Source organism: Zea mays, chromosome 4 (assembly GCF_902167145.1).
Source record: "Zea mays cultivar B73 chromosome 4, Zm-B73-REFERENCE-NAM-5.0, whole genome shotgun sequence".
NCBI classification, from domain to species: Eukaryota; Viridiplantae; Streptophyta; class Magnoliopsida; order Poales; family Poaceae; genus Zea; species Zea mays.
Window position 1 is genome coordinate 111,490,978 of NC_050099.1, and position 72,089 is coordinate 111,563,066.

Below are 72,089 nucleotides of genomic sequence, written 5' to 3' on the forward strand. Positions count from 1 at the left end.
AAGAACTGGCAAGTCCCCGATGTGCTCTTTCTATTAATTTTACACCCTGCCCAATCGGCATCTGAATAACCAATCAAATCAAATGTGGATCCCCTAGGATACCAAAGCCCAAACTTAGGAGTATGAACTAAGTATCTCAAGATTCGTTTTACGGCCGTAAGGTGAGCTTCCTTAGGGTCGGCTTGGAATCTTGCACACATGCATACGGAAAGCATAATGTCCGGTCGAGATGCACATAGATAGAGTAAAGAGCCTATCATCGACCGGTATACCTTTTGATCGATGGATTTACCTCCCGTGTCGAGGTCGAGATGTCCATTGGTTCCCATGGGTGTCTTGATGGGTTTTGCATCCTTCATCCCAAACTTGGTTAGAATGTCTTGAATATATTTTGTTTGGCTAATGAAGGTGCCCTCTTGGAGTTGCTTCACTTGAAATCCTAAGAAGTACTTCAACTCTCCCATCATCGACATCACAAATTTCTGTGTCATGATCCTACTAAATTCTTCACAGGTAGATTCGTTAGTAGACCCAAATATAATATCATCAACATAGATTTGGCATACAAACAAATCATTGTCAAGAGTTTTAGTGAATAAAGTAGGATCTGCCTTTCTGACTTTGAAGCCATTAGTGATAAGAAAATCTCTTAGGCATTCATACCATGCTCTTGGGGCTTGCTTGAGCCCATAAAGCGCCTTAGAGAGTTTATATACATGATTAGGGTACTCACTATCTTCAAAGCCGGGAGGTTGCTCAACATAGACCTCCTCCTTGATTGGTCCGTTGAGGAAGGCACTTTTCACGTCCACTTGATAAAGCTTGAAGCCATGGTAAGTAGCATAGGCAAGTAATATACGAATTGACTCAAGCCTAGCTACGGGTGCATAGGTTTCACCGAAATCCAAACCTTCGACTTGTGAGTATCCCTTAGCCACAAGTCGGGCTTTGTTCCTTGTCACCACACCATGCTCATCTTGCTTATTGCGGAAGACCCACTTGGTTCCTACAACATTTTGATTAGGACGTGGAACTAAATGCCATACCTCATTCCTAGTGAAGTTGTTGAGCTCCTCTTGCATCGCCACCACCCAATCCGAATCTTGTAGTGCTTCCTCTACCCTGAGTGGCTTCTAAAGGGAGAGCACATTTTGGGACTAACAAATGTTCATTTTGAGAAAGACAGGATTTGTAGCGCATGTCAAGCAGGGAAGCAAGTTGGTGTTCATCATCCACACAAGAACATCATGACGACCGATAGGCCGCTTGAGTTACTCCACATGGACCTATTCGGCCCGATAGCTTACATAAGCATCGACGGGAGTAAGTATTGTCTTGTTATTGTGGTTGACTATTCTCGCTTCACTTGGGTGTTCTTTTTGCAGGAAAAATCTCAAACCCAAGAGACCTTAAAGGGATTCTTGAGACGGGCTCAAAATGATTTCGGCTTAAGGATCAAGAAGATTAGAAGCAACTACGGGACGAAGTTCAAGAACTCTCAAATAGAAGGCTTTCTTGAGGACAAGGGCATCAAGCATGAGTTCTCTTCTCCCTACACGCCACAACAAAATGGTGTAGTGGAGAGGAAGAATATAACTCTACTTGACATGGCGAGGACCATGCTTGATGAGTACAAGACTTCGGACCGGTTTTGGGCGGAAGCAATCAACACCGTTTGCTACGCCATCAACCGTCTCTACCTTCACCGAATCCTCAAGAAGACATCCTATGAACTCCTCACCGGTAAAAAGCCCAATGTTTCATATTTTAGAGTCTTTGGTAGCAAATGTTTTATTCTTGTTAAAAGAGGTAGAAAATCTAAATTTGCTCCTAAGGTTGTACAAGGCTTTTTACTTGGTTATGATTCAAACACAAGGGCATATAGAGTCTTTAACAAGTCCACTGGACTAGTTGAAGTTTCTTGTGACATTGTGTTTGATGAGACTAACGGCTCTCAAGTATAGCAAGTTGATCTTGATGAGCTAGATGATGAAGAGGCTTCGTGCGTCGCACTAAGGAACATGTCCATTGGGGATATGTGTCCTAAGGAATCCGAAGAGCCTCCACATGCACAAGATCGACCATCATCTTCAATGCAAGCATCTCCACCAACTCAAGATGAGGATCAAGCTCAAGATGATGAAAATGAAGACCAAGAGGAGCTACCTCAAGAGGAGGACAATGATCAAGGGGGAGATGCTAATGATCAAGACAAGGAAGATGATGAGGGTCCAAGGCAACCTCACCCAAGAGTCCACCAAGCAATACAACGAGATCACCCTGTGAACACTATCCTTGGCGATAATCAAAAGGGGGTAACCACTCGATCTCGTGTTGCTCATTTTTGTGAACATTACTCCTTTGTCTCTTCTATTGAGCCATACAGGGTGGAAGATGTGGCGGAACTACCCGAATTATTCCAACTTAAGTGCCTAAGTCCCGCCTTAGAGGCTAGACCACACTTAAATGGGAATAACCTGTCAATCCCTCGGATCTAGTCCGACGAGGCCACTAACAGGATCAAGTACCACAGTCTCACTCGATGGTGAGTCACAGAGCAAATACAATAAAGCATAAAACCATACATTAAAGAGTATTAAACTTATTACATCATCATTGGAGTTTTAACAAAGTAGTCATCATTGTTCGAAGTGCAGGAGAATAAAACTAACGATAAATAAACAGAGAGATGGGGAAGCCTGTCCCATCACTCCTCATGCTCCTCCTCAGCCGAGGCAGGATCCCACTCGACTGTCCAACCCGGTGGCAAGATGGACGGCCAAGTCACTCCAGCAACCATGTCCTCCAGAGAACCTATAAAATTATGCCACAAGCAAGGCTGAGTATACTAATACTCAGCTAGACTTACCCGGTGTGAGGAGTCTACTCCTCTACCTCTAGACATGCAGCTGTTTGGCTGAGGGGTTTGGTTGCCAAAAGCACTAGCTGAGTTTATAAATCAAGTTTTAGCTTTGTCAAGTTTTAGTGTGACTCTCTTAAGACTAAATGTATACCTAGCTACTCATACATGGTATCAAACATTTAGCAATCAACAAATTTTGTCAAGTCATCACATTTCCACTTGTTACTCAATGTAGCAGCATGGATCAAGCAGTCTCATTAGCTGCGAGAAGCAGACGATTCGAATCGAGTTTTTAAACCTTGCAAGGTAAACCTAAACACACGACGTGGCAAGGCACTCCGTCCCCACACACATCAATCGTTCCTATCGATTCCCTGGCAACAGATCAGGGCTCACCGCCTTGGCGTACAATGCCTCACTGACCCCGACTACCATCGTGCAGTGACCGCACTTGTACCCACCATTACCGAAATGGGAGACCACGTCTCAGGTCGCGTGAGGGGATATGTCTGCGGGCAGGTTCACTCAGGTACTAGGCTTACCGATTTACCATATTTCTCGGCATGTGTTCAGTACGTTCAAACGCTTGACACATGGTACCACACCTTAATCCTTATTCCAATTCCTGTCTCGTAGACAACGTATCCCCATGGACCGTTGTCCGCAGACCACCATCATTACGATATCAAAATGGATACAACCAATTCCTGACCTCGCGTGAGTGCTAGAAAAATCACTCGACTTCTACCGAGATCCCTATTTAGCAAAGCAGCTACTCGACCTAGCATACTAGTACCCATCTCAACAAGGATTCCTGAGTTCATGCAACTAGGGTTTCAATCAACTCCTACACTTAAGTGCACAATACAAACCTACAAACATTAAGTGTAGTAAAATATCATATAGAACAGGTTATGCATAAGTGTAGTAAAATATCATATAGAACAGCTGGGGCAGGCAGATCCTCTAGTGCAAGCTCTGGTGCTGGATCCGGGGCTACCTCCTGAGTAACTCCTTGCTCCGGCACAAGGATGTACTCTCCGTCCGCGAGGTTGCAATCTATCGAATGCAATGAATAAGAATATGTATGCTATGATTATGCAGGATTTAATAATCATTATGCTAAGTGAAAGAAAACTAAGTTAGTAACTTAGGGTTTCCTGGTTATACGTGGCTCTTAGTGGTTTATGCTTATCCATTTTAGGTTTGGGTTTTGCCTAGGGATAAGCATAGTGGATTGGAACTTTAATTTCCCTTAGATATTTTAGTAGGCATTTAAGGGGTTTTGCTAGTTGGGTTATGATGACATTAATCTCCATTATTAATTTTCCCTTTTTCATTTTCTATTTATGAATTCTAGTGTGGGTTTGAACTACATCAGTGGTTCAACTTCTTTCAAAAATTCTGAAAATTTTTACAGTGGGTTACTATTGGTCACTAGTTTGTCCTATAAATTTGAGGTCCAGAATAAATAAAATATGCCCTGGACAGAAATAACAAAAGTTGGGGCAAAGGGGTCACTTTGCACTACAACTCTTAACTAGGGGTGGGTTCTGCCCTAAGAGTCATTTTTGCTGGTATCTAAAAGTAATAACATGCTTCTGTGCAAAAAATCACAGAATATTATTTGGTGGTTATTTAGTTATGATTTTCTAAAGTTTAATGCCCAAAAGACACTTATAACTAACTTGTTATTTGAAAAATGTCAAACAACAGATTTCATATTTTTCCTATGTTCTTAATAACAAAACATTAGTTACCTCAAGGTTTGGGGTGTTTTCTCCTTGGGGTTATTTTTCTAGGGTTTTTCTAAGTTTTCCTTGTTTTCCTAAAATAAAATGTATCTCATTTATTCTGTACTGAACAAGGGTATAATAGATTTTCTAGTGAACTATATTGAATAAGTAAACTAACAAAAATGTGGGTGCTCCCTGGTTCTTTATTTAAACTACCTTTAATATTTTCTCTAACTTTAGGCTAAAAATTATTTAAATGGTAAACTCTACCTTAACTTGGTATACAGAGGGGTTTATTATTTTTGAACATGTTAGAAAGTGATCAAGTACTTCTCTAAATTTTCTTAAGCCCAGTCAAATAGAGTAACTATTTTTCCTTATTTCTTTTAGCTTTTGACCAGTTAATCATTTAAATCAAAACTTTAAAGTTTTCTATAACACTTAGGAGTTTTATATTTTTCCTAAGCAGTTTACATTATTTAGGATCTGGCAAAATTCGTTTGACTCGATTTGGGTAAACCAAACTAAATTTATGAATTTTTCAAGTTTTGTTTGGATTTAAATCAGAATATTTTAAAAGGTTTCCTGGAAAACTACTTGACATCGAAGACCTTGGGTTCTTTCTAAATCAACCCACTCATTTCTACCCCTGTGCCACTATTCCCCTGAGTCACTGACAGCGCACAAAACCCCCTGGCCTTCCCTTCTTCTTCCCCGAGGTCCCTCCCATTATGTAAACAGTACCCGCGGAAAGGAAAAGGGCGGCACAGCTTACCAGCGGTGAGAGAGGTCCGGCGAGGTGCGGGGTTGGCTTCGGGAGGTCCTGGCGGTCACAGTGAGGTACGGCTTGACGACGGTGGTGGCCGGAATCGACCGGTCGACGTGTGCAGGCGGGTGAACTCATCGGTGGCGAGTGTTCCGGCCTAACCACGGCGATCTAGTCCAATTAAACTGCACGATGTACTCCACGGGATGACGTAGAGGCTATGTGCGCAAGGAATCGAAAAATGGGGCAGAGGCTTACCCAGTCTATGTTCACCGGCGGTCGGGTGAAGTCCGGCGACCGTGGACTGGCTTCTCCGGCGAGGCAAAGTCCGATTCCTTGCTCGGGGAGCTTCACCGAGGCATGCACGGTCTCTTCTGAGGGTCGGGCGTGACTGGAAAGGGCTCTGCAGGCCGGTCTACGGTGGCGGGGGATCGGGTGGCCGTGGGCACGCCGTTTGTAGGGCAAACGTCGGTGGTTTCTGGCTCCGGTGAGGTCGAGCGTGCGCGGAGGAGTACGATCGACGCCTAAGGAGGCTTTATAAGCGCCGGCGTGAGCACGGGACACGGGCACGGCTCGGTGCGGCGCGGGCGTGCTCTGGCGCGCTCAGAGCGTGTCGAACACGTGGAAGTGTTCTTCTGCCCGTGTTCAACAGCTCGCCGAGATCGCAAGCGTGCAAATCTTGGCAAAAATCCGGCGCAGGCCTCCTCCTAGCACCTAGGGCTGTCTCTTGTATGTGATTCCCCATGGCAGATATGCCCTAGGTAGGGAGATTTGCGGACGCCAAATCTGGCTTGTCCCTCTGTCCACCTCGCGACAAAAACCATGCCAAATCTTCTCAAACGTCTTGGGCTCGGTTTCAAACTTTTCCAGTGGGTGCCTTAGGTGGTATGTCACATTTTTGGTATACAACTCAAGTGGTTTTGGTGCCATCTACCAAGTGAACACAGTGGATCTTTGGATTAGGTGTAAAATTTGACTTAGAAAGAAATAGAGAGCTCTAGTGCTCTCTACACTTAAAGAATGGATTTGGTGTTTTTAAGGGGTCTTTTTGTAATGTTTCCTCCCTGTATTTTGTAGATTATAATGTTACTTAAACTTTGGCTAAGGGTTAACTCATGATTTGCACATTTGCTTAACCTTTCCCCCCTTAAACCAGGGTTTTGGGAGTTAAGGGCTCAAGAAGGGGTCTGGGGTTTAATCTTCTCTTGCCCAAAGTGATAATTGCATAAATGCTTGAGTAATGCTTTTGGTTGTAACACCCCAGGTGTTACCTTGTGTAATACTCAAAAGTGTATAAAAGGATTATACGGTGATATCCTTATTTTATGTGTCATATTTGCATCATGAAAAGAGCATACATGTAATTAAAAGGATTCAATCCAAACAAATGATTCTAAAACAAAATAAAGTGCATCTTGTTGGAGTTTTATATGTTTGTGCATTAAACAAAATAATAAGAATAATGATAATAATAAGAAGTTAATAATCCTAAAAGTTGGATTAAATCCTAAATTGAAACTAGGGTTTGGAAATAAGAAAGGATAAAGGAGATAAATAATAAATAATATATATATATATAACTATCCACAGAATTTGTACCTCTAATATCACCAATATAATTCGTAATGATGAGCCATAAAGTTTGAATTTAAACTTGAATTCAAATTTGGATTAGAAAATAAAGAAAAAGGAATGGAAAATAAAAAGGATAAAACAAAACCCAACTAATGGGCCTCGCACCCTCAATTCAGCCCAATTCCCATTTCCCTCGGCGCGGCCCAAGACCAACTGCAGCGCGCGCGCTCGACCGGCTGCTTCGTGGGGCCCACTGGTCAGCCTCTTCGCGCCTACCACTCCGTCGCTCGCCTACGTATGGGTCCAGCTCGTCAGTTCCTTGGCGCGCGCCTAGGAATGTTTGTCTCGCCAACTTATGGGACCCACCTGGCGGTCTCTCACTCGCACTCGCGCTCTGCATCTGTCACTGCTACGCGGGCCCGCTCTACCAGGGTCTTCCCCTTCCGTCGCCGTGCAAATCAGGCGAGCTCGGTGTGGCGCAGTCCGCGGAATCAGTTGGAGTAGTGCGCGAACCGATCTCAGGCGGCCATAAGAAGGGCGTGGCCGGGTCCTTGCCCTTCCCTTACCTCGTCAACGCGCATACCGTGTGCCGCCATTACCGTGAGTAGAGAGAAAGGGAAGAAGAGGCGGCCACACGACCATCTGGACGTCTGGGCCGCGGGTGAGCCGTAGTTCGGGTCGGTAATCGTCGCGGGTTCGCGGCGGAGCCTTCCACGGGTGAGCCAAGTGGAGTCGGTCGGGGAAACGACCTGAATTGCTCACTGTCGTCGTTAACCCGCAGACCTCCGCCGTGCGCCGTGGGCGGGCGTTCCGGTGACCTAATCCTCGGTAAAGTTCCCACCTCTGTGTTCGCCATCTTCCTAATTTCATTTTGCACCAACTGATTTAGCAATCGACTCTTCGTGTGGGCGAATTGGGTCGCCTCGGCCATGGCCTAGCCGAGAACGCCGCGCGGTGTGCGCACGCCGCCACCCAGGGAAACGGAGGTAGGTGATGGCCCCTGGACCGTTAGATCGGGCGTGTACGGTCAGGATTAGAAGCGGGCGCAGTTGGCTCGGGTACCGTTGATCTCGAATCTAACGGTGGTTGTTAGATCTGGTTTCATAAACTCTGGGCCGTCGGATCCCGATCCGGCGGCTGGTAATGCATACCGGTTCGGGGATGAGCAATCTAATCTGAGCCCTCAGATTCTAATTGTGCGGCCCACATCTACGGATACCCCTTCGTAGGAACTTTTTGCTTAAGAAACCCTGGTTCTATTAGAAATAAACCCACGGTCCTCGGGCCTATTTCCCTGAGTCTAGGGAATAATTGTAGACTAACCCATGCGTTTTCTGATAATTGAGGCCCTGTCCTGAGAACTCGAAAACCAGAGAATATAAATGGAAAATAGATTTTTAACATGAAAATAATTACTAGAATTTGATAAATTCATATTAAATTCATTTTAGCTCCAAATTAATCCATTCCACTTCCTATAATTTTGTAATATTATTGTCTATCATTTAGTGTCTCTGTTTTGACATGAACTCAGTTAGAAAATTAATTTCTCATCTAATCCTATTTTAATCACATTAAACCTTAGGAAATTCATAACTTGAATTCTATAACTCCAGATTTAGTGATTCTAGTTCCTATGATCTCATTTTAATGTGTAGATTTTTACTGTATATTTTATTTACATGTTTGGTGTGATGTTGATTTTGGCTATACTATGTATGTATTGTGTTGATGCGAATAGACGAGCAAGCCACTGTGGAAACTGAGGTTCAACAAGTAGAGGTAGCTGAGCAGGAGCTCATTGAAGGCAAGTTGTGCCCTTGATCACTTACTTTTCCCAGCCATGTTCTTATTAATTATAATGATCTGCATAGGTTAATTTTGATGGGACCCAATAGGTTACCCCAGTTTTGGTTATCTTTATACCTTGTTCACCACTGAAACATTTTTGGGTAGTACCTGCTATTGCTTTATGTGGATTTGGGTATGAAGATACACTATTCATGATTACTCTTTTATTAGCTTTTTATTATTACTGCTCATGTAAAGATCATTATGTTAATGGGAACATGGAGCGACCACCCGGGAAAACAGTGCTACCACAAGGGTATAATGGGACGCCCTTGGCTGATTAACTAGGAAAGCTAGTGGAGGTCTTCCTTACCCGAAAGGGGCAAGGGCAGTAGGGGAGTGGTCAGTGTAGGGAGGTCCTTGGGTTGATTTTGCTGCGATGGCGGTCAGGCAAGAACCCTGCATTGGAGCTTCCTATAAACTGTAGCGGGATTTCTGAAGCTAGTGGAACTTTGTAAAGGCCTCGTAGTGTTACCCTGCCTCGCCTCCTCGGTAGAGGTGTATGGGATTGGCCATCCTTTGGCAGATGGGTAACACGACTTGTGGGTAAAGATGCGCAACCTCTGCAGAGTGTAAAACTGGTATACTAGCCGTGTGTTGGGGACCTTCGGCGTCCGAAGGTCCTCAAAAACAGGATTTAACAGTATTTCTGTAGTACAATGTGTGAACAGGTACCCTCAGACTAAAGTCGGCATTGCAGCAGATCGGAATAATACGAAGCTTGATACAGAGCCGAAGGTGTTGAGTAGGAAAGCTTCGGCGTAACAGCAAAGAGTGGAGCCGACTTAAAGATGAAAAGGCTATTCAGACCTCGATAGACTACTATAGAGTTATTATCAAATGTAAAGGGCATGAATGTAATTTTGTAAGGGCTGTGTCCCATGTCTATAAATAGGTGAACAGTATCCCCGTACTGTTCACGCTGACTTGGCATTCGCTTTTTGCGTCACGCTTGTACTATCGTTTCCTTCCGATTGAAGGTACACTTATAGTTCAATAATATTTTTGTTTATGTTCAATAATAATAAATGATTGTTCATGTGTTCTTTTACATTCTTTATATTTTATCCTTCGTCATTGTTTGATGAATCTATGAAGATATGTCCTTCATAGCCTTCGTCCGTAAGCCATTATATCCTAAGGGAAATAATGCTTCGGGGGACGAAGGGTGTTAACGATTAACATTTTCTATGTTGCCTTGTTCTTAACTCCTAGCACTTGAGAACAAGTCTCCAACATTGGCGCCCACCTCCGGTGAACTCACTTCCATTTCTTGAGCTTTTTCAACACCTTCGGCAAGCATCACCTTCGTCATGCCGCCGAAGAAGACTTCAGCACCAGGGGCTGGCACGCTGCAGCCGTTGGACCCCAATCAAGACGTCCTTTCTCTTAGAGAGGCACGAAGCCAGAAGAGGAAGGCTACCAGTCCAACACCTCCGGAGGATGATCTAGATCAGGAGATTCAAAATCTGGAAATCCTTCAACAACAGGTTCAACGCAAGAAGGAAAAGATGGCCAGGCTAGCTGAACTGCAGAGGCAGATAGACGAAGCCTCTGAAGAAGTTCGCCATCTTGCTCAGGATGAGCAACACCGAAGGCCTCAGCATCAAGATCTTCATCAGGAGGGTTTTCCCAACGAAGATGACTGGTATGACAATTTCCATCATGGGAATTTTGTTTTTGATGATGCTTCTCCCTTGTCCGCTGAGCTGCAGGCTACACCTTGGCCCCCGTCCTACAAGCCGCCTCAGCTCCCCGTGTTTGATGGCCACTCAGACCCGAAGCAGTTTTTGATGAGCTACGAAGCAACAGTGTCTTCGTATGGTGGCAATGCTTCAGTCATGGCCAAATCTTTCGTTATGGCTGTCAGAAGCGTTGCTCAAGCCTGGTATTCCTCCCTTCGACCAGGAACGATCACATCATGGCAGAAGCTGAAGGATTTGCTGTTAACTAGCTTTCAAGGGTTTCAGACGAAGCCGGTCACTGCTCAGGCTCTCTTCCAATGCACTCAGGACCATGAAGAGTACCTTCAGGCATATGTCCGAAGGTTTCTACGATTGAGGGCACAGGCGCCAACAGTGCCCAATGAGATTGTCATTGAGGCTATGATCAAGGGGCTTCGACCAGGGCCGTCAGCACAGTATTTTGCCAGGAAGCCACCACAAACGCTGGAAAAGCTGCTCCAGAAGATGGACGAATACATTCGAGCTGACAATGATTTTCGTCAAAGAAGGGAGGAGGCTTTCAGGTTTTCTAAAATGACCAGGGGCTTCGGAGGAAGGTTTTACCCGAGGCATGTCAGGTCAATTCACAATTCCACTCAGAATGATGATAAAGGGGGTCAGCAACAAAGGCCACAATACTCCTCACAGGCTTCAGGGCAACAACAAAGTTCCTTCCGACCTCCAGCTCCAAGAGGCAGAGGCGCCAGGGGCTTCGGAGGAAGATTTGGCGATCAACTGAGAAGAATCTTTTGCTTATTCTGCGGTGAAAACAAAGGCCATACTACCAGGATGTGCCATGTCACTATTCAGAAGCAAAAGGAAATAGCTGAAGCAACAGCACAACAAGCTCAGCCGAAGCAGGTCATGCATACAGCTTCGTATCATTCGCCCTACATCCCAGAATATGTGGGCAACCATCCTGCAGTCTCTGTTGCTTCGGCGAGTCAGCCTCAAGCTTCCTGGCAACAGCCTCCGCCTCCACCTCCGTTGCAGCAAGGCCAGCAGCCAGAAGGGAGCCAATATGCTCCGCATCAAAGGGACTTCAGAGAACAGTCCGAAGCTCGCACGGTCAACAGCACTGTGCCAGAATCAAAGCACATCTATTGACAAATATCCTACCTTAATAGCAATCTTTTTCATCCAGTTTTATTTTCTGTAATAAAGGACATTGATTAGGTTTCATGTAATTAGTTTCGTTAATTCCTACAAGAAAAATATGTTTTCACAGGCTTGTGATAATAAAAAGGACCTTCGGACTATCAAAAATTCTTCGAAGCGACAAAAAGTCGTTCTAAGGAACGCAGAGTAAGTTTGATGAAGTCACAAAAAGTCGTTCCGAAGGGAGCGCAGTGTAAGTTTTCTGCTCCAAAGACGTTCCTAAGGGAATGCAGAGCTTACAGCGAAAAGTCAACGCTGATACCGCCTAAGTAAAAGGCGAAGAAGCTCCAAAGACGTTCCTAAGGGAATGCAGAGCTTACAGCGAAAAGTCAACGCTGATTCCGCTGAAGTAAAAGGCGAAGAAGCTCCTAAGGGAGGCTTATAGCAAAAAGTTAACGCTGGTTCGCAAAAAGAGCATGTGTTTTATCGCGCAGATATGCGTGTACCTTCGGAATATCACCTTACATAGCATAACATCATCACATCATCTTTGCATAACATAAGCATCATACATCATACTGCATGTGGCATAAGAACGAAATATGATATCAATCTTCGGGAAAACGCTTTGAAAAAGGGGGCAAATCATGCCAAATCACAAGGAGCAACAATATTGATTTCTGAAGTATAGCCTTGAAGCATGTTTCTACGAAGCTTCAACACTCTTTCAGGATACTTCGGATATTGTTGTGATAAATGGTAATTCTTCTTCACGAAGCATGAAAAGAAGGGAAGGTGTTTTTTCGCCAAAGACTCAAAAACGGTACGTGTGTAAAGTTTCATGCATCGTAAAGAATTAACAAAAATAGATATATTACAATCGGGGTTACAAAATGTTACACCATATTACATTTCAGAAGTTCTTCACAAAAATGTTTACTCCTCTCTCAAAACGACTTCTGCAGCCTCATTCAGGAGTCGATTGACGACTTCGTCCATAATATCTTCGGCCATCTTTTTAATTTCGTCGTCCCCCTTCGGCTGAGGGTCCGAAGGCGCTTTAGTCGGATCTGAAGCAGGACACGGCTACATTGCTATTACAAATCGCAAACAGATCTTAAAAGCCTAAAGATTACAACACGATAAAAACTATTATTTAGTACCTAATTGACCTTCGGCTTCTGCGCTCTTGACAGCAGCCTCAGCTACTTCTCTAGCATCGTGAATGCCCTTTTCACTTCTTCGAATAATTTCTCCGGCCATTTCTCGGCCACCATTATCCCAGATATCGGTAAAAAACTTTCCACCAATTATGCTAGCTTCGGCCGAAGGATCTTTTGTATCTTCAAAGGACAAAGCAGCTTCGGACTGTGCTAAAATTTTTACGTGTTCGCAGCCCTTCTTCTCTAAAATGGTGGCAATCCCTCTGGCGCCAGAGAAGGCACATATATCTCCTCGGCTATTTAAAATTTCTTCGAAGGCTTCAGCTTCATGGTCAATCCATTCAATGACACCTTCGGGATTGCCTCTCGAAAAGTTTTCTTCACTTGAGAATGCGCCGACCTTGGCGAAGCTAGCCTTTAATTTTTTAACACAATCTATAGATTTATTGTAGCATCTCTTTTTGGATGAACGAAGCTCTTCAACAGTCACTTCTAGGTGATCTGCCCATTGATCGCTGAGTTCACGCTTTGTTTCTTCAAGTATACGTTCTTCTTTGGCTCTGGCCAGTTGTTTCCGAAGGTCTTCAATTTCGCGTTTCTGAGCTTCAGCTTGACTTTTAAAAGCAGCTTCGTCCTCCTTTATTTTATCTATTAATGAGTATAATATTTTGTCTTTTTCGAGACCTTCGTTCCTCAGTTCAATTACTTCGGAACGAAGGTTGCTCAGGGCTATAGTACAACCTTCGTCTTCAGCATCTTTCTGTGCCCTGAGGGCATTGCTGAGTATCAGGCCCTGCAGACAGGAGCATGTCTGTGTCAATAGTTTCAAACAAACGAAAAATTTTGAACTTGACAAAAAATACAAGAATTCCATTTGTCGCACCTTTAAACTGTTGTAAGCTAGACTGTCAGCCAGATCGTTTTTTGACAGCACCGAAAGTCCGTCTTCTAAAGTTGGGAATCCGAAGCTTCTGCTCATCTCCCGACAGACAGAAATTTCCTTGCTGTCGGGGAGACAATACAAGAAATCTTCTTCTCCACTACCATTAAATATCAACGCCCCCTTTGGATATTTCAACTTTTGGGCATAGTGTTGGGCCTCTTGTTCTTCTTTTTCTGATAATTTTTTCCCCGAAGCATGACGAAAAATATGATCACGAATTTTGGGGGATGCTTCGGGGGTAACAACACCAGTTTCTTCAGCAAAGGTTGGCTTTGTTATTTTTTCTGCCTCACTTTCCAAGGTTTTTGCCTTTGCGGACTCTGAGGGCCCAGCTTCGGCTTCAATTTCTTGCTCTGGAGCTGTAGAACCAGAAATTTCAGCTGTTGTTTCAGAAGCAACAGCAGCCTTCTTCGGAGGTGTGCTTGAAGATTTGATTGTTTCCAGTACATCTAGCACATTGGCCATCCTCTTTCTTTTCGGAGTCATGGCTGGCACTTTTTGATTCTTCACTGTCTCAATGTCTGCTGCAGGACTCAAAACTCTGGATGTTTTGGAGCCCTCACTTGCTTCTTTTACCTCTTCAATTTTTTCTGTGGACGGCGCTTCGGCTTTCTCTTTTGTTTCTGACAACAAAATGTTTGATTGTTCCGATTCTATCTTTGGTGGCACTTCGGCCATTTCCGCGATCTCTGGCAACAAGGCTGGCTCGGTTGGTTTTTCAGCTTCGGTGGCCGAAGAAGTTTTTCCGGTAAACTCGGGCACCGAAGCGGGTTCAATATAACGCGGCTGATGCGTAAGAACCTTTATCTTTTTCCTTTTCGGTTCTGGCTCGCTAGGAGCAGCTGCAGCTTCTTCTTTTGCAGACGTGTTTTTTCTCTTCTGCCTTCGAATGGGATAGCAATAGTCAGGGTAGACAAACCCGATGGCATCAAATACCCGATTCAGTCTCTTCTTCTTTCGGCCTCCGAAGGCTGCTGACATTGCATTATCTTCGGCCTTCGAGTAGGTCCCAAGCAGCTCATCACTTAAATTGTCAATGCTTTTCAACCACTCATCATCTGGCTCAATAAATTTATCTCCAAATTTAAAAGTGTACTTAAACCTGATAAGTCCACCTTCGTCGGCCTCTTTAATGGTTTCTTGTGGCATTTCCCATTTCTCCGCAAGCGGCCACACCCTGAAGGCGATATGCTCTTGTACTAAATCCCTTGTTCCTATAAAGGAGCAGACAACGCCGAAGGCTCTTTGGCACTCTTCGGCGGCTTCATTCATTTCAACCTTCGGCCTCCGAAGGCCGAAGCTTTGCCAAATAGGACGCATGATTATACCTTTAATGTCTTCCCGTGCTTTCAGATCATTTTTTACATAAAACCATTCTGTCATCCAGCCGCTAGGCCACCTCTTCCGAAAAGTTGGCACGGGGCAGCTTGACCCAGACCGAGAAACAAAACTGTAGCAGCCAAAGTTATTGTGATACTGTTCTTTACCCCAAGGTATTGTCTCGTATGATAATTCGTGCATGTTGCAAAAACTTTTTGCATCAGGCTTCAGACCTTGGCTTCGCACGGCCCACACGAAGATGTTTAGCCTTATGATTGCCTCGGGGGTAAGTTGGTGAAGATAGACTTCAAAAATCTTCAGCACCTCCACGACGAAGCTGCTCAAGGGCAATCGCAGCCCAGCCTTCAGAAAGCTTCGGAACACTACGACTTCATTCTCTTCAGGGTGTGGGCAAGTCTTCTCCCCTTCGTCGGCTCTCACAACGGACAAATCCCGGAAATACCTTCCTCTCATGTTAACAAGATGATTCTCTTTGATAGTTGATTTACCATAAACTGAATGGCTTGGTCGCCAGGGGCGATCTTCGGAGTCTTCGCCACCGCTGTCCACATCATAACTTTCACTGTCACCAGTATCTTCAGACAGCCCTTCCAGAATCTCCTTGGTGATTTTTTCCGTGTTGGTCTTCGACATCGCTATAAGAAATCCTAAGTTCTTCTCTTCATCAAGACTCAGCTTCATCTCAGCAGCAGCCTTCTTAGCAGCTTCAGACATCTTCGGAAACACTAAAAAACTGTTTTCAAAGCCGAAGCTTCAAAGCTAAAAGCTTAGCAAATCACAGTGCACAAGAGCTAAAAATTGAGTGAGCGGGAGTGGTTGGCCAGAAAACGTGCAAAATGAGTTTGCGGTATGGCCATATTTATACGCTCGGTACGTTGAAAGTTGAAAGACCCCACTTGTCATTGAATGTTGCTATTCTAGCAAAGGGAAGGTGTTTTTTCGGACCTTCGGCGTAAAGCCTTCGTCCATATCGCAATCTAAATTTATTATTTCAAACAAATTAATATTGCGAGGGGCTACTGTTGGGGACCTTCGGCGTCCGAAGGTCCTCAAAAACAGGATTTAACAGTATTTCTGTAGTACAATGTGTGAACAGGTACCCTCAGACTAAAGTCGGCATTGCAGCAGATCGGAATAATACGAAGCTTGATACAGAGCCGAAGGTGTTGAGTAGGAAAGCTTCGGCGTAACAGCAAAGAGTGGAGCCGACTTAAAGATGAAAAGGCTATTCAGACCTCGATAGACTACTATAGAGTTATTATCAAATGTAAAGGGCATGAATGTAATTTTGTAAGGGCTGTGTCCCATGTCTATAAATAGGTGAACAGTATCCCCGTACTGTTCACGCTGACTTGGCATTCGCTTTTTGCGTCACGCTTGTACTATCGTTTCCTTCCGATTGAAGGTACACTTATAGTTCAATAATATTTTTGTTTATGTTCAATAATAATAAATGATTGTTCATGTGTTCTTTTACATTCTTTATATTTTATCCTTCGTCATTGTTTGATGAATCTATGAAGATATGTCCTTCATAGCCTTCGTCCGTAAGCCATTATATCCTAAGGGAAATAATGCTTCGGGGGACGAAGGGTGTTAACGATTAACATTTTCTATGTTGCCTTGTTCTTAACTCCTAGCACTTGAGAACAAGTCTCCAACACCGTGCTCACGGTCATGAGCGGCTCGGACCCTCACATGATTAATTTATGGAACTTAAATTCAATTTGTCATTCCATTCCATCTGGGATTATTTTATTGTTACTTTTATTTATTATTTCTAAGGTTTGGTATTTACTTACACTTAGTAACTGCTAATAAAATTTTGACCAACTTATAAAAGCAATGCTCAGCTTCAGCCTTTATTTCATTGATCAGCCTTACACTTCATGAACTCCCGACTTTGGTGAGTTCATGCCACATTATTCCCCACGACTTGTTGAGCTATGAACGTATGTGAGCTCACTCTTGCTGTCTCACACCCCCCCACAGGAGAAGAACAGGTGGTCGAAGAGGAGCCGCCTAACACTGAGGCATTCGACTTGATCTAGGCGGCGTTTCTCAGTCGACATTGGCGCCGACGATCCTTAGTTCGTTTTATGTTTACTCTTTTATTTTGTAATAAGTCTTCCGCTATGTAATAAATACTCTGATGTTTCGTGACATTTATCTCTATACACTCTGTTATTATATATGTTGTCTTCTTAGCGCATGTATGAGATGCACCTGGCTTTGTTCCTTAAAGCCGGGTGTGACAGAAGTGGTATCAGAGGAAATGTTGACTGTAGGACGGAACCTAGATAGAAATGGACAAAACCCTTACCTACTTATCTTATTCTGATTCATTCTATACTTACCTTACTCTGATTCTTTCTACACTCATCTTGATCCTGTCTCACCTTCTACTGTTCTACTTTGATCATTCTTACCTTTTCTACTCTTAGACAAGATGGATTTCACACCTTGGAATCCCTACCCCTATGACATTTTTAAGAGATAGGAAGCCTAAGACAAAAAAAATTAAACTATTTTCTCTATTAAAAATGTTGGTTGATTGTTCTGATGATCAATGCCTGATTTGCTTCTTTGATTGATTGGAATATTATATATGGACATCTTAGCATGTGCCAGCATAAGGTAATAAATTAGCTATGGTAGGTAAAACATTAATCTGCTTAGCTAATAAATCCCCCAAAAGTAACCTGATTCGTAATTACTGCCTTGTCTGCTATTCTCTTACCTTATGTATCTAACTCAGATGGTAAATACCAGGCGGGGTGGTGGAATTGATTTGCCTCCTAATCGGCACACTCGAAGGATATATAGACAACCTCAGCCACAGCCAGCAGGGATGAATCCTCCACCAGGCGGAGTTGATCCACTGATTGCAGCTCAGATGGCGGTGATGCAGCAAATGGCGGACACTATGGCTGATATGCGTGCCCAGATGCAGCAAGAACGCCAGGAGATGCGTCAGGAAAGAGAAGATATACGCCAGGACTTACCAGGGATGCCACCTAATAGAGAAGTTGAGTTTGTTATTGATCTCTTACCTGGAACCGCCCCTATTTCTAAACGACCATATAGGATGTCCATAGTGGAGTTGAAGGAACTTAAGAAGCAGTTAACTGAGTTACAGGAGGCGGGGTATATTCGTCCGAGTTCCTCACCTTGGGGAGCACCGGTGTTATTCGTACAGAAGAAGGATGGATCGCAACGAATGTGCGTGGACTATAGATCACTTAATGATGTCACGGTGAAGAACAAGTACCCATTACCCCGTATTGAGGATTTGTTTGATCAGATGAGAGGAGCCAGGGTATTCTCGAAGATTGATCTCCGACCGGGATACCATTAGATGAAGATTAGACCATCAGATATTCCTAAGACGGCTTTCTTAACCCGATATGGATTATATGAGTTTACTGTTATGTCATTTGGGTTAACCAATGCACCGGCTTATTTCATGAATTTGATGAACAAAGTGTTTATGGAGTATTTGGACAGATTCGTCGTGGTGTTTATCGACGATATTCTGATCTATTCTAGGAGTGAAAGTGATCATGAACAACATCTAAGGTTGGTGCTACAAAAGCTGCGAGATAATCAACTCTACGCTAAGTTCAGCAAGTGCGAGTTTTGGATTGACAAGGTGCCATTCCTTGGTCATATTATTTCTAATGGAGGAATAGCAGTGGATCCTGCTAAAGTGAAGGAGATAATGGAGTGGATAGTGCCGACTACAGTTACGGAGATTCGGAGTTTCTTGGGACTCGCAGGATACTATCGGAGATTTATTGAAGGGTTCTCTAAGATTGCCAAGCCTATGACCTCGCTTTTGGAGAAAGGGAGAGAATTCAAGTGGGATGAGAAATGCCAAGAGAGCTTTGATCAATTGAAGGAGAGGTTGATGTCGCCACCAGTATTGATTATGCCAGATCTGCAGAAGGGATTTGACATTTACTGTGATGCATGTGGCCAAGGACTTGGATGTGTGCTCATGCAAGAAGGTCATGTGATCGCCTATGCATCTCGTCAGTTGCGGAAACATGAATTGAACTACCCCACTCATGACTTAGAGCTGGTTGCCGTTGTGCATGCACTTAAGATTTGGAGACACTACATCATGGGAACTAAGTGCCAAGTTTATACGGATCATAAGAGCTTGAAGTACATATTCACTCAGAAGGATCTCAACCTTAGGCAACGCCGTTGGTTGGAGCTTATTAAGGATTATGATTTGGAAATTCATTACCACCCAGGCAAGGCAAATTTGGTTGCAGATGCCTTGAGTCGTAAGGAGCATGTTCACTCCGCTTTCGTCGTCCAGCTACCTGATGAATTAGCAAAAGATTTTGAGAGGTTCAACCTGGGAATTGTTACACATATGGAAGGAGTGACCATTGAATTGGAACCTACCTTGGAGCAAGAAATTCGTAAAGGTCAGATTGGTGATGCTAAGATTCAGGAGATCAAGTATCTGATAATAGAGGGTAGAGGCCCGGAGTTCACAGAGGATGAGCAAGGCACCATATGGTTCAAGAATCGGATCTGTGTTCCCGATATTGATAGTCTTCGGGAAACCATATTGAAGGTGGCACATGACTCAGTTTATTCTATTCATCCTGGAAGCACTAAGATGTATCAGGATTTGAAGCAAAAGTATTGGTGGTATGGTTTGAATAGAGATGTGGCTGCACATGTGGCTATGTGCGATGTGTGCCAAAGAGTTAAGGCTGAACACCAGAGGCCAGCCGGACTACTGCATCCAGTGAAGATACCTGAGTGGAAATGGGAAGAGATTGGCATGGACTTCATTGTTGGATTACCCCGCACGTCTGCTGGATATGATTATATATTGGTGATTGTGGACAGGCTAACAAAAGTAGCCCACTTTATTCCAGTGAAGACCACGTATTCAGGAGCCAAGTTAGCAGAGTTGTACATGGCATGGATTGTTTGCCTACATGGTGTGCCAAAGAAGATTGTGTCAGACCGGGGATCACAGTTTACCTCTCGATATTGGAAGAAGTTGCACGAGTCATTGGATACAAGATTGAATTTTAGTTCGGCTTACCATCCCCAGACTGATGGGAAGACTGAGAGGACTAACCAGGTGCTTGAGGATATGTTAAGAGCTTGTGCCCTTAAACATGGTGGAAGTTGGGATAAGAGTTTGCCGTACGCTGAGTTCTCTTATAATAATAGCTATCAGGCCAGTTTGAAGATGTCACCGTTTGAGGATTTGTATGGCAGAAAGTGCCGGACTCCACTGTATTGGGATCAAACTGGTGAAAGGCAACTGTTTGGGCCTGAGATTATACAGGAAGCAGAAGAACAAGTTCAGCAAATAAGGGAGAATTTGAGAACTGCACAATCCAGGCAGAAAAGCTATGTTGATACCCGGAGAAGACTACTTGAGTTTAAGGAGGGACATTATGTCTATTTGAAGGTGTCACCACTCCGGGGTATGAGAAGGTTTAAAGTCAAAGGAAAGTTGTCCCCTCGCTTTATTGGACCCTTCTTAATCTTAAAGTGAGTGGGAGAGGTTGCATATCGATTGGAGTTACCGGATCATCTTGCGGATGTTCATAATGTATTTCATGTATCTCAGCTGAAGAAATGTCTTAGGGTGCCTGAAGAACAGTAACCAATGGAAGACCTTAGTGTTCAAGATGATCTAACTTATGCTGAGTACCCCATCAGGATTCATGATACATTGACCAGAGTTACAAGGAATGAGGTTATAAAGATGTGCAAAGTGCAATGGAGCCACCACGGTGAAGACGAAGCAACTTGGGAAAGAGAAGAAGAGCTTCGTATAGATTTTCCTCACCTTTTCCCTAGATCTTCCTAAATCTCGAGGACGAGATTATTTTTAAGGGGGGTAGGATTTGTAATACTCAAAAGTGTATAAAAGGATTATATGGTGATATCCTTATTTTATGTGTCATATTTGCATCATGAAAAGAGCATACATGTAATTAAGAGGATTTAATCCAAACAAATGATTCTAAAACAAAATAAAGTGCATCTTGTTGGAGTTTTATATGTTTGTGCATTAAACAAAATAATAAGAATAATGATAATAATAAGAAGTTAATAATCCTAAAAGTTGGATTAAATCCTAAATTGAAACTAGGGTTTGGAAATAAGAAAGGATAAAGGAGATAAATAATAAATAATATATATATATATATATAACTATCCACAGAATTTGTACCTCTAATATCACCAATATAATTCGTAATGATGAGCCATAAAGTTTGAATTTAAACTTGAATTCAAATTTGGATTAGAAAATAAAGAAAAAGGAATGGAAAATAAAAAGGATAAAACAAAACCCAACTAATGGGCCTCGCACCCTCAATTCAGCCCAATTCCCATTTCCCTCGGCGCGGCCCAAGACCAACTGCAGCGCGCGCGCTCGACCGGCTGCTTCACGGGGCCCACTGGTCAGCCTCTTCGCGCCTACCACTCCGTCGCTCGCCTACGTATGGGTCCAGCTCGTTAGTTCCTTGGCGCGCGACTGGGAATGTTTGTCTCGCCGACTTATGGGACCCACCTGGCGGTCTCTCACTCGCACTCGCGCTCTGCATCTGTCACTGCTACGCAGGCCCGCTCTACCAGGGTCTTCCCCTTCCGTCGCCGCGCAAATCGGGCGAGCTCGGTGTGGCGCAGTCCACGGAATCCGTTGGAGTAGTGCGCGAACCGATCTCAGGCGGCCATAAGAAGGGCGTGGCCGGGTCCTTGCCCTTCCCTTACCTCGTCAACGCGCATACCGTGTGCCACCATTACCGTGAGTAGAGAGAAAGGGAAGAAGAGGCGGCCGCAGGACCATCTGGATGTCTGGGCCGCGGGTGAGCCGTAGTTCGGGTCGGTAATCGTCGCGGGTTCGCGGCGGAGCCTTCCGCGGGTGAGCCAAGTGGAGTCGGTCGGGGAAACGACCTGAATTGCTCACTGTCGTCGTTAACCCGCAGACCTCCGCCGTGCGCCGTGGGCGGGCCTTCCGGTGACCTAATCCTCGGTAAAGTTCCCACCTCTGTGTTCGCCATCTTCCTAATTTCATTTTGCACCAACTGATTTAGCAATCGACTCTTCGTGTGGGCGAATTGGGTCGCCTCGGTCATGGCCTAGCCGCGAACGCCGCGCGGTGTGCGCACGCCGCCACCCAGGGAAACGGAGGTAGGTGATGGCCCCTGGACCGTTAGATCGGGCGTGTACGGTCAGGATTAGAAGCGGGCGCAGTTGGCTCGGGTACCGTTGATCTCGAAAGTAACGGTGGTGGTTAGATCTGGTTTCATAAACTCTGGGCCGTCGTATCCCGATCCGGCGGCTGGTAATGCATACCGGTTCGGGGATGAGCGATCTAATCTGAGCCCTCAGATTCTAATCGTGCGGCCCACATCTACGGATACCCCTTCGTAGGAACTTTTTGCTTAAGAAACCCTGGTTCTATTAGAAATAAACCCGCGGTCCTCGGGCCTGTTTCCCTGAGTCTAGGGAATAATTGTAGACTAACCCCTGCGTTTTCTGATAATTGAGGCCCTGTCCTGAGAACTCGAAAACCAGAGAATATAAATGGAAAATAGATTTTTAACATGAAAATAATTACTAGAATTTGATAAATTCATATTAAATTCATTTTAGCTCCAAATTAATCCATTCCACTTCCTATAATTTTGTAATATTATTGTCTATCATTTAGTGTCTCTGTTTTGACATGAACTCAATTAGAAAATTAATTTCTCATCTAATCCTATTTTAATCACATTAAACCTTAGGAAATTCATAACTTGAATTCTATAACTCCAAATTTAGTGATTCTAGTTCCTATGATCTCATTTTAATGTGTAGATTTTTATTGTATATTTTATTTACATGTTTGGTGTGATGTTGATTTTGGCTATACTATGTATGTATTGTGTTGATGCGAATAGACGAGCAAGCCACTGTGGAAACTGAGGTTCAACAAGTAGAGGTAGCTGAGCAGGAGCTCATTGAAGGCAAGTTGTGCCCTTGATCACTTACTTTTCCCAGCCATGTTCTTATTAATTATAATGATCTGCATAGGTTAATTTTGATGGGACCCAATAGGTTACCCCAGTTTTGGTTATCTTTATACCTTGTTCACCACTGAAACATTTTTGGGTAGTACCTGCTATTGCTTTATGTGGATTTGGGTATGAAGATACACTATTCATGATTACTCTTTTATTATCTTTTTATTATTACTGCTCATGTTAAGATCATTATGTTAATGGGAACATGGAGCGACCACCCAGGAAAACAGTGCTACCACAAGGGTATAATGGGACGCCCTTGGCTGATTAACTAGGAAAGCTAGTGGAGGTCTTCCTTACCCGAAAGGGGTAAGGGCAGTAGGGGAGTGGTCAGTGTAGGGAGGTCCTTGGGTTGATTTTGCTGCGATGGCGGTCAGGCAAGAACCCTGCATTGGAGCTTCCTATAAACTGTAGCGGGATTTCTGAAGCTAGTGGAACTTTGTAAAGGCCTCGTAGTGTTACCCTGCCTCGCCTCCTCGGTAGAGGTGTATGGGATTGGCCATCTCTTGGCAGATGGGTAACACGACTTGTGGGTAAAGATGCGCAACCTCTGCAGAGTGTAAAACTGGTATACTAGCCGTGCTCACGGTCATGAGCGGCTCGGACCCTCACATGAATAATTTATGGAACTTAAATTCAATTTGTCATTCCATTGCATCTGGGATTATTTTATTATTACTTTTATTTATTATTTCTAAGGTTTGGTATTTACTTACACTTAGTAACTGCTAATAAAATTTTGACCAACTTATAAAAGCAATGCTCAGCTTCAGCCTTTATTTCATTGATCAGCCTTACACTTCATGAACTCCTGCCTTTGGTGAGTTCATGCCATATTATTCCCCACGACTTGTTGAGCTATGAACGTATGTGAGCTCACTCTTGCTGTCTCACACCCCCCCCACAGGAGAAGAACAGGTGGTCGAAGAGGAGCCGCCTAACACTGAGGCATTCAACTTGATCTAGGTGGTGTTTCTCAGTCGACATTGGCGCCGACGATCCTTAGTTCGTTTTATGTTTACTCTTTTATTTTGTAATAAGTCTTCCGCTATGTAATAAATACTCTGATGTTTCGTGACATTTATCTCTATACACTCTGTTATTATATATGTTGTCTTCTTGGCGCATGTATGAGATGCACCTGGCTTTGTTCCTTAAAGCCGGGTGTGACACCTTGGCCATGGCACATCTATGCACTAATGACTGTGATCACATGTGGAAGAAACTTGAAGAGAAGAGCCCCAAAACCTTGGGAACCATGTAATAACGAAGAATGTTAATGACCAAAAGCATTACCCAAGCATTTATGCAATTATCACCTTGGGCAAGAGAGGATTAAACCCTAGACCCTTCTTGAGCCCTTAACTCCTAAAACCCTGGTTAAAGGGGGGAGGTTAAGCAAATGTGCAAATCATGATTTAACCCTTGGTCAAAGTTTAAGTAACATTAAAATTCACAAAAATGCAGAGAGAAACATTACTAAAAGACCCCTTTAAAACCCCAAATCCATTCTTTAAGTGGAGGGAGCACTAGAGCTCTCTAATTCTCTCTAAGTCAAATTTTACACCTAATCTAAAGATCCACCGTGTTTACTTAGTAGATGGCATCAAAACCACTTGAGTTGTATACCAAAAATGTGTCATACCACCTAAGGCACCCACTGGAAAAGTTTGAAACCGAGCCTAAGACGTTTGACATGATTTGGCATGGCTTTTGTCACGAGGTGGGCAGAGGGACAAGCCAGATTTGGCGTACACATATCTCCTTACCTAGGGCATATCTGCCATGGGGACTCACATACAAGAGACAGCCCTAGGTGCTAGGAGGAGGCCTACACCGGATTTTTGCCAAGATTCACACGCTTGCGATCTCGGTGAGCTGTTGAACAAGGGCAGAAGAACACTTCCACGTGTTCGACGCGCTCTGAGCACGCCAGAGCACGCCCGCGCCCGACCCCGCGCGCCCCGCGCCGCGCCGAGCCGTGCCCGTGTCTCCTGCTCGCGACCGCGCCTATAAATCCTCCTTAGACGTCGATCGTACTCCTCCGCGCACGCTCGACCTCACCGGAACCAGAGACCACCGGTGTTTGCCCTGCAAACGGCGTGCCCGTGGCCACCCGATCCCCTGCCACCGTAGACCGGCCTGCAGAGCCCTTCCCAGCCACGCCCGACCCACGGAAGAGACTGTGCATGCCTCGGTGAAGCTCCCCGAGCAAGGAATCGGACTTTGCCTCGCCGGAGAAGCCAGTCCACGGTCGCCTGACTTCACCCGATCGCCGGTGAACGTAGACCGGGTAAGTCTTTGCCCCATTTTTCAATTCCTTGCGCACATAGCCTCTACGTCATCCCGTGGAGCTAACCGTGCCATTTAATTGGACTAGATCGTCGTGGTTAGGCCGGAACACTCGCTGCCGACGAGTTCACCCGCCTGCGCACGAGGACCGACCGATTTCGGCCACCACCGCTGTCGAGCCGTACCTCGTTGTGACCGCCAGGACCTCCCGAAGCCAACCCCGCCCCTCGCCGGACCTCTCTCGCCGCCGGTAAGCTGCGCCACCCTTTTCCTTTCTGCGGGTACTGTTTACATAAGGGGAGGGACCTCGGGGGAGAAGAAGAAAAGGCCAGGGGGTTTTGTGCGCTGTCAGTGACTCAAGGGAATAGTAGCAAGGGGTAGAAATGAATGGATTGATTTAGAAAGAACCCAGGGTCTTTGGTGCAAATTAGTTTTCCAGGAAACCTTTTAAAATATTCTGATTTAATTCCAAACAGAACTTGAAAAATTCATAACTTCAGTTTGGTTTACCCAAATCGAGTCAAACCAATTTTGCCAAATCTTAAATAATGTAAACTACTTAGAAAAAATATAAAACCCCTAAGTGTTACAGAAAACCTTAAAGTTTTGATTTAAATGATTAACTGGTCAAAAGCTAAAAGAAATAAGGAAAAATAGCTACACTATTTGACTGGGGTTAAGAAAATTTAGAGAAGTACTTGATCACTTCCTAACATGTTCAAAAATAATAAACCCCTCTGTACACCCCTTTAAGGTAGAGCTTGCCATTTAAATCACTTTTTGCTTAAAGTAGAAGAAAATATAAAAGGTGGTTTAAATAAAGAACCAGGGAGCACCCACATTTTTATTAGTTTACTTATTCAGTATAGTTTACTAGAAAAATTTATTATACCCTTGTTTAGTACAAAAGAAATGAGATACCTTTTATTTTAGGAAAACAAGGAAAACTTAGAAAAACAATAGAAAAATAACCCCAAAGAGAAAACACCCCAAACCTTGGGATAACTAATGTTTTGTTTTTAAGAACATTGGAAAAATATGGAATTTGTTGTGTGACATTTTTCAATTAACAAGATAGTAGTAAGTGCCTTTTTAACATTAAACTTTAGAAAATCACAACTAAATAACCACCAAATAACCTTCTGTGATTTTTGGCACAGAAGCATGTTATTACTTTTAGATACCAGCAAAAATGACCCTTAGGACAGAACCCACCCCTAGTTAAGAGTTGTAGTGCAAAGTGACCCCTTTGCCCCAACTTTTGTTATTTTTGTCCAGGGCATACTCTATTTATGATAGACCTCAAATTTATAGGACAGACTACAGTGACAAATAGTAACCCACTGTAAAAATTTTCAGAATTTTTGGAAGGAGTTAAATCACTGTTGTAGTTCAAACCCACCCTAGAATTCATAAATAGAAATTGAAAAAGGGGAATTAATAGTGGAGACTAATGTTACCCTAACTAAACTAGCAAAACCCCTTGAGTACCCACTAAAACATTTAAGGGGCATCCCAAGTATTAATCCATTATGCTTACGCAAGAGCCTCAAACCTAAATTGATAAGCCTAAAACCCTAAGAGCCTCTTATGACAAGGAAACCCTAAATGATTAACTAACTTAGTTTTCTGCGCTAAGACTGATTCTACATATCATAGCATGCATATATCTTATTTATTGCATTTGATAGATTGCAACCTCGCGGACGGAGAGTACGTCCTCGTGCCGGAGCAAGGAGTTGCTCAGGAGGTAGCCCCGGATCCAGCACCAGAGCCTGCCCCAGAGGATCTGCCTGCCCCAGCTTTGGAAGGCAAGCCCCGGTTTTATTGTAACACCCAATTTGTAATTTGTTAGAAATAATATCAATAGAGAAATAATTTCTCCTTATGTGGGTTTAACCTTTATGCATCATCCCATGTGAACACCATATCCAAAAGCAAATAATTAATAAAAGAATATATGCCATTAAAATTATGCATCATGCTGGATATTATGTTTGTGGAGTGCATTTTGTGGCTAAACAAAAAATATAAAATAAAGAGAATATATTAATATCTAGATGAGAATTTAAGATTTAAAGGGAATTCTCGAATTTAGAAAAGAGAAGAAATGAATATTATGAGGAGAAAAATAAGTAAATAAAAGTATATTGTTCCAAAACTAGAGTTTGAAATTGTGTAATTAACTCAAGGGAGGAACTCATAACCAAATCCTAATTCAAGTTTGAATTCAAAAGGGGAATAAAGAGGAAAATAAAATCAGAATAAAAGAAAAAAAAGAGGAATCCCACTGTTGGGCCAACTCAACCCTATTCGGCCCACTCAAGAAAGTACATCGCGCGACCCACTCCCTTTTTACTCTGTCGCGCGCCGTCGCAACTGATCCCCCACTGTCGCGTGGGCCCGCTTCGCTAGCTGAGTCCCCTAGCGCCACTGCCTCCGCTGGGTCTGTGCGTTGTGTCCCGCTGCCCTTCGGGCCCATGCTGTCAGCCGCGAATACAACCACCTTGCCCGTCCATGGCGGAAGCTCCCGCGGACTCGGAGCTTCGTTGCTTGAAACCGGCGCACCATCTCGTGACCAAAAAGGGGCCATGCCGCCATGACCTTCCCCTCTTATTCCCTGGTCTTTGCGCTCCACAAATAACCACGCAGTCGCGCCCGCCATTGCCGTGAGGAAGACAGAGATCCGTCGCGGGGCAATTACCAGTTTGCCGTCGACCGCACTCTCGGTGCAATCTCAACAAGCTTCTCTAGGTCGGGGAAGGGTGGCCGAGTTCGTATTGCTCTGGATTGGCCACCACCATCGACGAATTTCATCGCTGACATCGCGGATCCGCCGTGTGCCATGGGCGGACTACCTCGGTGCTTCGATTGGCGGTATGAAACCTTCTCCAATGCTCGCCATTGTACCAATTTCATTTTGTGAGCAGTAGAACTGGTGGCGATGCACAGTAGGGAGGCGGATTCGGCTAACACCGGTGAGCTGCGCCACCGTGGGTGTACCTCGCCGCTGCATCGAGTGCGAGATTGGGGGTAGGAACTATAGCCGTTGATCTCGTGGGAACGGTCTAGATTAGATGCAAACGTACCCCTTCGCCTCGCCACTTCGTGACCGTCCGATCGGAATCGTACGGTTTGGGATGAATTCAACTTAGGAGTGCCGGGCTAATCTGGGTCGTTGATGGTTCATCCTGCGGTCCTCACTGTGTACCGGTTCGATGTAATGCAGATCTAATCTGCGCCCTTCAAATCTAATCAGACGGCTCACATCCAACCATACCCCTTCGGGCGCCATTCTTTCTAAAGAGACCCTGGAGATTTCTGGAATCAACCCGCCGTCCATGGACCCTGTTCCCTGAGTCTTAGGTTTAATTGCGCCATAGCCCCTGCACTTTGCAGTATTTGATGCGAAATCCAGAGACCCAGGAAATTCAATAATTAAATATAGAAATTGATTTTAAGGCTTAAATAATGGCTAGAACTTATAAAATTCATAGAAATTTCATTTGAACTCCAAATTACTCCATTCCAGTTCCTAAAATTTTGTAATTTTATTATCTATCACTTAGAGCCTATGTTTTATCATGACAACAGTAAGAAAATTAATCTCACAGTTAATCCTATTTTAAACACATAAAACCTTTGAAAATCCATAACTTAAAATCTATAACTCGAAAAATTATGATTCCTGTTCCTAGGATTTTATTTTAATGTGTAGAATATTACTGTGTGTTTTGTTTACATGTTTGGTGTGATGTTAATTTTCCTGTATACTGTGCTTGTTTGCATTGTGGCGAGTAGAAGAGCACGTGACTGAGGATCCTGGTGAGCAGCAGGTTGAAGTAGCTGAGCAGGAGCTCATTGAAGGCAAGTTGTGCCCTTGACCACTTTTTACCCAATAATGTTCTTTAATATCATTTATTCATGCATAGGTTAATATTGATGGGACCCAATAGGTTACCCTAGATTGTTTATCTCATTACCTTGTTTACCCCTGAATCACTTGGGTAGTTTGCTATTGCTTTACATGGATTTGGGATAATTATTTATCATATCTATGTTCCAGTTGTTTTGTTATTCTATTTATGTTCATGTCAAGATCATTAATGTTAATTGGAACATAGAGCTTAACTTGAGAAACACGTGCCACCACAAGGGTTTATGGACGCCCTTGGCTGATTAATTAGGAAAGCTAGTGGAGGACTACCTTACCCGAAAGGGGCAAGGGCAGTAGGGGAGTTGCATGCAAGGAGGTTCTCGGGTTGATTTTTGCTGCGATGGCGGTCAGACGGGGGATTCTTGCAAGTGCTCTTCCCATAAACTGTAGCGGGTTTTCGGAAGCTAGTGGAACTTTGTAAAGGCCTCGTAGTGTTGCCCTGCCGCGCTTCCTAGGTAGAGGTGTATGGGAGTCGCGACCCCTTGGCAGATGGGTAACATGACTTGTAGGTAAAGGGTACAACCTCTGCATAGTGTAAAACTGGTATACTAGCCGAGCTCACGGTCATGAGCAGCTCAGGACTCTCTGATGATTAATTTATGGAACCTAAATTCAATTTTGTCATTTGCATTGCATGGGTTATTATTAATTTTGTTCTATTACTTTATTTAAGGTTTGGTATTTACTTACACTTAGTAACTGCTAATAAAATTTTGACCAACTTATTAAAAGCAATGCTCAGCTTTAACCCCTATTGTTGATAAGACTTACACTTCATGAACTCCCACCTTTTGTGAGTTCATGCCACATTATTCCCCACAACTTGTTGAGCGATGAACATGTGTGAGCTCACCCTTGCTGTCTCACACCCCCCACAGGTCAAGAACAGGTATCACTGGAGGGCACATGGTGGATGTGCGCTGTGTTCGTGAGAGGTCTAGGTCGTCGTCTCCCAGTTGACTTTCTGGCGCCAAGGATGGATTTTAGATCCTGTTATATTTATCTTTTATTTTGTAAGACTTCCGCTATGTAATAAATGCTCTGATTATTGTGACATTTATCTGTATACACTCTGTTATTATATATGTTGTCTTCTTGGCGCATGTATGAGATGCACCCGGCTTTGTCCCTTAAAGCCCGGGTGTGACAGAAGTGGTATCAAAGGAATGTTGACTGTAGGACAAAACCTAGATAGAAATGGACAGACCCTTTCCTACTTACCTTACTCTGACTCATTCTATACTCATCTCATCTTGATCTTGTCTCACCTTTTGCTGTTCTACTCTGATCATTCTTACCTCCTCTATTCTAAGACAAGATGGATTTCACACCTTGGAATCCTACCACTATGATCTTTTAAGAGATAGGGAACCCAAGACAAAATTTAAAACTATTTTCTTTATTTAAAAAAATGATTGGTTGATTCTGCTGATGATAAATGCCTGATTTGCTTCTTTGATTGATTGAATTATTATAGATGGACATCTTAGCATGTACCACCATAAGGTATTGAATTAGATATGGTAGGGAAGATATTAATCTGCTTAGCTAATAAAATCCCCCAAAGTAACCTGATTTGTAAATACCTGCCTTGTCTACTATTCTCTTACCATATGTATCTAACTCAGATGGTCAATACCAGGCGGGGTGGTGGAATTGATTTACCTCCCAATCGACACACTCGGAGGATATTTAGACAACCCCAGCCACAACCAGTAGAGATGGATCCTCCACCACCGCCTCCACCAGCGGGAGTTGACCCACTGGTTGCAGCTCAGATCAGGATGATGCAACAGATGGCGGACACTATGGCAGATATGCGTGCTCAGATGCAGCAGGAACGCCAAGAGATGCGCCAAGAGCGGGAGGATATACGTCGAGAGCTGCGCTAAGAACGAGAAGAGATACGTCAGGAAAGGAGGGCGCAACAGCAGCTGCAACAACAACAACAACAACATCAGCAACAGCAACAAGTACCACTGCCTCCACCACCACCACCAGTTCCACCCCGAGATAAGCACCGGGAGTTCATGAGTCATAAGCCACCGACATTTGCTAGTTCTCCTGATCCACTGGACGCGGATGATTGGTTGAAGTCCATAGAGAAGATGTTGAACATTGCTCAGTGCACGGACCGGGAGAAGGTTTTATATGCTTCTGGACGTCTGACAGGTCCTACTACTGATTGGTGGGATTCATACAATGCTGCCCACGATGCTGCTGACACTATCACATGGGCAGAGTTCAGTACACAGTTCCGGAATTATCATATACCAGCTGGATTGATGAAGATTAAGAAGAAGGAATTTCTGTCGCTGAAGCAAGGAAGCATGTCAGTTAGTGAGTATCGCGACAAGTTCATTCAGTTATCCAGATATGCCCCTGATGAAGTTGCTGAAGATGAGAGGAAGCAGGAGCATTTTATTGAAGGACTTAATGGACCACTGCAGTATGCTCTAGTGGCACACACATTTCCATCATTTCAGAGGCTACTTGATAAGGCCCTGGCTATTGAACACAAGCATGTTTAGCTGGGAGATTTGAAGAGAAAGGCTATATCTCAAGGACAAGGAAGCAGCAGTGTTCGTCCTCGCTACAGTTCACCGCAGAGTACACCAGTTCGCACTGGTGGAGGCCAGCGCCCAGTTCAGCAATCACCACTGAGGACTCCACCTCCTCGACAGGCTACCCATACTGGCACCCCGACGAAGTTTTCAGGACAGAGTCCAGGCACTACTTGTTTCAAGTGTGGGAAGACTGGTTACTATGCAAATGTCTGCCCACAGAGGATTGCTACTACTCCAGTTCGGAATAGGCAACAAACTCCAGGATCTGGCAAGGGATATTCTATTGCCAAGGTTAATCAAGTCAGCGTTGATGCTGCTCCAGATGGTGCTGACAACGTGCTTGGTATGTTTTATGTTAATGCTATTCCTGCAACCATCTTATTTGATTCTGGTGCTACACATTCATTTATGTCTGCTAGATATGCCAACACAAATGAAATACCACTGCTAAATATGAGAAAACCAATGATAGTAATTACACCTAAAGGGCCTATTGAGGCGAATCAAATGACACGTAGATTGACATTAACAATTATGGGTAGAGAATTTGGAGCTACCGCTATAATATTAGAGTCAAGCAGTATAGATCTGATCCTTGGTATGTCATGGTTAAGAAAGGCGAAGGCCATTATAGCATGTGGCAGAGGTACCGTAGAACTCACTACCACTAAAGGAGAAAGATTTCAAGTTAATATTGCAGTGACCACCTCATCCAAACGTGCAATGTTCTTTATACCTGAGGAGTTTGTTGGTGACAACATCCGTGTGGTTAGAGATTTTCCGGATGTCTTTCCAGAGGAGTTACCAGGGATGCCACCTGATAGAGAAGTTGAGTTTGTTATTGATCTCCTACCTGGAACCGCCCCTATTTCTAAACGGCCATATAGAATGTCCGTAGATGAGTTGAAGGAACTTAAGAAGCAGTTAACCGAGTTACAAGAGGCTGGGTACATTCGTCCGAGTTCCTCACCTTGGGGAGCGTCGGTTTTGTTTGTACAGAAGAAGGATGGATCTCTGCGGATGTGTGTGGATTATAGATCCCTTAATGATGTTACTGTGAAGAACAAGTATTTGTTGCCCCGTATTGAGGATTTATTTGATCAGATGAGAGGTGCTAGAGTATTTTCGAAGATTGATCTCCGATCGGGATACCATCAGATGAAGATTAGACCATCGGATATTCCCAAGACAGCATTCTCGACTCGATATGGATTATATGAGTTCACTGTTATGTCGTTTGGATTAACCAATGCACCAGCTTATTTTATGAACTTGATGAATAAGGTGTTTATGGAGTATTTGGACAGATTCGTCGTGGTATTCATCGACGATATCCTTATTTATTCCCAGAGCGATAGTGATCATGAGGAACATCTAAGGTTGGTGCTACAGAAGCTACGAGACAACTAGTTATATGCCAAGTTCAGCAAGTGCGAGTTTTGGATTGGCGAGGTGCCATTTCTTGGTCATATTATTTCTAATGGAGGAATATCAGTGGATCCTGCTAAGGTTAAGGAGATAATGGAGTGGAGAGTACCCACTACGGTTACTGAGATTCGGAGTTTCTTGGGACTAGCAGGATATTATCGGAGATTTATTGAAGAATTTTCTAAGATTGCTAAGCCTATGACTTCGCTATTGGAGAAAGGAAGAGAATTTAAGTGGGACGAGAAGTGCCAAGACAGCTTTGATCAATTGAAGAAAAGATTGATGTCGCCACCAGTATTGGTTATGCCAGACCTACAGAAAGGATTTGATATCTATTGTGATGCATGTGGCCAAGGCTTAGGATGTGTGATCATGCAGGAAGGACATGTGATTGCCTATGCTTCTCATCAGTTACGCAAACATGAATTGAACTACCCCACTCATGACTTGGAATTGGCAGCCGTTGTGAATGCGCTTAAGATTTGGAGACATTATATCATGGGGACCAAGTGCCAAGTGTACACGGATCATAAGAGTTTGAAGTATATATTCACTCAAAAGGATCTCAACCTTAGGCAACGCCGTTGGTTGGAGCTTATTAAGGATTATGATTTGGAGATTCACTATCACCCGGGCAAGGCAAATTTGGTTGCAGATGCCTTGAGTCGCAAGGAGCATGTTCATTCAGCTATTGTTGCCCAGCTACCCGATGAGATTGTTGAGGATTTCAGGAGACTTAACCTGGGGATAGTTGCTCATACTGAAGGAGTTACTATTGATGTGGAACCTACCTTGGAGCAAGAAATTCGCAAAGGTCAAATTGGTGATGCTAAGATACAAGAGATTAAGGATCTGATTACTGAAGGTCGAGTTCCGGAATTTACGAAAGATGAGCAAGGCACTGTGTGGTTCAAGGACAGGATGTGTGTTCCTGGTATTGAAAGCCTTCGAGAGACTATATTGAAAGAGGCCCATGACTCGGATTATTCTATTCATCCTGGTAGTACTAAGATGTATCAGGATTTGAAGCGGAAGTATTGGTGGTATGGATTGAAGAGAGATGTGGCTGCAGATGTGGCTATGTGCGATGTATGTCAAAGAGTCAAGGCTGAACACCAGAGGCCAGCTGGACTATTGCACCCACTGAAGATACCCGAGTGGAAGTGGGAAGAGATTGGTATGGATTTTATTACTGGATTGCCTCGCACCCAGAAAGGATATGATGCTATATGGGTGATTATGGATAGATTGACTAAAGTGGCTCACTTTATTCCTGTGAAGACTACCTATAAAGGTTCTCAGCTAGCAGAGTTATATATGGCTCGGATTGTGTGTTTACATGGAGTACCATAGAAGATCGTGTTTGATCGAGGTTCACAGTTCACCTCAAGATTTTGGAGAAGCTTTCATGAGAATATGAGTACAAAGTTGAATTTTAGTACGGCTTATCACCCCCAGACTGATGGACAGACTGAAAGGACTAATCAAGTATTGGAAGATATGTTGAGAGCTTGTGCACTTCAGCATGGAGGAAGTTGGGATAAGAGTCTACCTTATGCTGAGTTTTCATATAATAATAGTTATCAGGCCAGTCTGAAGATGTCCCCTTTTGAAGCTCTGTACGGCAGGAAATGCAGGACTCCTCTATATTGGGATCAGACTGGAGAGAGACAGTTCTTTGGGCCTGAACTGATTCAAGAAGAAGAAGAACAAGTCCGTATAATTCGAAAGAATTTGAGGGTGGCTCAAACCAGGCAAAAGAGCTATGCTGATAATAGAAGGGGACCACTGGAATTTGAAGAAGGAGATTATGTGTACCTCAAGGTGTCACCACTTCGTGGAATGAGGAGATTCAAAGTTAAGGGCAAATTATCCCCTCGCTATATTGGACCATTCTTGATCTTTAGGCGAGTTGGGGAGATGGCATACCAACTCGAGTTACCTGCTAGTCTATCAGATGTGCATAATGTGTTCCACGTATCCCAACTTAAGAAGTGTCTCCGTGTCCCTGAGGAACAGTTACCGATGGAAGAGCTCAGTGTTCAGGGTGATTTGACTTACACGGAGTACCCGATCAAGATTTTGGATACATTGACTCGAGTTACAAGGAATAAGGTGATAAAGATGTGCAAAGTGCAATGGAGTCACCACGGTGAAGATGAAGCAAATTGGGAAAGAGAAGAAGAGCTTCGCATAGATTTTCCCCACCTTTTCTCTAGTTCTTCCTAAATCTCGAGGACGAGATTATTTTTAAGGGGGGTAGGATTTGTAACACCCAATTTGTAATTTGTTAGAAATAATATCAATAGAGAAACAATTTCTCCTTATGTGGGTTTAACCTTTATGCATCATCCCATGTGAACACCATATCCAAAAGCAAATAATTAATAAAAGAATATATGCCATTAAAATTATGCATCATGCTAGATATTATGTTTGTGGAGTGCATTTTGTGGCTAAACAAAAAAAAATAAAGAGAATATATTAATACCTAGATGAGAATTTAAGATTTAAAGGGAATTCTCGAATTTAGAAAATAGAAGAAATGAATATTATGAGGAGAAAAATAAGTAAATAAAAGTATATTGTTCCAAAACTAGAGTTTGAAATTGTGTAATTAACTCAAGGGAGGAACTCATAACCAAATCCTAATTCAAGTTTGAATTCAAAAGGGGAATAAAGAGGAAAATAAAATCAGAATAAAAGAAAAAAAAGAGGAATCCCACTGTTGGGCCAGCTCAACCCTATTCGGCCCACTCAAGAAAGTACACCGCGCGGCCCACTCCCTTTTTACTCTGCCGCGCGCCGTCGCAACTGATCCCCCACTGTCGCGTGGGCCCGCTTCGCCAGCTGAGTCCCCTAGCGCCACTGCCTCCGCTAGGTCTGTGCGTTGTGTCTCGCTGCCCTTCGGGCCCATGTTGTCAGCCGCGAATCCAACCACCTTGCCTGTCCATGGCGGAAGCTCCCGCGGACTCGGAGCTTCGTTGCTTGAAACCGGCGCACCATCTCGTGACCATAAAGGGGCCTTGCCGCCATGACCTTCCCCTCTTATTCCCTGGTCTTTGCGCTCCACAAATAACCACGCAGTCGCGCCCGCCATTGCCGTGAGGAAGACAGAGATCCGTCGTGGGGCAATTACCAGTTTGCCGTCGACCGCACTCTCGGTGCAATCTCAACAAGCTTCTCTAGGTCGGGGAAGGGTGGCCGAGTTCGTATTGCTCTGGATTGGCCACCAGCGTCGACGAATTTCATCGCCGACATCGCGGATCCACCGTGTGCCGTGGGCGGACTACCTCGGTGCTTCGATTGGCGGTATGAAACCTTCTCCAATGCTCGCCATTGTACCAATTTCATTTTGTGAGCAGTAGAACTAGTGGCGATGCACCGTAGGGAGGCGGATTCGGCTAACACCGGTGAGCTGCGCCACCGCGGGTGTACCTCGCCGCCGCGTCGAGTGCGAGATTGGGGGTAGGAACTATAGCCGTAGATCTCGTGGGAACGGTCTAGATTAGATGCAAACGTACCCCTTTGCCTCGCCACTTCGTGGCCGTCCGATCGGAATCGTACGGTTTGGGATGAATTCAACTTAGGAGTGCCGGGCTAATCTGGGCCGTTGATGGTTCATCCTGCGGTCCTCACTGCGTACCGGTTCGATGTAATGCAGATCTAATCTGCGCCCTTCAAATCTAATCAGACGGCTCACATCCAACCATACCCCTTCGGGCGCCATTCTTTCTAAAGAGACCCTGGAGATTTCTGAAATCAACCCGCCGTCCAGGGACCCTGTACCCTGAGTCTTAGGTTTAATTGCGCCATAGCCCATGCACTTTGCAGTATTTGATGCGAAATCCAGAGACCGAGGAAATTCAATAATTAAATATAGAAATTTTATTATCTATCACTTAGAGCCTATGTTTTATCATGACAACAGTAAGAAAATTAATCTCACACTTAATCCTATTTTAAACACATAAAACCTTTGAAAATCCATAACTTAAAATCTATAACTCGACAAATTATGATTCCTGTTCCTAGGATTTTATTTTAATGTGTAGGGCATTACTGTGTGTTTTGTTTACATGTTTGGTGTGATGTTAATTTTCCTGTATACTGTGCTTGTTTGCATTGTGGCGAGTAGAAGAGCACGTGACTGAGGATCCTGGTGAGCAGCAGGTTGAAGTAGCTGAGCAGGAGCTCATTGAAGGCAAGTTGTGCCCTTGACCACTTTTTACCCAATAATGTTCTTTAATATCATTTATTCATGCATAGGTTAATATTGATGGGACCCAATAGGTTACCCTAGATTGTTTATCTCATTACCTTGTTTACCCCTGAATCACTTGGGTAGTTTGCTATTGCTTTACATGGATTTGGGATAATTATTTATCATATCAATGTTCCAGTTATTTTGTTATTTTATTTATGTTCATGTCAAGATCATTAATGTTAATTGGAACATAGAGCTTAACTTGAGAAACACGTGCCACCACAAGGGTTTATGGACGCCCTTGGCTGATTAATTAGGAAAGCTAGTGGAGGACTACCTTACCCGAAAGGGGCAAGGGCAGTAGGAGAGTTGCATGCAAGGAGGTTCTCGGGTTGATTTTTGCTGCGATGGCGGTCAGACGTGGGATTCTTGCAAGTGCTCTTCCCATAAACTGTAGCGGGTTTTCGGAAGCTAGTGGAACTTTGTAAAGGCCTCGTAGTGTTGCCCTGCCGTGCTTCCTAGGTAGAGGTGTATGGGAGTCGCGACCCCTTGGCAGATGGGTAACATGACTTGTGGGTAAAGGGTACAACCTCTGCAGAGTGTAAAACTGGTATACTAGCCGAGCTCACGGTCATGAGCAGCTCAGGACTCTCTGATGATTAATTTATAGAACCTAAATTCAATTTTGTCATTTGCATTGCATGGGTTATTATTAATTTTGTTCTATTACTTTATTTAAGGTTTGGTATTTACTTACACTTAGTAACTTCTAATAAAATTTTGACCAACTTATTAAAAGCAATGCTTAGCTTTAACCCCTATTGTTGATAAGCCTTACACTTCATGAACTCCCACCTTTTGTGAGTTCATGCCACAGTATTCCCCATAACTTGTTGAGCGATGAACATGTGTGAGCTCACCCTTGCTGTCTCACACCCCCCCCCCCACAGGTCAAGAACAGGTATCACTGGAGGGCACATGATGGATGTACGCTGTGTTCGTGAGAGGTCTAGGTCGTCGTCTCCCAGTTGACTTTCTGGCGCCAAGGATGGATTTTAGATCCTGTTATATTTATCTTTTATTTTGTAAGACTTCCGCTATGTAATAAATGCTCTGATTATTGTGACATTTATCTGTATACACTCTGTTATTATATATGTTGTCTTCTTGGCGCATGTATGAGATGCACCCGGCTTTGTCCCTTAAAGCCCGGGTGTGACATTTATGCATAACCTGTTTATTATGCTATTTTACTACACTTAATGATTGTAGCATTGAATGTGCACTAAAGTGTAGGAGTTGTTTGAAACCCTAGTTGCATGATCTCAGAAATCCTATTGAGATGAATACTAGTATGCTAGGTCGAGTAACTGCTTTACTAATTAGGGATCTCGGTAGAAGTCGAGTGATTTTTCTAGCACTCGCGCGAGGTCAGGAATTGGTTGTATCCACTTTCTTATCATAATGATGTTGGTTTGTGGACAACAATCCATGGGGATTGGTTGTCTACGAGATGGAAATTGGAATAAGGATTAAGGTGTGGTACCGTGAGTCAAGCGTTTGAACGTACTAAGCATATGCCGAGAAATATGGTAAATCGGTAAGCCCAGTACCTGATTGAACCTGGCAGTGGACTTTACCCCTCACGCGACCTGAGACATGGTCTCCCATTCCGGTTATGGTGGGTACAAGTGCGGTCACTGCACGACGGCAGTCGGGGTCAGTGAGGCATTGTTCGCCAAGGCGGCGAGCCCTGATCTGCTGACGGGGAATCGATGGGGACGGTTGGTGTGTGTGGGGACGGATTGCCTCGCCACGTCGTGTGTTTAGGTTTACCTTGCAAGGTTTAAAAACTCGATTCGAATCGTCTTCTTCTCGCAGCTAATGAGACTGCTTGATCCATGCTGCTACATTGAGTAACAAGTGGAAATGAGATGACTTGGCAAAAGTTGTTGATTGCTAAATGTTTGATACCATGTATGATTAGATAGGTATATATTTAGTCTTAAGAGAGTCACACTAAAACTTGACAAAGCTAAAACTTGATTTATAAACTCAGCTAGTGCTTTTGGCAAACAAACCCCTCAGCCAAACAGCTGCATGTCTAGAGGTAGAGGAGTAGACTCCTCACACCGTGTAAGTCTAGCTGAGTATTAGTATACTCAGCCTTGCTTGTGGCATAATTTTACAGGTTCTCTGGAGGACATGGTTGCTGGAGTGACTTGGTCGTCCATCTTGCCACTGGGTTGGACTGTCGAGTGGGACCCTGCCTCGGCTGAGGAGGAGCATGAGAAGTGATGGGACAGGCATCCCCATCTCTTTGTTTATTTATCGTTAGTTTTATTCCTCTGCACTTCGAACAATGATGACTACTTTTGCTAAAACTCCGATGATGATGTAATAATTTTAATACTCCTTAATGTATGGTTTTATGCTTTATTGTATTTGCTCTGTGACTCACCATCGAGTGAGACTGTGGTACTTGATTCTGTCATTGGCCTCGTCGGACTAGATCCGAGGGATTGACGGGTTATTCTCATTTAAGTGTGGTCTAGCCTCTAAGGCAGGACTTAGGCACTTAAGTTGGAATAATTCGGGCAGTTCCACCATAGCTGGTATCGGAGCTCGTACCACCACAGAGGAATCAATAAACTATAAATACCATCCTTTTTCAAAGTAAAACTGGTTAGAAACAAATGTTGGATAGATCGTCGGGACGATAAGGATAGACCTAGGACGTGAAGCCTTAGGATGATAGAGGGGTAGCTAGGTGGCTAATTAAGTAAGCCCAATAGGCTACTATAAGGGATGGGAGTTCCTTCCTATTCCCTCTAAGTTGATGTGAGGTTGTTTAGGACGAGCATGCATGCATTCTGAATTAAACTATTTAATAATCGGGTAAGAACTTAAATATACAATGATGACAAATTAAGTACCCCAGTACCATTGTCATAGTTATAGAGAGGTTGAGTTGCGATCCCTTTTCATTTTATAATTCTTTTTCTTTTACTTACGCTTAATTGTACACAGATGACTTCTCACGGATCCTCGGGCGAAGGGAATGCACAGTCCCACACTGACGGACTTGCACGAGAGGGTTTCCCCCGTATCTTGTGGGAGGTACTTCAGGGAGCTGGTTACATGACGCCTCCCCAGTACGCGGTGCAGAAGTTCGAGAAGCACCGAGTGCCTCGCTGTAGGGTGAGGATGACCCTGGAGCCTCATCCCCTACAGCCAGGCTGGCGTTCACTGGACTCTGAGTCATTTGGATACAGGGCTAAGGACACTATGGAGGCAATTGCTCTCCACGGACTGACCACATTCTGCGGATTCCACCCCTTGGAGTTGTCCACTCACCCCATTGGTTTGTTCCCAGCGGAGAAGGAGCACGACCCAATGTGGAAGGATCGAGTGGAGCATGCCAAGGATATCTGGGCTATCTACCCAGGTCAGACTGCTCACTTGACGGTGCGGTGCATGAATGCCATGTATTGTCTGCAAGTGATGCGTGGAGAGGCGATGTCCCATCTAATGGCGTTATTGGAGGCTACCAAGATCACTTTGGATAACAGAGAGGAACTTGTGGTTGACTTGTCCACTGAGATGGTGGAAAAAGACCTACAGGTGGAACAATTGTCCAATGAGATCCAAGAGCTGGAAGAGTTAGTGGTACAAGGGAGAACACCATCGAGGTTCTCGAGGATCAGTTGATCAACACTCAGCAGCAGCTTGCAGAGGCTAACCAGCACCTGGATATGCACCACCGGGAGATCCAGGACATGGAGGCTAACGAGGATGTCGACATCGAGGGAGGAGAGGAGCCTGCCTCCAGCTTGGACACTGCTGGCTCAGGGAGACCACCTTCCCCCGAGTCGAGCGTTGCCTCGTTTGCTCACTAGATCACAAGGATAGAGTTAGAAGTCTGTGATGGTAGGACTCCTCGAAGCTAGCTTAGCTTTTGCACCCTTGGGGTACTAGGCTAGATAGAGTTGAGTCTTTTGAGTTATTGATGTAATCATGATAAACTCTTTTGGAAGCATGGTTGATGAATGCTGTCAGTCTTAATTTAAGAAGAAAAGTTTAGACCATGTGGAATCTTTTAAATTATGCACTATATATTGGTTTCGCCCTTTTGACTCTTTCACCATGATTGAACCTGGAACCTCAGAAATGTGATATTGAAAATATATATGATTTTTCAGATGGCAGGAAGAGCGCATCGTGGTCAGAATGAGCGCGTTCCTCCACCACCGCCACCGCCTCCTACTCTGCAGGAGCTGATGGCTCAGCAGAATGAGATATTGAGACAGCTAGCTCAGCGTCAGCCACCACCTCAGCACTATGGTGGTGGTGATCATCAGCGTCACCCCGCAGCAGCCACTTATCAGGAGTTCCTCAGTACCCAGCCACCGTTGTTCACCAGGGCCGAGGACCCCCTTGATGCTGATGTATGGTTGAGAGTAGTGGAATCCAAATTCCTGCTACACCATGGAGTTTGTTCAGAGGTGACTAATGTCAGGTTCGCCACCCAGCAGCTTCACGGACCCGCGCGGACATGGTGGGACCACTTTCTTGCTATGCAACCAGCTGACCGTGAGGTGGAATGGAGAGAGTTCAAGGCAGCTTTCAGGGGGCATCATATACCAGCGGGCATTATGGACCGCAAGCTCAACGAGTTCCTAGCACTCACTCAAGGAAATCAGACAGTGTTACAGTGTGCTCAGGCCTTTAATGACTTGTGCCAGTATGCTGGATATCACGCAAACACGGATGAGAAGAAGAGGGACAGGTTCAGGAGGGGGCTCAGCACTAAGCTCCACGACCGTCTCAACACCGTCAGGGCCAACAACTATAATGAGTTAGTCAACATGGCCATTTCTCAGGAGGACTGTATCACAGCTCGTCAGGCAGAGAAGAAGAGGAAGACCCTTGTGGCAGGACCTTCAGCTAAGCCACAGCGCTTCAGGATCGTGTCTGACACTCAGAATAGGGGACCCCAGCAGCAACAAGGACGTTGGGTGATCCAACCTCAGCAGCAGCAGCAGGCACCCAACCGCACCCAGTTTCCAGTACAGAGGAACAATCAGCAGCAGCAGTACCGCCAGGCCAATGACAACAAGTGTTTCACTTGTGGTAACACCAGACATTATGCCAAGAATTGCCCAGAAACCAACAGTGACAGGGACAGAATGCCAACCAGAACCAAGGCAAGAGGCAGAAGGTGCAAGTGAGGCAAGGCAGACTGAACTTCACCACCATGGCTGACATTCCAGAGGGAGCACCCGTCATGACTGGTATCTTTTCAGTTTTGAATTATCCTGCTATTGTTCTTTTTGATTCTGGTGCATCACATAGTTTTATTAGTGCCAAATTTAGTGCCAAGTGCCAATTACCTTTTCACAACACCAATGGGGGCATTACCATTTCAAAACCAGGAGGCAGGGTTGCCACCTATCAAATCAACAGACATGTGCCTATAAAGTTTGATAGTCTAATAATTAAAACCACCCTCCTCATATTGGGTTTGGATAGCGTGGATATCATATTGAGAACTGACTGGTTAACAAGACATCTGGCAGTTATCGATATTGCAGCTAGGGCCATTGAGGTGCACTCACCGACTTGTGGTGAAACCACATTATATTTGCCCGATCAGGGTTGTACTCGTTCTTGTGCCTTCGTAATGATAGAGTCCCTAGTGGAAAGGATCACAGTGGTCTGTGACTACCCAGATGTTTTTCCGGATGAATTGCCAGGGATGCCACCTGATAGAGACATCGAGTTCACGGTTGAATTGCAACCCGGAACTGCTCCTATATCCAAGAGACCCTATAGGATGCCTCCAGCGGAATTGGCAGAATTGAAAAAGCAACTGCAAGAGTTGTTGGACAAGGGGTTCATTCGCCCAAGTACTTCACCATGGGGATGTCCGACCTTATTTGTGAAGAAAAAGGATGAGAGTTTGAGAATGTGTGTTGATTACCGCCCTCTCAATGCGGTGACCATCAAGAACAAATACCCACTGCCCTGCATTGATGTTTTGTTTGATCAGTTGGTGGGAGCCAAAGTGTTCTCCAAGGTAGACCTTCGCTCGAGCTACCATCAGATCAAGATCCGTGCCAGTGATATTCCGAAGACGGCTTTCTCGACCAGATATGGGCTTTATGAGTTTTTGGTGATGTCTTTTGGGCTGACCAATGCCCCGGCTTATTTCATGTATCTAATGAACTCAGTATTCATGCCAGAGCTAGACAAATTTGTGGTGGTTTTCATTGATGATATCCTGGTCTATTCCAAGAATGATGACGAGCATACTGAGCATCTACACATCGTGCTTCAGCGACTGCGTGATCATCGTTTGTATGCTAAGTTGTCCAAATGTGATTTCTGGCTAAAGGAGATAAAATTCTTGGGTCACACAATTTCTCAGGATGGGATATCAGTTGATCCTGAGAAGGTACAAGAAGTAATGGATTGGAAACCTCCTACCACAGTGCGACAGATTCGGAGTTTTCTGGGATTGGCAGGGTATTATCGACGATTCATTCAGGATTTCTCTAGAATTGCCAAGCCAATGATTGAACTGTTGAAGAAGGGAGTCAAGTATGATAGGAGCCAGAAGTGTGAGGATGCCTTTCATACACTAAGGCAGCACTTGACAACAGCACCAGTGCTGGCTCAACCAGATAACACCAAGCCTTTTGAAGTTTATTGTGATGCTTCTGGTACTGGATTGGGATGTGTCTTAATGCAAGACAATAGAGTAATTGCTTATGCCTCCCGAGCACTTAGACCCCATGAGCAGAACTACCCCACACATGATCTGGAGTTAGCAGCTGTGGTTCATGCTCTCAAGATATGGAGACATTACCTGATGGGAGCTCACTGTAACATTTACACTGACCATAAGAGCCTCAAATACATTTTCACTCAAGCAGATCTTAATATGAGGCAGAGGAGATGGTTAGAGCTAATCAAGGACTATGATTTGGAGGTGCATTATCATCCTGGCAAGGCCAATGTTGTGGCAAATGCCTTAAGCAGGAAGGCCCAGTGCAATTGTATGAATATGGATGCAAGAGTCACCACCCTATGTGATGAGTTGTGCAAACTAAACCTAGAAGTTGTTTCCTTCGGTGCTTTAAATTATATTTCAGTGGAACCTACCTTACAAGAGCAAATAGTCATGGCACAGATTGGTGACAAGGGTGTTCAGGTCATTAAAAAAATGATCAAGCAGGAAGCAGCAAAATACAAATGCTTCCGGCAGGACAGCAAAGGAATCCTATGGTTTGGAGATCGATTGGTTGTTCCCAAGGACCCTGAGCTCAGAAAGAAGATACTGGATGAAGCTCACCTTTCAAAATTATCCATGCACCCGAGCAGTAACAAGATGTATCATGACCTCAGATCCTTATACTGGTGGACCAGAATGAAGAGGGAATTTGCCAAGTACATATCCGAATGTGACACCTGCCAGAGAGTCAAGGCCAGTCATTTGAAGGTAGCAGACCCTTTGCAACCCCTTCCCATACCATCTTCGAAATGGGAGGACATTTGCATGGATTTTATCGTGGGATTGCCCAATACCTCCTGGAACCATGATTCCATTTGGGTCATTGTGGACAGATTGACCAAGACATCTCACTTCTTGCCAGTACACACCACCCACAGGACGGAGAAGTATGCAGAGGTCTACATTGACCAGATAGTTCGCTTGCATGGAATACCAAGGACTATAGTATCGGACAGAGGAGCACCATTCGTGGCACGATTTTGGGAGCAATTGCAGGAATCACTTGGGACCCATGTAATAAGAAGCTCAGCATACCATCCTCAAACAGATGGTCAGACAGAAAGGGTGAATCAGATTTTGGAAGATATGTTGAGGGCATGTGTGCTACATTATGGAAAGGATTGGGACAAGTGTCTTTCATTGGCAGAATTCTCCTATAATAACAGCTACCAGTCCAGTTTGAAGATGGCACCTTTTGAAGCCTTGTATGGGAGAAGGTGTAGAACACCACTAAATTGGTCACAAGCTGGAGAGAGAAATTTTTGGACCTGACCTGGTTCTTGAAGCATAAGAGAAGGTCAGAGTCATCAAGAAGAACCTAGAAGCTGCTCAAGCCCGGCAGAAGAGTTATCATGATAAGAGGAGGAAGCCTCTACAGTTTGAAGTGGGAGATCATGTTTATCTTAAGGTGTCACCCACCAAAGGTGTCAAGAGATTTGGAGTCAAGGGCAAGTTAGCTCCTCGCTACATTGGACCCTACGAGATCAATGAAACTTGTGGACCTGTAGCATATCAATTGAAGTTGCCACCCCCATGTGAGCAGTTCATGATGTGTTCCATGTATCCCAGCTACTGAGATGTGTCCGCCTACCCACTTAAGCATTACCTGAACCAGAAATTGAGATAGAACCAGACTTGTCTTATCAGGAACACCCCGTCAAGGTATTGGATCAGAAAGAGAGATCAACGCGGGCAAGGTTGATCAGAATGTATAAGGTTCAGTGGAGTCACCATTCAGTAGAAGAAGCCACATGGGAGACTAAGGATTTTCTACGCTCTCGCTTCCCCGACTTTCTGCCCAAAGGAGTCGGTACGTAACCCCAAAACCCCACCCCCACCTGCCCTTTGAATTCAAATATAAGAAAAACTTAGATGTTAAGGGTAGTATAAGTTTTGGAAATGACTCAAAAAGGACTTCCTTCTGAAGTCGCAAAGAGAATGACATTCGAAGAGCAGTTAACTAGAGAAACTTGGATAAAAGAAGGAACAACGCACCAACACGCCTTCATGGCACCCCTCCAGAGGACTCTACCAAAATCTCGGGACGAGATTCCTTTAAGGGGGGAGGGCTGTAACACCCCAGGTGTTACCTTGGCCTTGGCACATCTATGCACTAATGACTGTGATCACATGTGGAAGAAACTTGAAGAGAAGAGCCCCAAAACCTTGGGAACCATGTAATAACCAAGAATGTTAATGACCAAAATCATTACCCAAGCATTTATGCAATTATCACCTTGGGCAAGAGAGGATTAAACTCTAGACCCTTCTTGAGCCCTTAACTCCTAAAACCCTAGTTAAAGGGGGGAGGTTAAGTAAATGTGCAAATCATGATTTAACCCTTGGTCAAAGTTTAAGTAACATTAAAATTCACAAAAATGCACAGAGGAAACATTACAAAAAGACCCCTTTAAAACCCCAAATCCATTCTCTAAGTGGAGAGAGCACTAGAGCTCTCTAATTCTCTCTAAGTCAAATTTTACACCTAATCTAAAGATCCACCATGTTCACTTAGTAGATGGCACCAAAACCACTTGAGTTGTATACCAAAAATGTGTCATACCACCTAAGGCACCCACTGGAAAAGTTTGAAATCGAGCCTAAGACGTTTGACATGATTTGGCATGGCATTTGTCGCGAGGTGGGCAGAGGGACAAGCCAGATTTGGCGTCCGCATATCTCCCTACCTAGGGCATATCTGCCATGGGGACTCACATACAAGAGACAGCCCTAGGTGCTAGGAGGAGGCCTGTGCCGGATTTTTGCCAAGATTCGCACGCTTGCGATCTCGGCGAGCTGTTGAACAAGGGCAGAAGAACACTTCCACGTGTTCGACGCGCTCTGAGCACGCCAGAGCACGCCCGCGCCCGACCCCGCGCGCCCCGCGCCGCGCCGAGCCATGCCCATGTCTCCTGCTCGCGCCCGCGCCTATAAAGCCTCCTTAGACGTCGACCGTACTCCTTCGCGCATGCTCGACCTCACCGGAGCCAGACACCACCGGCGTTTGCCCTGCAAAAGGCGTGCCCGCGGCCACCCGATCCCCCGCCACCGTAGACCGGCCTGCAGAGCCCTTTCCAGCCACGCCCGACCCTCGGAAGAGACTTTGCATGCCTCAGTGATGCTCCCCGAGCAAGGAATCGGACTTTGCCTCGCCGGAGAAGCCAGTCCACGGTCGCCGGACTTCACCCGATCACCGGTGAACGTAGACCGGGTAAGTCTCTGCCCCATTTTTCAATTCCTTGCGCACATAGCCTCTACGTCATCCCGTGGAGCTAACCGTGCCGTTTAATTGGATTAGATCGCCGTGGTTAGGCCGGAACACTCGCCGCCGACGAGTTCACCCGCCTGCGCACGTGGACTGGCTGATTTCGGCCACCACCGCCGTCGAGCCGTACCTCGCTGTGACCGCCAGGACCTCCTGAAGCCAACCCCGCCCCTCGCCGGACCTCTCTCGCCGCCGGTAAGCCGCGCCGCCCTTTTCCTTTTCGCGGGTACTGTTTACATCAGGGGAGGGACCTCGGGGGAGAAGAAGAAAAGGCCAGGGGGTTTTGTGCGCTGTCAGTGACTCAAGGGAATAGTGGCGCAGGGGTAGAAATGAATGGATTGATTTAGAAAGAACCCAGGGTCTTCGGTGCAAAGTAGTTTTCCAGGAAACCTTTTAAAATATTCTGATTTAATTCCAAACAGATCTTGAAAAATTCATAACTTCAGTTTGGTTTGTTCAAATCGAGTCAAACCAATTTTGCCAGATCCTAAATAATGTAAACAACTTAGAAAAAATATAAAACCCCTAAGTGTTACAGAAAACCTTAAAGTTTTGATTTAAATGATTAACTGGTCAAAAGCTAAAAGAAATAAGGAAAAATAGCTACACTATTTGATTGGGGTTAAGAAAATTTAGAGAAGCACTTGATCACTTCCTAACATGTTCAAAAATAATAAACCCCTCTGTACACCCCTTTAAGGTACAGCTTGCCATTTAAATCACTTTTTGCTTAAAGTAGAAGAAAATATAAAAGGTGGTTTAAATAAAGAACCAGGGAACACCCACATTTTTGTTAGTTTACTTATTCAGTATAGTTCACTAGAAAAATTTATTATACCCTTGTTTAGTACAGAAGAAATGAGATACCTTTTATTTTAGGAAAACAAGGAAAACTTAGAAAAACCCTAGAAAAATAACCCCAAAGAGAAAACACCCCAAACCTTGGGATAACTAATGTTTTGTTATTAAAAACATAGGAAAAATATGAAATCTGTTGTGTGACATTTTTCAAATAACAAGATAGTAGTAAGTGCCTTTTTAACATTAAACTTTAGAAAATCACAACTAAATAACCACCAAATAACCTTCTGTGATTTTTGGCACAGAAACATGTTATTACTTTTAGATACCAGCAAAAATGACCCTTAGGACAGAACCCACCCCTAGTTAAGAGTTGTAGTGCAAAGTGACCCCTTTGCCCCAACTTTTGTTATTTTTGTCTAGGGCATACTCTATTTATTCTGGACCTCAAATTTATAGGACAGACTACAGTGACAAATAGTAACACACTGTAAAAATTTTCAGAATTTTTGGAAGGAGTTAAATCACTGTTGTAGTTCAAACCCACCCTAGAATTCATAAATAGAAATTGAAAAAGGGGAATTAATAGTGGAGACTAATGTTACCCTAACTAAACCAGCAAAACCCCTTGAGTACCCACTAAAACATTTAAGGGGCATCCCAAGTATTAATCCATTATGCTTAGGCAAGAGCCTCAAACCTAAATTGATAAGCCTAAAACCCTAAGAGCCTCTTATGACAAGGAAACCCTAAATGATTAACTAACTTAGTTTTCTACGCTAAGGCATAATTGTTATTAAATTCTACATATCATAGCATGCATATATCTTATTCATTGCATTCGATAGATTGCAACCTCGCGGACGGAGAGTACGTCCTCGTGCCGGAGCAAGGAGTTGCTCAGGAGGTAGCCCCGGATCCAGCACCAGAGCCTGCCCCAGCTTTGGAAGGCAAGCCCCGGTTTTATGCATAACATGTTTATTATGCTATTTTACTACACTTAATGATTGTAGGATTGAATGTGCACTTAAGTGTAGGTGTTGTTTGAAACCCTAGTTGCATGATCTCAGGAATCCTATTGAGATGAATACTAGTATGCTAGGTCGAGTAGCTGATTTACTAATTAGGGATCTCGGTAGAAGTCGAGTGATTTTTCTAGCACTCGCGCGAGGTCAGGAATTGGTTGTATCCACTTTCTTATCATAATGATGTTGGTTTGTGGACAACAATCCATGGGGATTGGTTGTCTACGAGATGGAAATTGAAATAAGGATTAAGGTGTGGTACCGTGAGTCAAGCATTTGAACGTACTAAGCATATGCCGAGAAATATGGTAAATCGGTAAGCCTAGTACCTGATTGAACCTGGCAGTGGACTTTACCCCTCACACGACCTGAGACGTGGTCTCCCATTCCGGTTATGGTGGGTACAAGTGCGGTCACTGCATGATGGCAGTCGGGGTCAGTGAGGCATTGTACGCCAAGGCGGTGAGTCCTGATCTGCTGACGGGGAATCGATGGGGACAGTTGATGTGTGTGGGGACGGTGTGCCTCGCCACGTTGTGTGTTTAGGTTTACCTTGCAAGGTTTAAAAACTCGATTCGAATCGTCTGCTTCTCGCAGCAAATGAGACTGCTTGATCCATGCTGCTACATTGAGTAACAAGTGGAATTGAGATGACTTGGCAAAAGTTGTTGATTGCTAAATGTTTGATACCATGTATGATTAGATAGGTATACATTTAGTCTTAAGAGAGTCACACTAAAACTTGACAAAGCTAAAACTTGATTTATAAACTCAGCTAGTGCTTTTGGCAAACAAACCCCTCAGCCAAACAGCTGCATGTCTAGAGGTAGAGGAGTAGACTCCTCACACCGGGTAAGTCTAGCTGAGTATTAGTATACTCAGCCTTGCTTGTGGCATAATTTTACAGGTTCTCTGGAGGACATGGTTGCTGGAGTGACTTGGCCGTCCATCTTGCCACCGGGTTGGACTGTCGAATGGGACCCTGCCTCGGCTAAGGAGGAGCATGAGGAGTGATGGGATAGGCTTCCCCATCTCTCTGTTTATTTACCGTTAGTTTTATTCCGCTGCACTTCGAACAATGATGACTACTTTTTCTAAAACTCTGATGATGATGTAATAAGTTTAATACTCCTTAATGTATGGTTTTATGCTTTATTGTATTTGCTCTGTGACTCACCATCGAGTGAGATTGTGGTACTTGATCCTGTCAGTGGCCTCGTCGGACTAGACTCGAGGGATTGACGGGTTATTCCCATTTAAGTGTGGTCTAGCCTCTAAGGCAGGACTTAGGCACTTAAGTTGGAATAATTCGGGCAGTTCCGCCACATTGGTCACTAACATTCTTGGTTAATACATGGTTGCCAAGGTTTCATGCTCTTCTCCTCAAGTTTCTCCCACATGTGATCACAGTCATTAGTGCATAAATGTGCCATGGCCATGGTAACACCTGGGGTGTTACAGCCCTCCCCCTTAAAGGAATCTCGTCCCAAGATTTTAGGGAGAGTCCTCTGGAGGGGGTGCCATGAAGGTGTGTTGGTGTGTTGTTCCTTCTTTTCCACAAGTTTCTCTAGTTAACTGCTCTTCGAATGTCATTCTCTTTGCGACTTCAGAAGGAAGTCCTTTTTAAGTCATTTCTAAAGCTTACTACACCTTTAGTTTCTAAGTTTTTCTTATATTTAGATTCAAAGGGCAGGTGGGGGTGGGGTGTTAGGTTACATACCGACTCCCTTGGGCAGAAAGTCGGGGAAGCGAGAGCGTAGAAAATCCTCAATCTCCCATGTAGCTTCTTCTACTGAATGGTGACTCCACTGAACCTTATACATTCTGATCGACCTTGCCCGCGTTGATCTCTCCTTCTGATCCAATACCTTGACGGGGTACTCTTGATAAGACAAGTCTGGTTCTATCTCAATTTCTAGTTTAGGTAGCACTTCAGCGGGTAAGCGGACACATTTCCGCAGCTGAGATACATGGAACACATCATGAACAGCTGACATGTGGGGTGGCAACTTCAATTGATATGCTACAGGTCCACAAGTTTCCTTGATCTCGTAGGGTCCAATGTAGCGAGGAGTTAACTTGCCCTTGATTCCAAATTTTTGGACACCTTTGGTGGGTGACACCTTAAGATAAACATGATCTCCCACTTCAAACTGCAGGGGCTTCCTTCTCTTGTCATGATAGCTCTTTTGCCTGGCCTGAGCAGCTTCTAGGTTAATCTTAATAACTCTGACCTTTTCCTCTGCTTCAAGCACCAAGTCTGGTCCAAATATTTCCCTTTCTCCTACTTGAGACCAATTCAGCGGGGTCCTACACCTTCTTCCATACAAGGCTTCAAAAGGTGCCATCTTCAAACTGGACTGGTAGCTGTTATTATAGGAGAATTCTGCCAATGAAAGACACTTGTCCCAATCCTTTCTATAGTGTAGCACACATGCCCTCAACATATCTTCCAAAACCTGATTTACCCTTTCTGTCTGGCCATCCGTTTGAGGATGGTATGCTGAGCTTCTTATTACATGGGTCCCAAGTGATTCCTGTAATTGCTCCCAAAATCGTGCCACGAATGGTGCTCCTCTGTCCGACACTATAGTCCTTGGTATTCCATGCAAGCGAACTATCTGGTCAATGTAGATTTCTGCATACTTCTCCGTCCTGTGGGTGGTGTGTACTGGCAAGAAGTGAGCTATCTTGGTCAATCTGTCCACAATGAATCAAATGGAATCATGGTGCCGAGAGGTATTGGGCAATCCCACGATAAAATCCATACATATGTCCTCCCATTTCCAGGATGGTATGGGAAGGGGTTGCAAAGGGCCTGCTACCTTCAAATGACTGGCCTTGATTCTCTGGCAGGTGTCACATTCGGATATATACTTGACTATTTCCCTCTTCATTCTGGTCCACCAGTATAAGGATCTGAGATCTTGATACATCTTGTTACTGCCAGGGTGCATGGAGAATTTTGAAAGGTGAGCTTCATCCAATATCTTCTTTCGAGCTCAGGGTTCTTGGGAACAACCAATCGATCTCCAAACCATAGGATTCCTTTGCTGTCCAGACGGAAGCATTTGTATTTTTCTGCTTTCTTCTTGATCATTTCCTTAATGACCTGAACACCCTTGTCTTCAATTTGTGCCCTGACTATTTGCTCTTGTAATGTGGGCTCCACCGAGATATAACTTAAAGCACCCGAGGAAACAACTTCTAGGTTTAGTTTGCACAACTCATCACATAGGGTGCTGATTCTTGCATCCATGTTCATACAATTGCACTGGGCCTTCCTGTTTAAGGCATCTGCCACAACATTGGCCTTGCCAGGATGGTAATGCACCTCCAAATCATAGTCCTTGATTAGCTCTAACCATCTCTTCTGCCTCATGTTAAGATCCGCTTGAGTGAAAATGTATTTGAGACTCTTATGATCAGTGTAAATGTTACAGTGAGCTCCCATCAGGTAATGTATCCATATCTTGAGAGCATGAACCACAGCTGCTAATTCCAGATCATGTGTGGGGTAGTTCTGCTCATGGGGTCTAAGTGCTCGGGAGGCATAAGCAATTACTCTGTTGTCTTGCATTAAGACACATCCCAAACCAGTACCAGAAGCATCGCAATAAACTTCAAAGGGCTTGGTGTTGTCAGGTTGAGCTAGCACTGGTGTTGTTGTCAAGTGCTGCTTGAGTGTATGAAAGGCATCATCACACTTCTGGCTCCAATCATACTTGACTCCCTTCTTCAACAGTTCAGTCATTGGTTTGGCAATCCTGGAGAAATCTGGAATGAATCGTCGATAATACCCTGCCAATCCCAGAAAACTCTGAATCTGTCGCACTGTGGTAGGAGGTTTTGAATCCATTACTTCTTGTACCTTCTCAGGATCAACTGATACCCCATCCTGAGAAATTGTGTGACCCAAAAATTTAATTTCCCTCAGCCAGAAATCACATTTGGACAATTTGGCATACAACTGATGGTCACGCAGTCTCTGAAGTACATTATGCAAATGTTTAGTGTGCTCGGCGTCATTCTTGGAATAGACCAGAATATCATCAATGAAAACCACCACGAATTTGTCCAGCTCTGGCATGAATACTGAGTTCATCAGGTACATGAAATAAGCCGGGGCATTGGTCAGCCCAAAAGACATCACCAAAAACTCATAGAGCCCTCTGGTGGAGAATGCCGTCTTCAGAATATCACTGGCACGGATCTTGATCTGATGGTAGCCCGAGCGAAGGTCTATCTTGGAGAACACTTTGGCTCCCACCAACTGATCAAACAAAACATCAATGCGGGGCAGTGGGTATTTGTTCTTGATAGTTACCGCATTGAGAGGGCGGTAGTCGACACACATTCTCAGACTTTCATCCTTCTTCTTTACAAACAAGGCTAGGCATCCCCAAGTTGAAGTACTTGGGCGAATGAACCCCTTGTCCAACAACTCTTGTAGTTGCTTTTTCAATTCCGCCAATTCTGCGGGAGGCATCCTATAGGGTCTCTTGGATATAGGAGCAGTCCCATGCTGCAATTCAATTGCGAACTCTATGTCCCTGTCGGGTGGCAATCCTGGCAATTCGTCCGGAAAGACATCTGGGTAGTCACAGACCACAGGGATTCTCTCAACCGGGACTCTATCATGGTGAATGCACAAGAGCGGGTACAACCCTGCTCAGGCAAATATAAGGTAGTCTCACCACAAGAAGGGGAGTGAATCTCAATGGCCCTTGCTGCAATATCAATCACTGCCTGGTGTTTGGTCAACCAGTCAGTTCCCAATATGATATCCACGCTATCCAAACCCAAAATGAGGAGGTTGGTTTTGATTATAAGACTACCAAACTTTATAGGAACATTCTTGTTGATTTGGTAGGTGGCAACCCTGCCTCCTGGTGTTGAAATTGTAATACCCCCACTGGTGTGGTGAAAAGGTAATTGGCACTTGGCACTAAATTTGGCACTGATAAAACTATGTGATGCACCAGAATCAAAAAGAATAATAGCAGGATAATTCAAAACTGAAAAGATACCAGTCATGACGGGTGCTCCCTCTTGAATATCAGCCATGGTGGTGAAGTTCAGCCTGCCTTGCCTCACTTGCACCTTCTGCCTCTTGCCTTGGTTCTGGTTGGCATTCTGTCCCTGCCGCTGCTGGTTTCTGGGGCAATTCTTGGCATAATGTCCGGTGTTACCACAAGTGAAACACCTATTGTCATTGGCCTAACGATACTGCTGCTGCTGCTGATTGTTCCTCTGCACTGGGGGCTGAGAGCGGGTGGGTGCCTGCTGCTGCTGTTGGGGTCGAATCACCCAACGTCCTTGCTGCTGCTGGGGTCCCCTGTTCTGAGTGTCCGAGACGATCCTGAAGCGTTGTGGCTGAGCTGAAGGTCCTGCCACATGGGTATTTCTCTTCTTCTCTGCCTGATGAGCTGTGATACAGTCCTCCTGCAAAATGGCCAGGTTGACTAACTCATTATAGCTGTCGGCCCTGACAGTGTTGAGACGGTCACAGAGCTTAGTGCTGAGCCCCCTCCTTAACCTTTCCCTCTTCTTCTCATCGGTGTCTGCATGATACCCGGCATACTGGCACAGGTCATTGAAGGCCTGAGCATACTGTAACACCGTCCGGTTCCCTTGAGTGAGTGCCAGAAATTCATTGAGCTTTCGGTCCATAATGCCTGCTAGTATATGATGTCCCCTGAAAGCTGCCTTGAACTCTCTCCATTCCACCTCATGGTCAACTGGCTGCGTGGCAAGAAAGTGGTCCCACCATGTTCGCGCGGGTCCGCGTAGCTGCTGGGTGGCGAACCTGACCTTAGTCACCTCTAAACAAACTCCATGGAGTAGCGGGAATTTGGATTCCACTACCCTCAACCATACATCAGCATCAAGGGGTTCCTCGGCCCTGGTGAACAACGGCGGCTGGGTACTGAGGAACTCCTGATAAGTGGCTGCTGCGGGGTGACGCTGATGATCACCACCACCATAGTGCTGGGGTGGTGGCTGACGCTGAGCCAGCTATCGCAAAATCTCGTTCTGCTGAGCCATCAGCTCCTGCAGAGTAGGAGGCGGTGGCGGTGGTGGAGGAACGCACTCATTCTGACCACGACGCGCTCTTCCCGCCATCTGAAAAATCATATGTATTCACAATATCACATTTCTGAGGTTCAAGGTTCAATCGTGGTGAAAGAGTCAAAAGGGTAAAACCAATATATTTTTGCATAATTATAAAAGATCTCACATGGCATAAATTTTTCTTCTTAAATTAAGACTGACACCATTCATCAACCATGCTCCCAAAAGAGTTTGTCGTGATTACATCAATGACCCAAAAGACTCAACTCTGTCTAGCCTAGTACCCCAAGGGTGCAAAAGCTAAGCTAGCTTCGAGGAGTTCTACCATCACAGACTTCTAACTCTATCCCTGCGACCTAGTGAGCAAACACTCGACTCGGGGGAAGGTGGTCTCCCTGAGCCAGCAGTGTCCAAGCTGGAGGCAGGCTCCTCTCCTCGATGTCGACATCCTCGTTGGCCTCCATGTCCTGGATCTCCTGGTGATGCATATCCAGATGCTGGTTAGCCTCTGCAAGCTGCTGCTGAGTGTTGATAAGCTGATCCTCGAGAACCTCGATGGTGTTCTCCCTCGTTCCCACTAGCTCCTCAAGCTCTTGGATCTCATTTGACAATTGTTCCACCTGTAGGTCTTTTTCCACCATCTCCGTGGACAAATCAACCACAAGTTCCTCTCTGTTATCCAAAGTGATCTTGGTTGCCTCCAACAATGCCATTAGATGAGACATTGCCTCTCCACGCATCACCTGCAGACGATACAGGGCATTCATGCACCACACCGTTAAGTGAGCCGTCTAGCCTGGGTAGATAGCCCAGATATCCTTGGCATGCTCCACTCGGTCCTTCCACATCGGGTCGTCCTCCTTTTCCGCGGGGAACAAACCAATGGGGTGAGTGGACAGCTCCAAGGGGTGGAATCCGCAGAAGGTGGTCAGTCCGTGAAGAGCAATCGCCTCGATAGTATCCTCAGCCCTGTATCCAAAAGACTCAGAGTCCAGCGAACGCCAGCCTTGCTGTAGGGGATGAGGCTCCAGGGTCATCCTCACCCTACAGCGGGGTACTCGGTGCTTCTCGAACAGCTGCACCGCGTACTAGGGAGGCGTCATGTAACCAGCTCCCTGAAGTACCTCCCACAAAATACGGGGAAAACCCTCTCGTGCAAGCCCGTCAGTGTGGGACTGTGCATTCCCTTCGTCCGAGGATCCATGAGAAGTCATTTGTGTACGGTTAAGCATAAGTAAAGAAAAAGAAGTATAAAATAAAAAGGGATCAACTCAGCCTCTCTATAACTACGACAATGGTACAGGGGTACTTAGTTTGTCATCATTGTGTATTAAAGTTCTTACTCAATTATTAAATAGTTTAATTAAGGATGCATGCATGCTCGTCTTAAACGACCTCACATCAACATAGAGGGAATAGGAAGGAACTCCCATCCCTTGTAGTAGCCTGTAGGGCTTACTTAATTAGCCACCTAGCTACCCCTCTATCATCCTAAGGCTTCACGTCCTAGGTCTATCCTGATCGTCCTACGATCTATCCAACATTTGTTTCTACCAAGTTTTATTTTGGAAAAGGATGGTATTTATAGTTTATTGATTCCTCTGTGGTGGTACGAGCTCCGATACCAGCTGTGGCGGAACTGCCCGAATTATTTCAACTTAAGTGCCTAAGTCCCGCCTTAGAGGCTAGACCACACTTAAATGGGAATAACCCGTCAATCCCTCGGATCTAGTCCGACGAGGCCACTGACAGGATCAAGTACCACAGTCTCACTCGATGGTGAGTCACAGAGCAAATACAATAAAGCATAAAACCATACATTAAAGAGTATTAAACTTATTACATCATCATCGAAGTTTTATAAAGTAGTCATCATTGTTCGAAGTGCAGCGGAATAAAACTAACGGTAAATAAACAGAGAGATGGGGAAGCTTGTCCCATCACTCTTCATGCTCCTCCTCAGCCGAGGCAGGATCCCACTCGACTGTCCAACCCGGTGGCAAGATGGACGGCCAAGTCACTCCAGCAACCATGTCCTCCAGAGAACCTGTAAAATTATGCCACAAGCAAGGCTGAGTATACTAATACTCAGCTAGACTTACCCGGTGTGAGGAGTCTACTCCTCTACCTCTAGACATGCAGCTGTTTGGCTGAGGGGTTTGGTTACCAAAAGCACTAGATGAGTTTATAAATCAAGTTTTAGCTTTGTCAAGTTTTAGTGTGACTCTCTTAAGACTAAATGTATACCTAGCTACTCATACATGGTATCAAACATTTAGCAATCAACAACTTTTGTCAAGTCATCACATTTCCACTTGTTACTCAATGTAGCAGCATGGATCAAGCAGTCTCATTAGCTGCGAGAAGCAGACGATTCGAATCGAGTTTTTAAACATTGCAAGGTAAACCTAAACACACGACGTGGCGAGGCACTCCGTCCCCACACACATCAACTGTCCCCATCGATTCCCTGGCAATAGATCAGGGCTCACCGCCTTGGCGTACAATGCCTCACTGACCCCGACTGCCGTCGTGCAGTGACCACACTTGTACCCACCATAACCGGAATGGGAGACCACGTCTGAGGTTGCGTGAGGGGATATGTCTGCGGGCAGGTTCACTCAGGTACTAGGCTTACCGATTTACCATATTTCTCGGCATGTGTTCAGTACGTTCAAACGCTTGACACACGGTACCACACCTTAATCCTTATTCCAATTCTTGTCTCGCAGACAACGTATCCCCATGGACCGTTGTCCATAGACCACCATCATTACGATATCAAATGGATACAATCAATTCCTGACCTCGCGCGAGTGCTAGAAAAATCACTCGACTTCTACCGAGATCCCTATTTAGCAAAGCAGCTACTCGACCTAGCATACTAGTATCCATCTCAACAAGGATTCCTGAGTTCATGCAAATATGGTTTCAATCAACTCCTACACTTAAGTGCACAATACAAACCTACAAACATTAAGTGTAGTAAAATATCATATAGAACAGGTTATGCATAAAACCGGGGCTTGCCTTCCAAAGCTGGGGCAGGCAGATCCTCTAGTGCAGGCTCTGGTGCTGGATCCGGGGCTACCTCCTGAGTAACTCCTTGCTCCGGCACGAGGATGTACTCTCCGTCCGCGAGGTTGCAATCTATCGAATGCAATGAATAAGAATATGTATGCTATGATTATGCAGGATTTAATAATTATTATGCTAAGTGAAAGAAAACTAAGTTAGTTAGTAACTTAGGGTTTCCTGGTTATACGTGGCTCTTAGTGGTTTATGCTTATCCATTTTAGGTTTGGGTTTTGCCTAGGGATAAGCATAGTGGATTGGACTTGGATTTCCCTTAGATATTTTAGTAGGCATTTAAGGGGTTTTGCTGGTTGGGTTATGATGACATTAATCTCCATTATTAATTTTCCCTTTTTCATTTTCTATTTATGAATTCTAGTGTGGGTTTGAACTACATCAGTGGTTCAACTTCTTCCAAAAATTCTGAAAATTTTACAGTGGGTTACTATTGGTCACTGTAGTCTGTCCTATAAATTTGAGGTCCATAATAAATAAAATATGCCCTGGACAGAAATAACAAAAGTTGGGGCAAAGGGGTCACTTTGCACTACAACTCTTAACTAGGGGTGGGTTCTGTCCTAAGGGTCATTTTTGTTGGTATCTAAAAGTAATAACAAGCTTCTGTGCAAAAAATCACAGAAGATTATTTGGTGGTTATTTAGTTATGATTTTCTAAAGTTTAATGCCCAAAAGACACTTATAACTAACTTGTTATTTGAAAAATGTCAAACAACGGATTTCATATTTCCCTATGTTCTTAATAACAAAACATTAGTTACCTCAAGGTTTGGGGTGTTTTCTCCTTGGGGTTATTTTTCTAGGGTTTTTCTAAATTTTCCTTGTTTTCCTAAAATAAAATGTATCTCATTTATTCTGTACTAAACAAGGGTGTAATAGATTTTTTAGTGAACTATACTGAATAAGTAAACTAACAAAAATGTGGGTGCTCTCTGGTTTTTTATTTAAACCATCTTTAATATTTTCTCTAACTTTAGGCTAAAAATGATTTAAATGGTAAACTCTACCTTAACTTGGTATATAGAGGGGTTTATTATTTTTGAACATGTTAGGAAGTGGTCAAGTACTTCTCTAAATTTTCTTAACCCCAGTCAAATAGTGTAACTATTTTTCCTTATTTCTTTTAGCTTTTGACCAGTTAATCATTTAAATCAAAACTTTAAAGTTTTCTGTAACACTTAGGGGTTTTATATTTTTCCTAAGCAGTTTACATTATTTAGGACCTGGCAAAATTGGTTTGACTCGATTTGGGTAAACCAAACTAAAGTTATGAATTTTTCAAGTTTTGTTTGATTTAAATCAGAATATTTTAAAAGGTTTCCTGGAAAACTACTTTACATCGAAGACCTTGGGTTCTTTCTAAATCAACCCACTCATTTCTACCCATGTGCCACTATTCCCCTGAGTCACTGACAGCGCACAAAACCCCCTAGCCTTCCCTTCTTCTTCCTCGAGGTCCCTCCCATTATGTAAACAGTACCCGCGGAAAGGAAAAGAACGGCGTGGCTTACCGGCAGTGAGAGAGGTCCGGCGAGGTGCGGGGTTGGCTTCGGGAGGTCCTGGCGGTCACAGCGAGGTACGGCTTGATGGCGGTGGTGGCCGGAATCGACCGGTCCACGTGTGCAGGCGGGTGAACTCGTCGGCGGCGAGTGTTCCAGCCTAACCACGGCGATCTAGTCCAATTAAACTTCACGATGAGCTCCACGGGATGACGTAGAGGCTATGTGCGCAAGGAATCGAAAAATGGGGCAGAGGCTTACCCGGTCTACGTTCACCGGCGGTCGGGTGAAGTCCGGCGACCGTGGACTGGCTTCTCCGGCGAGGCAAAGTCCGATTCCTTGCTCGGGGAGCTTCACCGAGGCATGCACGGTCTCTTCCGAGGGTCGGGCATGACTGAAAAGGGCTCTGCCGGCCGGTCTACGGTGGCGGGGGATCGGGTGGCCGCGGGCACGCCGTTTGCAGGGCAAATGTCGGTGGTTTCTGGCTCCGGTGAGGTCGAGCGTGCGCGGAGGAGTACGATCGACGCCTAAGGAGGCTTTATAGGCGCGGGCATGAGCAGGGGACACGGGCACGGCTCGGCGCGGCGCGGGGCGCACGGGGTCGGGCGCGGGCGTGCTCTGGCGCGCTCAGAGCTTGTCGTACACGTGGAAGTGTTCTTCTGCCCGTGTTCAACAGCTCGCCGAGATCGCAAGCGTGCGAATCTTGGCAAAAATCTGGCGCAGGCCTCGTCCTAGCACCTAGGGCTGTCTCTTTTATGTGAGTCCCCATGGCAGATATGCCCTAGGTAGGGAGATTTGCGGATGCCAAATCTGGCTTGTCCCTCTGTCCACCTCGCGACAAAAACCATGCCAAATCTTGTCAAACGTCTTGGGCTCGGTTTCAAACTTTTCCAGTGGGTGCCTTAGGTGGTATGACACATTTTTGGTATACAACTCAAGTGGTTTTGGTGCCATCTACCAAGTGAACACGGTGGATCTTTGGATTAGGTGTAAAATTTGACTTAGAAAGAATTAGAGAGCTCTAGTGCTCTCTACACTTAAAGAATGGATTTGGGGTTTTTAAGGGGTCTTTTTGTAATGTTTCCTCCCTGTATTTTGTATATTATAATGTTACTTAAACTTTGGCTAAGGGTTAACTCATGATTTGCACATTTGCTTAACCTTTCCCCCCTTAAACCAGGGTTTTGGGAGTTAAGGGCTCAAGAAGGAGTCTAAGGTTTAATCTTCTCTTGCCCAAAGTGATAATTGCATAAATGCTTGAGTAATGCTTTTGGTCACTAACATTCTTGGTTAATACATGGTTCCCAAGGTTTCATGCTCTTCTCCTCAAGTTTCTCCGACATGTGATCACAGTCATTAGTGCATAAATGTGCCATGGCCATGGTAACACCTGGGGTGTTACAGAAGACACATTAAGGGATTCGGAATGGGTGTTGGCATTGCAAGAGGAACTCAACAACTTCACAAGGAATTAGGTATGGAATTTAGTTCCACATCCTAACCAAAATATTGTAGGAACCAAATGGGTCTTCTGCAACAAGCAAGATGAGCATGGTGTGGTGACAAGGAACAAAGCCCGACTTGTGGCCAAGGGTCACAAGTCGAAGGTTTGGATTTCAGTGAAACCTATGCACCCATAGCTAGGCTTGAGTCAATTCGTATATTACTTGCCTATGCTACTTACCATGGCTTTAAGCTTTACCAAATGGATGTGAAAAGTGCCTTCCTCAATGGACCAATCAAGGAAGAGGTCTATGTTGAGCAACCTCCCGGCTTTGAAGATAGTGAGTATCCTAACCATGTAAGGCGCTTTATGGGCTCAAGGAAGCCCCAAGAGCATGGTATGAATGCCTAAGAGATTTTCTTATCGCTAATGGCTTCAAAGTTGGAAAAGCCGATCCTACTCTCTTTACTAAAACTATTGCAAATGATTTGTTTGTATGCCAAATTTATGTTGATGATATCATATTTGGGTCTACTAACAAATCTACATGTGAAGAGTTTAGTAGGATTATGATTCAAAAATTCGAGATGTCTATGATGGGGGAGTTGAAGTACTTCCTAGGATTTCAAGTGAAGCAACTCCAAGAGGGCACCTTCATCAGCCAAACGAAGTACACTCAAGACATACTCACCAAGTTTGGGATGAAGGATGCCAAACCCATCAAGACACCCATGGGAACCAATGGGCATCTCGACCTCGACACGGGAGGTAAATTTGTAGATCAAAAGGTATACCGATCGATGATAGGATCTTTACTCTATTTATGTGCATCTCGACCAGATATTATGCTTTCCGTATGCATGTGTGCAAGATTCCAAGCCGATCCTAAGGAAGTTCACCTTAGGGTGCCGTGAAACGAATCTTGAGATATTTAGTTCATACACCTATGTTTGGTCTTTGGTACCCCAAGGGTCCACTTTTGATTTAATAGGATATTCAGATGCTGATTGGGCAGGGTGTAAAATTGATAGAAAGAGCACATCAGGGACTTGTCAGTTCTTGGGAAGATCCCTGGTGTCTTAGGCTTCAAAGAAACAAAACTCAGTAGCTCTTTCAACCGTCAAAGCCGAGTACATTGCCGCAAGCCATTGTTGCGCGCAATTGCTTTAGATGAGGCAAACCCTGAGGGACTATGGTTACAAATTAACCAAAGTTTCTCTCCTATGTGATAATGAGAGTGCAATCCGCATGGCGGATAATCCTGTTGAACACAGCCGCACTAAGCACATAGCCATTCGGTATCACTTTTTGATGGATCACCAACAAAGGGGGGATATCGAAATTGCTTATGTTAGCACCAAAGAACAATTAGCTGATATCTTTACCAAGCCATTAGATGAGAAAACTTTTACCAAACTTAGGCATGAGCTAAACATTCTTGATTCTAGGAATTTTGATTGATACCTTGCACACATTGCTCATTACCTTTGATCATCTCTCTTTCATGTGCTATGACTAATGTGGTTTTCAAGTGTATTTCATGCTAAGTCATAGATTGAAAGGGAAATGGAGTCTTCGGTGAAGACAAGGCTTCCACTCCACTCCATCGAATTATCTCCACTTCGCCGTCACTCCGCACCGCTCTCGAAATTTGGTATAATCCTTCACTCGTATATTATTTGCCAAAGGGGAGAAAGTATTAGCCCAAAGCAAAAGGACTGCACCACCACCAATTTCAAAAAATGTAGTCTTTTCAATTGGTATTAAAGAAGTTTTTCAATTGATATCTTATTTTTGTTATAATTTCAAAATGGAATGACCCCTTTCAAAATTAATATCTAAAAACCCTCTTGAACACTAAGAGAAGAATTTCATTGAGGGGGAGTTTTGTTTAGTCAAAGGAAAAGCATTTGAAACAAGGGGAGAAAATTTCAAATCTTGAAAATGCTTCTCAAAATCTTATTCATAAACCTTTGACTATTTGCAAAAATAATTTCCAAAAAAATATTTGCAAAAACAAAACAAGTGGTGCAAGCGTGGTCCAAAATGTTGAAAGAAATAAAGCAATCCATGCATATCCTATGAATGTATAAATTGGTTTAATTCCAAGTAACCTTTGCACTTACCTTATGCAAACTAGTTCAATTCTGCACTTATATATTTGCTTTGGTTTGTGTTGGCATCAATCACCAAAAAGGGGGAGATTGAAAGGGAAATAGGCTAACACCTTTTCCTAATTGATTTTGGTGGTTGAATTGCCCAACACAAATAATTGGACTAACTAGTTTGCTTTATATCATAAGTTCTACAGGTGCCAAAGGTTTAACACAAACCAATAAAAAGTCCAAGAAAGGGTTCAAATAAAAAGAGCAAAAGACAACCGAAGGCTACCCTGGTCTGGCGCACCGGACAGTGTCCGGTGCACCACCGGACAGTGTTCGGTGCACCAGGGAGATCAACTCCGAACTTGCCACCTTCGGGAATTTGGGAAGCCACTCCGCTATAATTCACCGGGCTGTCCGGTGTAGCACCGGACTGTCCAGTGTGCCAGCGGAGCAATGGCTAACTGCGCCAACGGTCGTCTGCAAAAGCAACAGTGAACAGTGCGCAACTGCGTGCGTAGAGTCAGAGCAGGCGCCAGAAGGCGCACCGGACAGTGAATAGTGACTGTCCGATGCACCACCGGACTGTCCGGTGGCCCCACATGTCAAAGCTCCAACGGTCGAACCCTAACGGTTTGGTGACGTGGCTGGCGCACCGAACAGTGTCCGGTGCGCCCGTCGACAGCAGACTTCCCCAACGGCCACTTTGGTGGTTGGGGCTATAAATACCCCCCAACCACCACACTTCAAGTGATCCAAGTCTTCAGCCAACACACTCAATACAAGAGCTAGTGCATTCAGTACAAGACACAAATAGAGTGAATCAAAATCTCTCCAAGTCCCAATTCCACTCAAAGCAATAGTGAGTAGAAGAGAGAGTTTTGCCGTGTTCTTTTGAGCTCTTGTGCTTGGATCGCTTTTCTTCTTCCTCCATTCTTGTTCTCAACTCACTTGTAATCAAAGCAAGAGACACCAAGTTGTGGTGGTCCTTGTAGTGGACTAAGTGTCCCGTTTGATTGAAGAGAAAAGCTCACTCGGTCTAGGTGACCGTTTGAGAGAGGGAAAGGGTTGAAAGAGACCGGTCTTTGTGACCACCTCAACGGGGAGTAGGTTTGAAAGAACCAAACCTCGGTAAAACAAATCACCGTGTCATCCGCTCTTATTTGCTTGTGATTTGTTTTTGCCCTCTCTTTCAGACTCGATTATATTTCTAACGCTAACCTCGGCTTGTAGTTGTGCTTAAACTTTATAAATTTGAGATTTGCCTATTCACCCCCCTCTAGGCGACTTTCAGAAGGATTTCGTCATGACTGCAGTATTTCCCCAATATGAAGATATGGTTGCCTCGTAGCTCATTAGGAACTACATAGGAAGTTGAGGTGGCTTGTATGATGGGGGCCATGGGGTAGACTGCAACTCTGCTGCCAAAGAAGAAGCATCATCAAAAGTAAATTGCCATGATGAAAATCATCATACCATTCATCATCGTTGTATGAATTGTCTTGACGAAGCTCTTTTTGCTGGGGCCTTCGGTCTTGGTCATCCTGAGTGAGGTGACGCATTTCCTCAGCGGCCTCATCAATCTTTCTCTGGAGATCAGCGAGCCAAAGCATTTTTTCTTTCTTCCTTTGAACATGTTGATGGATAGCTTTCAGGTCCCTGATTTCTTGATCCAACTCCTCCTCTTGAGGTGTTGGGCTGGTAGCCTTCCTCTTCTGGCTCCTAGCTTCGCGTAGCGTCTCCTGATTAATGTTTTGTGGCTGCAGTGCTGCCCCTGGCCCTGCTGTCTTCTTCGGCGGCATGACGAAGGTCAAAGCTTGCCGAAGGTTGTCGAATGAGTTCACCGGAGGTGGGTGCCAATGTTGGTCCTTGTTCTCAGATGCTATACACCAAGAACAAAGCAACACAATTGTTATTGTTTAGGGACCTTCGTCCTTCGAAGCATTATTTCCCTTAGGATATAATGATCTCTAGACGAAGGTCACGAAGGACATACCTTCGTCATTTTAGTGAGAGAAGACATGAATAAAGGCGTATGAAACACAAAAAGAATATAAATAATTATTCCAAATCATTAGATTATTCATCTCTTTATTTCATAATCATGGATAAACATTAATAGTAATAATATTATATTTGTACCTTCGGCTTGACAGAAGGTAAAAGAGCGGAAGTGACGCATGAGTGATTACAAGTCAGCGTGAACAGTACGATGTTACTGTTCATTTATTTATAGTCACAGGACGTAGCCTGGGCAAAATTACATTCATGTCCCTGACATTTACTGTTAGCCAAAAGGCAAGCTGTCGAGGACTAAACAGTCTTTCCCCTTTTACGTCGGTTTCATCCTCCACCACTGTCCTTGTGCTGAGCCAAAGTTTCTCCAGCCACAGCTTCGGAGCTGGTTCATCCTTCTTCCAGATCGCGCTTTTCATACCATGCACACCTTCATCTCAAAGCCGAAGCTTCCTATGATAGTATACTATACTAGAAAACATGTTAGTTGTGTTTTTGAGGACCTTCAGAAGAGGAAGGCCCCCAACAGCTATGAAGGCCCATAAGTACTTTTCGGAAAGCTCTTGAAGTCTAGTTTCCAATGCTTCTAAGGTCGACTTAATCAAATCTACCAGAGAGGTGGCCAACCTAGTTTAGTGCTAACTGATCAGAAGGTCAACAATTTATTTGATGACCAAGTTTTCGTATTAAACTGCATCAATCTACGAAGTTTCATTAAGCTTTTCAAGTTAGCTTTCCAACGGAATCCAGCCACACGGAATTCAGCTCTGTAGATCGCCCGAAGAGGCTCCTTCACATTAGCACGTGAAAATACTTTTGTTTCGTGTTTATACCTCTCTAAGGCTGGTTGTTACTAGTATAAATACCCCCCTATGTCTATGATGTAAGGCAGCTTTGGATAATCTAAAAACAGAACACTTTGTTCAGATGTGTGCCAACAAATATTGAGAGTGATCTCTACCCATTTGCTCTTGTGAATTCCTTCGCGGGATTGCGGAAGCGGTGGTTTCATCCGCTCCCAAGTGGTGCTCCTACTCCCTTCGAGGTCACCTTGATTCACTGTAGGTTGTGTTAGTTGGTTCTTTGAGAGTGTGGTTGGGCGAATCCTCGATTCTGGTTGCCGATTAAAGACAGTGGGTGGCTTCGAGTTTATTTGTCAGGTTGCACTAGTTATCGCTGCTTGCAGCAAGTTATCTTGGCTTCTTCGAAGCTAGTTATCTGAAGATTGATCCTACATCATGAAGATCGGGCATCGTGACGCATCAGGTGGTTTGCGTAAGGGAACAAAAAGTAAAGGAGCATGTTTAGGAATGCGAGGATAGCGAAGAGGGATCTTACTATATTTCTTACACTCTTGGCGCTTTGAAGATGTCGACTCAGCATCGGAGGTCGAGGGCGTGGATGAGTCAGTCTTGTAGTAGACCATCTTCTTTTTCTTCTTGTCGCCCTTCTTGTGTGATTTGACAGAGCCAGTGGATTCTTCCTTGTCCTCCTTGTACTTGTCGCCGGATATCTTGGCCTCCTTTGACAGAGTCTTGCCTTCATTCTTCTTCCCCGAAGATCCAGGCTTTTTCCTGGTGATCAACTCCTTTTTGGCATGTGCTCCCAACATCACTTCGAGTTGTTAGACTCTAATAAAGTACCAGGCTTTGATACCAATTGAAAGTTGCCTAAAGGGGGGTGAATAGACGAAACTTAAAAATTATAAACTTTGAACACGAACTTTACCCACGGTTAGGATTAGAAATGAGTAATAACGAAATCGGAGTGTGGAAGAGAGTTCTTGCTATGAGTTGCTCAATCAATGCGGATGACTTTGGGAGCAAACTCAAAAAGATTGTAAGCAAGAGAACTTAGAGAGACGGGAGAGGAAGAATCAAATCGTAAGGTAATGATCAACACAAATGAACACAACGATTTGTTTCTCGTGGTTCGCTTCCAAAGAACCTAGTCCCCGTTGAGGAGGCCACGTAGGTCGAGTCACTTCCAAAGAACCCTTTCTCAAACAATCACTTAGATTGGTTGAGTGCTTCTCCTTAATCTCGAGGCTCACTTAGACCACGCAAGGATCACCACACAAGTATCTCTTGCTAGCTTTACAAGTCACTTGAGAGTTTAGAAGGAGATGAAGAAAGCACGATTTAAAAGCCAACCAAGAAGAGAAACAAGAAAAACACAAGATCACACTCTCTTAAGTCACTAATCACTAATGATCACTAGTCACAATAATGACACTTGGAGAGGTTTGGAACCTTTGAATGTGTCTTGGAATGAAGTGCTTGCTATTGTATTGAATGTGAGTGAATGGAATGCTTGGATGTTTGTAATGGAGGTGGTTGGGGTTGTATTTATAGCCACCAACCACTTCCTAGTCGTTGCTTCCTTTTTGCCAACTACGGGCGGTTCGCACCTCTGGTCCTGACGGTCCGCCCTTGGACATTAACGGCTGAAATCACAATGGTCAGCAGTAACAGCTATATCTATGGCTATAATGTATTAATTGTGTCATCAGATGTCAAATAAAGTAGTCATGGACTGTCCGGCCGTGCACCCCGGACGGTCCGCAAGGACGCTAAAAATGCATTTTACCGAACCCGTCACCTTCGAGGATTTCTAGTTTTCAACGAGCGGACGGTCCGTGCCTGAGGCCGGACGGTCCGAGCTTCGTCCCGGACGGTGCTGTCACACCCGGATTTAAGGGATAAAGCCGGGTGCATCTCATATGTGCACCAAGGAAGAACAACACATAAAATTACAGAGTGCATAGAGATAAATGTCATAAATATCATAAATATACGTATTACGTAGTGGAAGTCTTTCAAAATAAATGATAAATATAAAATGAACTAAATCTTATTTCCCTGGCGCCACAAAGATGACTGGGAGACGCCACCTAGATTAAGTCGAACTCCTCGCTGGGCGGCTCCTCTTGAACCACCTGTTCTTCTCTTATGGGGGGTGTGAGGCAGCAAGGGTGAGCTCACATACATTCATATCTCAACAAGTTGTGGGGAATAATGTGCATGAACTCACCAAAGGTGGGAGTTCATGTGAAGTGTAAGGCTGATCAACAAAATAAAGGTTGAAACTGAGCATTGCTTTTATAATTTGGTCAAAATTTTATTAGCAGTTACTAAGTGTAAGTAAATACAAACCATAGTAATAATAAATAAAAGTAATAACAAATAATCACAGTGCGATGCAAATGACAAATTGAATTTTAATTCCATACATTAATCATGTGAGGGTCCAAACTGCTCATGACCGTGAGCACGGCTAGTATACCAATTTTACACTTTGTAGAGGTTGCGCATCTTTACCCACAAGTCATATTATCCATCTAACAAGAGACGACCAATCACATACACCTCTACCGAGGCAGGGTAACACTACGAGGCCTTTACAAAGTTCCACTAGCTTCAGAAAACCCGCTACAGTTTATAGGAAGCTCTAGTGCAGGGATCCCTCGCCTCACCGTCATTGCAGCAAAATCAATCCAAGGACCTCCCTACACTGACCACTCCCCTACTTCCCTTCCCCTATCGGGTAAGGTAGTCATCCACTAGCTTGCCTAGTTAATCAGCCAAGAGCGTCCCATACCACCCTTATGTAGCACTGTTTTCCCGGGTGGTCGCTCCATGTTCCCATTAACATAATGATCTTAACATGAACAATAATAATAAACTGATAATAAAAGTGTAATCATGAATATTGTGTGGTAGAACCACCCGAATTATTCCAGCTTAAGTGCCTAAGTCACGCCTAAGGGGCCGCAACACACTTAAATCGGAATAACCCGTCGGTCCTTCAGATCTAGTCTGATAGAGGCACTTAACCAGGATCAAATTCCACAATCCCACTCGAAGGTGAGTCACAGAAGAAATACAATAAAACAGGAAACCTCAAATTAAGTGCTGAATTATTACATAGATCGAAGTTTTTGAGTAGCAAATAAGAGTTCTCAAAATAAAATGCAGCGGATAATCGATGTCGTAGATAATGAGGAAATGGGCAAGGCCTAGCCCACTACTCCTCGTGCTCCTCTCCTGCTGGAGCAGCATCCCACTCGACCGTCCAACCCGGTGGCAGGGTGGTAGGCCAAGTCACACAATCAACCATTTCCTGAATTGTACCTGCAAAAATTATGCCACAAGCAAGGCTGAGTATACTAATACTCAGCTAGACTTACCCGGTGTGAGGAGTCTACTCCTCTACCTCTAGACTATGCAGCTGTTTGGCTGAGGGGTTTGGTTTGCCAAAAGCACTAGTTGTTTCTAAAATCAATTTTTTTAGCTTTTCAAATTCTAGCATCATTATCTTAGCTAGGTTTGCTCCTTTTAAGCATACATGGTAACAAGCATTTAGTTCAATCAACAAATTATCTCATGTAATCTCATTTCACTTTTTACTCGATGCAGTACAAGGGGTCAAGCAGTCTCATTAGCTGCGAGAAGCAGACGATTCGAATCGAGTTTTATCCTTGCAAGGTAAACCTAAACACACGGCATGTCAGGGTACTCCGACCCCGCACATGATAACCGTCCCCATCGATTCCCCGTTCGCATCCAGGCCTCACCGCCTTGGCATACAATGCTCCACTGACCCCGGCTGCCGCCGTGCAGTGACCGCACTTGTACCCACCATAGCTAGCATGGGAGACCCAGTCTCAGGTCGCATGAGGGATAAAGTCCGCGTCGGGCTTCACTCAGGTACTAGGTTTATCGGTTACCATTTTTCCCGACATGTGCTTAGTACGTTCAAACGCTTGACTTAGGTATCCACACATTAATCCTTAATTCCTTTTTCCCGTCTCATGGTCAAGGCATCCTCCCTGGATCCAAGTCCATAGACTAACATAGATCCCGTTATCAAGATGAATACAATCAATTCCTGACCTCGCGCGAGTGCTAGAAAAATCACTCGACTTCTACCGAGATCCGGATTAGCAAGCAACTACTCGACCTAGCATACTAGTATTCATCTCAAAAAGGAATCCTAAGTTCATGCAACTAGAGGTTTCAAGCAACTCCTACACTTAAGTGCACATTACAATCCTAAGTGTAGTAAAGTAGCATATAATAATACGGTTATGCATATAAACCGGGGCTTGCCTTCAATAGCTGGGGCTGCGGGGAGATCCTCGATAGCAGCCTCGGGAGCTTGCTCCTGGTCCTCCTCTTGGATAGTTCCTTGCTCGGGGATGAGCACGTACTCTCCATTGGCGAGATTACAATCTAATGAATGCAATGCGTAAGATATATGCATGATATGATATGTGCTTTAGTAATTTCAACTTTTGATGGTGTATGGTCTACTTGAGTTAGATAGAGTTAAACCTTACTTAGGTGAGACTTTTGGGTGGTATACTTGGTAAATTGGATCAAACATAGCTAAGTTAAGTGGTAGGTTTATTTTTGAGGTTCCACTGAATTCTTTTTAAAGTCTTAGTGAGAATTGACAAGAATTCAAGTTGGACTTATTGGAGTGAGGTTTATTTCTTCTTTCTTTTTCTTTATTCCCCTTAAGTTTTTGGAGTGGGTTTGAACTACAAGTTGCCTGAATAAAATTCCAAAAATTCTGTAAAAAATTACAGTGGCTTATTACTGGTGTATAGTTCTCTATCTCAGAGTTTGGGGATCAGAAAGTGAATAGCTTTCTCTGGACATAATTACCAAATTTTAGGGCAGAGGGGGCGATTTGAACTACAACTACCATATAATAGTAGGTAATTCTTTAAAACTTATTTTTGCTGGCTTTTAGGTGCTATAACATGACTTGGCACAAAATTCTAGCTATTAATTCTTATTAGTTATTTTACTGGGATTTTCTAAAGTTTCTAGCCAAAGGGGTGCTTTCTACTACCACTATATTTGAAAAATATCAAACAACAGATTTCTGATTTTTCCTAACTTCTATTTTGCGCAAGAGCAATCATTCTGATGTTTGGCATCTTTTTGCTTAAGGGAAGGGGTGGTATGCATTAATTGGATTAAATGGCCTTTCTTATAAAATATTAGCAATAGGTATTATTTTGCATCTTTTTAATGGGTTTGCATTTTTCTCTGGTGGCCTATCTCATCATTGACTTAGCGAAATTTTATTTGCCCATTATTGTATTTTTATGGGTTATTCATGATTTATTTGGAAAATGACTCATTATCTTATTATATTTATTTACCCCTACTTAAAATGATGGGCTGGGGTGTTTATTATTTTCGCAGTGGGGTTCTGGTGGTTACAAGTCCAGTGGATTTTTATTATCAATTTTGGGTCTGGTTTTGTAATTCTAATAATTGATTTCTAGTTGGAATAATGCTAAATAAAACATTTCACTTTAAAAATGATCTAGACTAGAGGTCCCTTTATTTTTCCTAGGTTCTCTATTACTTAAGCAAACTAGGTTCTCTAAATAAAACTCA